At 43.6% G+C, this 72,089-nt stretch overlaps 1 pseudogene; it reads left to right on the top strand.

Moving 5' to 3' along the window:
• The first annotated feature begins 48,297 nt into the window (after window positions 1-48,297).
• Window positions 48,298-48,414, top strand: LOC136650333 (5S ribosomal RNA; annotated as a pseudogene).
• Window positions 48,415-72,089: the final 23,675 nt, after the last annotated feature.

The following is a 72,089-nucleotide window of genomic DNA, read 5'->3' as shown; positions in this document are numbered from 1 at the left end:
TTATTGTAATATCTCAGAGGCCGCTGGGATGCTTGCGTCTCCTGAGGGGGCTGTTGAATCATTCAGAGATGGCAACCATGCTTGCCTTTCTGCATTCTTCATTGCAGTGGTCTTCAACCTTTTTGTGCCATGCCCCCCCCCCATAAATAAATAAATAAATAAATAAATAAATAAATAAACAAATAAATAAATAAATAAATAAATAAGAAAGAAAGAAAGAAAGAAAGAAAGAAAGAAAGAAAGAAAGAAAGAAAGACCTCCAGGACTTCCCCCCTCTCCATTCACAGGATGCAATGCATGCTCTGGTGGCACAGTTTCATAGGTAGAGGAAGGAAAGGATAGGATTGGACTGTAAGATCTTTTTTCAAAATGCCCAAACACCAAAACACCCTGAAGGTCCAGTGTCCTCAGGTTGCATACTCAGATGGGATATAGGCAGCAAACTAAGGAGACTGGTAGAGTGGAGATTTGGGTTCACTTCCCATATCACCATCTAGTCCCCCATTTCCTTTCAATTAAATTACTTTTTTTCTAAAGTTAATGTAAGTCAGCTGAGTGGGCAAGAAGGGCTGAGTGAAGAGATGCGCAGAGAGCCACTTTTCCTTGTAATGTCCCATTGTGTTGCCTGTGTGTGTGACTATTTGCCAATGAGGACATCTTAGGAACGGTTGATTGATACAATACTGCAAGTGTACACAGGGTCTTGCAGAATGACATACAGGTAGAAGTGTTTCTTTCCAGTAAGATAGGTTTACACCCTAAGTCTTATTGAACACAATGGGCTTACTTCTGAGTAAGGTGAATAACACAATTATTTGCAGACTCCAGCCCATGAGACGTTTCCAATATTAAATAGACCAGTGGTTCCCAAACTTTTGAGCACCAGGACCCACTTTTTAAAACAATACTGGACCCACCTAGGTTTATCAGATTTTTTAAAAAGGAGATATAGTAAGTAATATAATTTATTTATAAGTAATAATAACAAGAAAGACCCACAAACATTTATCTCCTTGTATTTACACATGCTTGCAAACTGAAAGGAGCTCAGCTCCTTGCGGGGCAGTTAGCAGCTACAGTATCTGATTTTGGAAAACCTTCAAGGCTTGAGGCAATTAGATACTGATCTTTCTGTCAGACTTTGGTGACCCACCAAAAAACCAGGTCATGACCCACAGTTAGGGAACCACTGAAATAGAGAGAGAAAACACAAAAGGAGAAACACAGAGAAAAAGACAAAAAGAGAAGAGAAAATCCCAAGATAGGGAGGAATGGATGTGGGCAAATGCAGTTGTCTGCACATATACTGTGGTTACAGCTGGGAATGAATCTCCGAGGAATACACCTTAATTCAGTGGTTCTCAAACTTTTTAACATCAGGACCCACCTAAAAAAATGTTTCACTTTACCAGCCACTCAAGCCTCTGTGGCTATAATGGTGATTGGGCAGCAGGTTGTTTAACCCTTGATGCACCTAGTCTAATCTGCCTTGTCAGTTTTGCAACCTACTAAATATTGTGGGTCCGTGGCACAGGTGGGCCACGGACCCACAGTTTGGGAACCACTGCCGTAATTCATTAATGTTGAGCTCTATGGGGATTATCCCATGTATGCAATTGCAGGATTTACCTGCACGACAAGAAAATAAAAGAAGTGGAGTAAGGGTCGCCTGATTAAATGTGAAATACAATCACCATTGGAATGGCCAAAAGCAAAGAATCTTTCACCGGGTATATTATTAACCTGTGGAATTTACTGCATGAAGATATTACTGAAGCAAATAGTTGAAGAGGGTTTTAAGGATTAGACACATAACTGTAAAAAAACAAAAAACAAAACCCAACATGAATCTCATGTACCCACCAGGCTTAAGGGCCAAATGTTTCCTACACGTTACCTTAAAAATGTAGCCCGCCTGCCTGGCTTTACCCTAAACCCTCAGTACCAGTATCACTGGCAGTGCCAAGTGTATGTTTGCCCCACAGCATGCAGTAACCTGGCACCAGCATTGTTTTGCACAGAAATGTGTAGTTGACCCAGATGTGTGATGTGATGCCATTAAACTGCATGTCCCCATCAAACGTCTTCAGGTGGATCTGCAGATTTCAGTAGCTGCCTATGGACAGTAGAAGCTTATTGTTCACTCTGTAAACCAGGGGTGTCCAAAGTTTTTGGCAGGAGGGCCACATCATCTCTCTGACACTGCATCGGGGGCCGGGGAAAGAAGAATTAATTTACATTTAAAATTTGAATAAATTTACATAAGTTTACATAAATGAATATATTAAAGATGAACTTATATGAATGAATGCAGGTCTTGCAATAGCTCAAAGCCCATAAAAAGCCTTGCACAAAGCAAGGCTGGCCTTTCCTTTGCTGCCACTACTGCATCAAAGACATGAAACAGCAAGCAATGGAGGAAGCCCTCATCCCATAGCTCAGGCAGAGGTCAAACAGTTGCCTTCACACTGAGAGCAGTTGTGTCAGGCCAGTGTGGGCTGCAACAAATCTCTGGAGGGCCAGAGGCTCATTGGAGACTGGGAGCTCCCTGAGGGCCGCATTGAGAGGCCTAGAGGGCCTCGTGTGGCCCCAGGGCCGTGGTTTGGGCACCCCTGCTGTAAACCATCGTTCTAAAAAAAAAAAAGCAAGTGCTGTTATTGTGATAGGCCTCTGACAGCACCACATTTACCCTTCCTCTTTTACTACTTAATAGATTTATTTTCACTCAAGAATGGGATTTGCAAACAAAAAGGTGTCCTTCTGACCAAGGGGCAGGAAAGTGGGAAGCCATTATGCACAATCAAATATAAGAACATCACAGACTGCCTTAATTGCATGCAAGTTTTATTTTAGCAACAGATCCGACCTGGTGTCATTAAATATGCAGGGGAAAAAGCGGAGATTGCAAGTCCATTCGTGAATTGAAAAGAAAGAAATCAATACGTTCCTAAGGCGCAAGGTTCGTAAGGTTTGTAAGGTGAAGAGGCAGAATGCTACTGATCGCGCACATTAAGCCCCTGAAGAAATTTTTGGCTACGGGCATCCCAATCCTAACTCCTTGTGCAGCAATTCAGCAGTGCCACCACAGCTACTGCAATATCTCATGGTGGTGTTTTGGTGACTGGAGGCCTCCTTGGGGTAAGGCACCATTCGTCCCCTTGCCCTGGGGTAAGCCCAAGCAGCCACTATGGGTCAACGTAGACCTGCACCAGCTTAATTGCTGGTGCGCGTCCGAGCTGATCTGTGAAGGCAGATCAGGCCAAGGAAGGGGGTTTGGGATTATGATGGATATGTGCAACCTCCTGGTTTTGGAAGTAGGACACCTCAGAAAGCCAGGTGGAAGGGAGTTGTAACAAAATGCAGGTAACTTGTTGTCTTGTGTGCTCCCTGAGGCATCTGGTGTGCCACTGTGAGATACAGGAAGCTGAACTAGATGGGCTTTAGGCCTGATCCAGCGGGGCTGTTATGTTTGGCATGTGCTGCTGCCACTGAACCCATGCCCTTGAGGGCCTGATTTGCCCTCTTCCTCCCATCATCTATCCTGGCCCCATTCAGCCCCCATCCCTCCTCTTTTTTACTCTGGTGTCCTGGAAAAGCACTTAAATGTCCTCCTTTTTCCTGTGAAAAGGCAGCACGTAGCCTTCTTGTAACTACTCGTAATTATAAGTAATATAGTTTTAACTTTAATAAGTAATACAGTGGTTAAATTAACCTCATGAAATCAATATACCAGTGTTTTTAGTTTGTATTTTGTCATGTCCTACATTTTTCTTGGTTGTCCTACATTTGGGGTGCCCTATCCTCTTTTGCGGTTATGACATCTGGTCGCTCTGGTACACCAAAGGGAGGATGAAGGTTGTGAGGTGGTGGCACCCTTCCAGAGGTGGGACTCAAACTGAAGAACTGACCATGCCTTGCTCTTTACTCACTGGTAGGGCTGGGAAAGACCCACATCTAAAACCATGGGGAGCTACTGCCAGTGCAGACAATACTGACCTAGGTGGACTAATACTGACCTAGGTGGACTAATGCTCAATGTAAGAGCATCCTATGTTCATGTGTGTCTTCACTAGAGGGCTACATTAACTTTCCAAAGTTAAATAAGCTGGCAATTGCACTTTTCTTCAGGAACAGACCAGCACAATTCAAATTGTACTCCTATTCCTTCTTTCTTATCTCTGTTCCACAAATACAGTAATTTCAATTACTAAATTGGCATAGACTGCTGGCTCCTGTTTTTCAGGTTTCCTCGTCACTAAACTGCAGTGGAATGCATCCAAAATTCATCTTGTAGGAATAGCCTGCAGCTATTACAATTATATTAAGGAATTCAATACATGCTAGCATTCCAATCCTAAACATGGGGGTTACAGAGAAATTAATGCCACTGATGTGAATGAAAGTTATTTCCAATAAATATACTGAGGCTGTAATCCTATACACACTTTCCTGGGATTAACCATTCTCTATCACCTCTACATATTCTCTAAAACCTCTACACGCATGTGACTGCATTTGCTGACACTATACCACCTATATCACCTACCTAGCACACTTTAAAAATGATTATAATTCATAATTATCATTTATAAAACAGCACCCTTGGAATAAAAACACATAACACCGTTTTTTGCACCCCTAACTTTGGAAAACACTGAAATCCATGAAAAAATAAGACCATTTTCACCCATCTTTAGCTATGAGGAATACTTCTTTCTGAATACTTCCTTCTGAAATTGGTTTAAATCAGCTTACACATCACTATGTTGACAACTGAAGGTGCACTCCTGGGCATGTCTACCCAGAAGTCCAGCCCAATGAGTTTAATGGAACTTACTCCCAGCAAATTGTGTATAGGATTGCAATCTAAATATAGCGAGATCTGTGCTGCCATCATAGGAATGAAATGTGAAAACCATGAAAAGAAGGAAGAAGGGGGGGGAGCTAAAACATGTTAATTCAGTTAATTCAGTGTCACTTAAAAAAAAATAGATGACCAGGTTCAAAGGTCAGAGTCTATGTGCTTTATACATTATATGCCTCGATGAACTGTCATATAAAAATCACCAAAATAAAATGCTTGCTACGTGCGACTATTTAATTGTAGTAATCTGTTTGAAATTAAATTCTAAAACGTTTCTGCTTTTTTTTTTTTTTAGGTCATTTTCTTGCAGTCTTTACAAATATCCACATTCAGGCCCACTGTAATCAAATACTTTCCCCCAAAAGCCATGGAATGTGCCATAATTTGTCAAAGAACCCTTCCTGACAAGTTTTAGTAAAGTCCACTATAGCCAAACCTTTCTCGGCCCCCCTTTGACCCATGTTGCAAATGACCTTTAACCTTATTTGGGCCTCTTTTATGAGCCTCTTTCACTCTGAGCAGATGGCGAAACTATCAAAGGTTTTATGAGTAAAAATCTGCTTCCCAAACTCACGAGTGGTATCGTTCGTTCCACGTTAATGTGAGCTATCAAGGCTTTAAATTGAAAACACAAAAGGTATTTGGCAGCAGCTGGAGTCTCAAACAGACTACCTGGTATTGTGCAGAACTGGGCAGGGGGTGTGGAGGGGGACCGTTTGCATAGTAAATAACTGATGCCCAAAGCAAGATAATTTAAATCCAGATTTTTTCAACACCGCTCAGTATTTTTTAATGTATTTTTTAATCCGTTCAGATGATAAACCTAATGCAAACAGGTGTTTTTGTATTATTGTATGTTTGTTCTAATTTTTGTCTGTCACCTTGTAAATATACATACATAAAACACACACACACAGAGATCAATTGAAAATAGGGTTGAAAGCTCTTATAAATTAGTGAGTTACAATGCAGTTGCCTCCTTTTTTACTCATTCCAGGCCAGCTCATATAGGAATGCAGCCTTAGACTAATTCATTAATTAGACCAACTCATTAATAGCAAACCCCAAATGGAGATTTTTCCCTTGAACTGCCACAAAAAACACTGGATGGCGTGGTGAAAAACTCTTTATCTCTGGAGACAAGAAACTCACAGAGGATTCTTTTTTTTTTTCCCCCCCCCAAGGACAAAATGCATGCAATATTGTAATCTGTACAGTACCTGAAGAGATCAGCAGGATTAAAATATTGTAATAGCAACTATAACAAAATTTTATGATTAATTAAAAAAGAAAGAAAGGTAAGGTCCAAGGTGGGACCACTTTAGATGTGTCTGGCCATGGTCTGAAGGCTCAGTAGCTAACCACTCAATCTTATGCATTCAGAAGTACTGTTGAATTCAGTGGGTTTACTCCCAGGGAAGTGTGCATAGGATTGCAGGATGGCCAGATCCTAGAGAGATATGCTGGAGAGATATGCTGATAGAACACATGGTCCATTAGCACATCCTGTGATACACCCTTGCCCTGGCCTCACTGCCATTCTACTGCACTCTAGAGATGACATGGCAGCTGAGAAGCAGGCTGCAAATCACCCACTAGAACAGGTAAGGCAGCAATGGGAGCTGTTGGGGGGCGGATTGAACCAGGACAGGGGCAGAAGAGGGAGAATCTTGGCAGCAGCAGAACAAGCAGAGCTCCCATCTCATTTTTCCTGTCCCAACACACACACACCCAGTCTCCTTGGCCCTACACCAGCTAAATAGCTGATATAGGTCCAAGAAGACCCCTTGGAGGCTAGGTGGCTTATGGGGGATAGTTAGTTAGTTAGTTGGCAACCTTCAGTCTCAAAAGACTATGGTATCGCGCTCTGAAAGGTGGTTCTGGAACAGCGTCTAGTGTGGCTGAAAAGGCCGATTAGGGAGTGACAATCCCTTCCACACCAGGAGCAAGTGCAGTCTGTCCCTGGCCTGTCTCCCTGGCTATGGGCCTTCCTTCTTTGCCTCTTAGCCTCAGACTGTTGGCCAAGTGTCTCTTCAAACTGGGAAAGGCCATGTTGCACAGCCTGCCTCCAAGCGGGCTGCTCAGAGGCCAGGGTTTCCCACTTGTTGAGGTCCACTCCTAAGGCCTTCAGATCCCTCTTGCAGATGTCCTTGTATTGCAGCTGTGGTCTACCTGTAGGGCGCTTTCCTTGCACAAGTTCTCCATAGAGGAGATCCTTTGGGATCCGGCCATCATCCATTCTCACGACATGACCGAGCCAACGCAGGCGTCTCTGTTTCAGTAGTGCATACATGCTAGGGATTCCAGCACGTTCCAGGACTGTGTTGTTTGAAACTTTGTCCTGCCAGGTGATGCCGAGAATACGTCGGAGGCAGCGCATGTGGAAAGCATTCAGTTTCCTCTCCTGTTGTGAGTGAAGAGTCCATTACTCGCTGCAGTACAGAAGTGTACTCAGGACGCAAGCTCTGTAGACCTGGATCTTGGTATGTTCCGTCAGCTTCTTGTTGGACCAGACTCTCTTTGTGAGTCTGGAAAACGTGGTAGCTGCTTTACCAATGCGTTTGTTTAGCTCGGTTTTGAGAGAAAGAGTGTCGGAGATCGTTGAGCCAAGGTACACAAAGTCATGGACAACCTCCAGTTCATGTGCAGAGATTGTAATGCAGGGAGGTAAGTCCACATCCTGAACCATGACCTGTGTTTTCTTCAGGCTGATGGGGGATAAGTAAAAACAATTTGTACTTATCTCCTGGGCCACCTGGTCACCCCCTCCCCCCACAGAATAGAGCACGTCCCCCCACAGACATATCTATCTATCTATCTATCTATCTATCTATCTATCTATCTATCTATCTATCTATCTATCTCACAGTGATTCTCAAACTGTTACCACCAGGAAGTGATGTCATGACCAGAAGTGACATCATCAAGCAGGAAAATTTTTAACAATCCTAGGCTGTAATCCTACCCACACTTACCAAGCAGGAAGTCCAAATAATTAACATTGTTAAAAGCATATACAAAGTAGCCTGTTAAAAGGACAGATGTGTAACATTTCCCCAAATAAAGTCACATACCATGGTGGTATCAATTCTAATACATTAAAGATAAAATATTGAAATGAATGGGGACCACCTGAAATTGGCTAGCAATCCGCCTAGTGGATCCTGACCCCACAGTTCAAGAAACACTGATCTATAGCATTATTATACCAGCCTTCCTCCAAGGAGCTCAGGGTGTTGTACAGTGGCACCTTGGTATTCTCAGGGGATCCAATCACGAATACATGGGGGTTCCGCAAAGGACCAATGGATGGGACTGGAAGTGACTTCCAATCATGCCCAGAGGCGTTCTGAGGTGCAGAGAGGTTGCACATCACCTCCCCGTGCTTCAGAAGACCTCTGAGAGGCACTTCTGGTTTCTCAATCAATGGGAAGTGTCTCTCAGAAGCCTTCTGAGAGCCAGGAGGCTTCTCTCTTTCCCACCCACTGCACCACCCAGCGCTAAATGCCAGGGCACCTAAACATGGGCACCTGCGTCAGCCTGTGCAGGGGTCTGAGCTGGTGCAAGCAAGCTGGCACACATTGTTGTGCAAGCATAAACATGCCTTGTGGTAGGTTTGCAGCACTCCTGTACTGGCACAACATTCCCGTTGGATTGGGCTGTTAGTATGATAAACCGAATTACACATGTGCAAAATCTGTACCATTCTTCCATCTAGTAAAAAATATACCAAAACCCCAAACTTCATACTGTATGGCTAGGGCACCTGTATTACCATTAACCCTCTACTTGGGAGTGACGGGTGATGCAATGAGCTCTTGTCCAGGTGATGCAAACCCCAGTGATACCTTTGAGTCCAGGGGATTCTCATCACTCTTAGAATAGTCCTTGGCAGATGCCCAACCATGCCTGATATCATACTGATGTGATCCCAAACTGGTTTCATTAATCAGATCTATCTTTTGTAAACTTTCAGAGCTCTTTTAGAGGACTGAATGCAGTCAGACTGAGTGCAAGGAAGGCGGAAGAATGAGGGGCCAATCACATACAGTACAGAAAACCCTGATTGGATCACCCAAGCTGCTGGACTTTTTTTTGTTTGCTGTTTACTTTAGAGCAGAGGTAGGAAGGGGAGATCTGAATTTGACTAGGGCAGGGGTCTCTAAACTTTTTGGCTGAAGGGCTGCATCAAATGTCTGTCACAGTGTTGAGGGCCAGAAAAAAAAAATTAAATATAAATTTAGTTATATTTTATATTTATTTATATTTATTTATAAATTAAATATAAATATAAGTAAATACATTAGAGATGGCACTTAGATGAGTGAATAAATGCATGGGCTCAAATGTCATGGATTTTTCGAAGCACCAACACAGCCCAAGAAATAAAGCACACACTTAAATGGACCCCATTCCCCCACCCCACAAGCACAACTCTGGTTGTGTTTGGTCAGCTGGGCCAGAGGCTTCCAGGAGATCAGAGGCTGGCCATGGGCCAGAGAGAGGATCGCCGCAGGCCACATTTGGCCTGGGGGCCTGGGTTTGGAGACCCCTGGACTAGAGCAATGATGCTGGGAGGGGTCTTAATGCATTTTCACACATGTAATTGCTGCCCCTGCTATTAGTTCCACAGTGAAGAATGACAAATACCTATATTGCGCCCGTATTTTTTTCCAGTGTGGGTCTAAGCTCAACTATAAGAAGAATTTGGACTATGACAAAAAAAAAAATGGGGAGTTAGACATCCTCTCCCTAGGATCACTGCACTGATCAATATCAAAGCTCCGCAACTGTTTTAAAGATTAAAAGAAAATTTTAGGCATTCCAATCATCCATTGCAAGCATCATATGTGGCTTGGCCATCACTCATCACCAGCTCCAAATCTGAGGGGAACTTTGGTAAGTCACTCTCCAGTGCTTCTCGTTTCTGTTCGTAGTAGGCTATGGGCCCAATCCTATCCAAACTTTCAGTGCTGGAGCAGCATCAATGCAGCCCTGAGGTAAGAGAACAAACATTTCCATACCTTAAGGAGGCCTCCATGACTGACCCCCCACAGCAGGATGCAGCGCATGCCCCATTGGTATAGCTACATCAGTGCTGGAAGTTTGGACAGGATACAGCCCAATCTCTGCTAAAGCTTCTGGAACAGCAGCAATGGCAGTGAATCTTTTTGCCACTGTTCATGGCTAATGACATGGCTCATGACATTCCCCACCCCCCCAATGCCCAGAACAGAAGTACTGTACCATTCCAGGGTATTATAGGAAAAAATTGTGACACCACCCCTTCACAGGTGGCCATCACTTGCCCCCACAATGCCATAGAATGCTGCTACTTTGGAGGCATTACATGGGAAGTCTAGGTCTGCCAGCAAAATGGCAGAGGGCAAGAATAGTTCCTAGAGAACCCAAGGGCATGCATCATATCCTTAGCTGCACAGAGGAGCCATTTACCAATGCTGGGTCTGTTCTCAAAAATGAGGGGGGGGGGAATGCATCCCTTTTATTATTTAATAGGTTCAATGACTGATCCTGGAGATTCAAAAACGACTGAGCCCTTGCTCAAATTTTGGTCTTGTCTTTACAGGCAGCAAAATGAGGTCACAAAGAGCTGAGGTGATAAATTGATCATAGTGCTTCAGACTACACCTGGGGGAATCACACTTTTGCCATCTTCCCCTAAGTTTAAAAAAAAACAATAACCTCCACACACAGGCAAAGGCCTCGCCTGATTCTTTCTTCCAGGTGAGTCATCATTTTCCAGATGACTTCCAGATGAGTCATCATTTTCTGTTTGCAGGGAGTTTTTATATAGGGAGACATTCTGAAGTGGTGCTACTTACCTGAAGTCCAAAGTGGGTATAGCCCATTCCAGTCACGTGGTTAGAGGGGGGTGTAAAGACTAAGTTTTGTAGGGAGCCTCGCTGTGACATGCAAGCGGTTTCTCTCCTTGCAAGCCATTTCAGGCTGGGGGAGCAAACAAAGGCAAAAGCCTCCGTTTTTCTCCCCCCTCCTGAAATAGATCGGAAGGAGAGGACGAGGGGTTGCTTGCATGCTGCAGTGAGGCTACCTGAAAATCTTTGTGCTTTGCACCCCTTCTGGCTATGCCACCATCATATTCCTCATCTTTCCTCATGTGTAGTAGATAAAGCTGACTCTTGCTCAGACACTGGGATTCAGGAATTAAAATACACACACCACACACATGTTTTATTCCATTTAATTGCATTTATTCCCATTGATGGAATTGCCAGACATCCTTTGCAAAATAAACAGATCTCTGATTCATAGATCAAGGTAATAATTAATAGCAATATTAGAAAGAACAGCAACCACTACCCAGTGTTCCCTAAGCATGGGGGTATGTATATAATAATACCCAGTGTTAGTATGAATACACTTTCTTAAATTTATGCACATTTAAAATAGCTCAGCATTAAGACTGAGTTAAAAAATATTTTGGATACTATCCACACCTGCCTGGGTATAGTCAGTATATATAGGATTCCAACGGGACTCAGAGTGCAATCCTGTGCATATCTATTCAGAAATAAGTCCCACTGAGTAAGTCCCATAACTTCCCTATGGAACTTACGTACTCCCAGGCAAGTGCATATAGATTGCAACCTGAGTGAGTCCTGTTTCTGTTTCTCTGTCGACTGTTTCTCACTGTTTCCCATCCTCAGTGTGCAGGCAGGCAGGATTCCAGGGCAGCTCACATCATGGGAGGACTGTTCAGGTGTTCAGCTTGAACGCAGATCGAGGGTTAATGGGGCAGCTGCCACACCAACAAAACCCAGGCCCGCTGCTCTGTCATGTTCACTGCACTTCTCTGCAAAAGCAAGCAGCAAGCAGTGAATACAAGGAGAGCAGGAGCACGGCCACATAGCATATTGGTATAGATTAGAAAAGGGGTGCTCACACTTTTTTGGCTCCAGAGCTACTTTGAAATCCAGCAAGGCCCGGAGATCTACCGGGGGGGAAGGAAGCGTCTGACAGACACCCCCTTTAATGTATGGAGCCCCTGCTGGAGTCTAGTCAGTTTCTTCAGTTTTGTTGCTGCATGCCTGAAGAGCAGCTAAAGTGTCAGTTTCAGTTTCAGTTTCTTCTAGTCACTAGACAAAACTGACATATTAACAGTTTGGAGAGACAGGGCTCCGCGATCTACTCATTTTGCCTCGCGATCTACCGGTAGATCGCGATCCACCTATTGAGCACCCCTGGATTAGAAGGTGTGGCTAGCTTTGCACAAGTCTGTTTCCTCTCTACCTTGGCTCATATTGTCATGGAGATAGTTTGTGATCTGCAATCCTTTCTCTAACACATGCACAAAATAATCCTCTGTTGGCATTATATGAAAAACTCTGATTACAGTCCACTATACAATTAGGTGCACTTAACTCCTATTGAAATCAATAAGTATTCACATGCCTAACTTCGACATGCACTATGCTTTAGAAGCCAACTGTATTGAGCATGTATTATTCTGGATAACATCTTTTGACAATGATCAAAGATATATAGATAGACAGACAGATAATCAAGTTGTCTCTCTCCTCCCCCCAAAAAAAGTTTTAAAATTAATCCTTTCTGTCGGCAGCTTTTCACTTTCTCAAGTTTCTTTACATGTGACTTGTTAATCCATCAGTCTTGTTTATCCAAGCAGGTTTATTAATGACAAATGCTGCTGGGCTTGTTGAGTTATGACTGTAAACTGAAAGAATATGAGGGCCAAGGTGAAAAGGTGATTTCTTGAAAACAGCTGTAATTTATCCTGAGCTTTGGCCAGGCCTTTGATTTTGGGCTAGCTCTCGATATAGTATTCCTACTGATTGCATTAGAATAGCCCTTAGGGGTCATGCTGAATTCCAAGGCCCTGGAATCAGTTAGATGAATGGAAGATGACCATATGTGCAGGGTTAGAGAATGATAATAAAATGGAGCACAATACAGCACAATGCAACTAGCCTTGGCAGTTTAGAAATCCTCTGCCATGCCTTGTGTATCCTGTCATTCACAGAAGCATGCTACAGGAAACACAGTTTCACATACGCTTGGGGGAAAAAAGAAATGGAGAAAAAAAAACACATCTAGATGGCAACCCTGTGCACACACTTAGTTGGGAATAAGTGTGTTTGAACACAATGGACTCAGTTCTAAGGAAAGATGCATAGGAGCAGGCTGTGTGATTCAGAATCTTAGTCTGGTTTTGTTAAGTAATGCTTATAATGAGATATGAATTGCACACCTTACTTCACACTCTTCAAATGGTCATCTAATGATATGTATAGATTATGTATATAAAGTACAAACAATATATAAAGGCATTCTTAAATGTTTTTTCTTTTTTGCAGGTTTCGGTTTTTGACAGAAATGAGAAGTGCATAAAGCTGTTTTATGTGACTTTTATTCCAAGGGTGCATTTTTATAATTTAATAAAAATTATAATTGCTTTAAGGTGTATTAGGTAGATGATATAGCTGGTATAGTGTCAGCACTTGCAAGCACAGTCATTACCCATGATGCACCCACCCAGTCCAGCCCAACCAGCCTACAGTGACCAATATATAGAGGTGTTAGAAAAAAAAATTTTTTTGGCGGTTTGTGATTTGTTTCTTTGTAAGTGCAAAAAGCGGGTTAAGTTTATTTCGTTATCACAAAAAAAATCACACCCCTGTTAATATAGCTAAGGGTCCAGTAGCACACACACATGTGTACAGCATTTGATTTCACAGCATTCAATTACTCAGTATTTTATTACTTGCTTCATGTGGGAAGTGACTCCATTAAAAATCCATTGGGTACAATCCCACAGAAGTTAGTTGCAATTAATTCCCTTTGAAAACAATTGTCACAAAGAATTCCAGTCCCATTCATTTCAACAGAATAATTAATTTTTTTGCTTCATTGTTCCTATTTTGTCTGAAATTGTGTGGCAGATCTGTAAGCTCTGCTTGCGGTGCCTGCTCTGTAAGAGTTCGTTTGCTCAGAGAATCCAGTCCACCATATGATGCTTGCTGTAGAGTAGACATTAGCATATGAATATGTTTGTGTGAAGCAGCCCTGAGTGTGAAACATATGATCTGACATGGAGGGAAATGGTGCTTCTTCAGGAATCAGCTATTTGCATCAAATTGCTACAAGCCAGTGTAACATCATATCTGTCAAAGGAATGGCCTGCCCTTCAATATTTGAAGCAGGAAAACAGGTTTCTGTTACCTGGACAAAGGATTCATAACATCATATGATCAAGAAACATCATAGAGCCACTCCCACAGAATCTTCCTACAACATCAATGAAATGTTAATTTGCAAATTTTTCTTGCATCTAATCTGGAGAGAAGATCAGTCAGTTTGAAAAGTCTTGGAATTCATCAGGCATAAGACCTTCCCAACTTTTGCCATATTTCCCTTCCCAGTTGTTGTAGTTGTTACTACTGCTGCTGCTGCTGCTGCTGCTAAGATTTGCATATTACTTTTCAACAAAAAGTTCATATAGGAAAATAAGAGAATGGATGAATGAATGCTCTGCACTCAAAACATGGAGGATTCTAGGATTAAGAGTTACCACCAGAGGGGTCTTATGTCACAGGGGAATTGGTGCTGTTAGAGAACAATGTCCTAGAAATGGAAAGGCAAAGTTATTGCAGGTATGACGCGACAGACATGCCAATTTTGTGTAGCCTGTTTGTTGCCTCCATCAAGACAATTCATCAAGATTTGCATATCTTTTGATGATAAAACTATCCTCTCCAGTTCAGATTGAAGCAGGTCCTCAGAATTAATGCTACAAATGTCCTTTAGTAGGTAATTCCACCTTAGGCTCAATTTGTGGAAAGATGTCATTATATCTTCCCATCTGACATCCCACTAGCCTTCTTTGCCGAAAGCTGATCTGGAGTCAAACAAGATTATCTCACTGGCATTTTCTGTTTCTGGAAATGATTAATCTGTTTACAAGAAGTTCAGCTCAGAATAGCTTTGATGTTTCTCTATTTTTGGTGATCCTTTAAAAACATACATGCCATTGAGCAACTCGAAGTCTTTTCAATGGGGCTTGCACAGCGCACCTTCCTACTGTGAGTCCCTCAAATTCAGAATGAGTCTGAAGCAAGGATAGTGAACTGGTGGCCCATTGATGTTGGTGGAGCCTATGCTTCTTGCCTCACGCTTTGGGTAATGGATGTGGATAACTCCAGGACATAATTTCTCTCCTAAACAACATGTAATGTGGTTATGATCATTCAGAATGCATAGGTGAACACTTGACCCCAAATCCAACTATGTGTGTACACCCAGTTCTGTCAAACAATCAGTAATTGTGCCAATCAGCTTCTGGGCATAGAGGAGCAGCTGAGGGGCAACTAAATCCATCTGAAGCGGTAACTGACGTATCACCAATTTTCTGCTAGGCTAAACATTGGGAGAACCTAATAACCTAATAACTGCTAACCAAATGGGTAGCAGCCACTCAACCACTGTAGTTCTTCAACCAGCTACTAATACATGCGTAATAGTCTACTGCTGTCCTTAAAGACTTCATTCTCCCATGTTTTTCTGCTTATGTGCTCTGTTCAACATCCAAGATCCTTTTCTGTGTACTCCCACTAGCAGAAGCTTGTCAAGTAGTGACAGTGGTCATTTCTCCAGGAAGCCACACATTCAGCTTTCTTGAGAAAAGGGGTCACACTTTTATAGATTCTGTGAGCAGAAACACTGATCATCCAGGGATTCCATTCATAGAAAGTACATGGGGAGCACGCCTTTCTCCAAACAGGTAAGTGTACAGCTGCAGGAAGTGCATCACTTTCAGGACATGGTGCTGCCAGCTGGTGGTCCTGTTTTCTCTTTCCACATTCAGTGACAGGAGAAGGTACATAAGAAGCGGGCCAATGCCAAGCCCTTCTAAGAAGGGCAAGCCTGGCCCCATCACTCTTAGCCCCATCACTCTTTCCTTTGCCTGATTAAAATATGATTGTACTGGGGAGGGGGGATTTTGGTGGTGGGTAACTGCTGGTGCTCTGGCTAATGCAGGGCCAATCTGAAGTGCTTAGAGGACCTTCTGGCCAAGGTTCTAAGCTCAAAGACTGCAAACTTAAACAATTTAATTTTTATTTTTCACCCTCTCTTTTCCATTCCCAATAGATCAAAATACATCACATCTCATGTTTTGATTTTTATTATGGCTGGAAGTCTGGAAATGGCCTGGGTCTCTCTGGACCTCTGGGAGGACCTGGATACTGATGGTTGTTTTAGGCAAGCTTGGGGGATTTAGTTCATTGCTGATTATAATTTGATATTTTGCTCACCACTTTGAATTCCCCAAAAAGGAAAAGTGTGATATGCTTAAAAATAATAAGTTTCACCCTGCTTTTTTAAACTGCTTAACGCTTAATTACTTAATGTATATTTGAGAGGGAGGAAAGAAATACGTGAAATCTTAGAAATGATTCATATGTGGTTTTATTACAGAACAGACATAATCAGTTTAAAGCAAATAGGTGGGTTGATACACTGATGAAACACAATTGTTAAGGACAAAGAAATGTGATAAATTGGTTAAAGATTCTGGGATTTTATCAACTGCATAAGTATAATAGGTACGTTTTAAGCCAGGGATGTCAAACATAAGGCCCGCAGGCTGGTTGCAGTCCCTGGAAGGAATTTGTCCGACGCCCCATTATAATTGGACTCTTACAGCATGATAATTGGGCTCTCTCATGTCTTGAAATTTTGAATAAGATTTGCGCATTTTCTCTTCTCTCATGTGCAGCTGATAAATTTCTGTGTGAGAACAAAATGCTAATTTCTGGCCGTCAATTGCTTAATGATGTCGCTTCCCACCCTTAGCAAGGCTCCATGAATGCCAGCTTCAGCCCTCTGTGTGAAATGAGTTTGACACTCCTGGTTTAAGAAGTACGTTTTATGCATTTTGGGGTGAAATGTCTGTGCATTTTGTACTCTTATATTAAATTTTAAGAAGTGCATAATGCAGGAAAATACATGTCCCTACCATGATCCTACCTGGCTTGATGTATCACCACATTCAGGGCCACCCATGCTATCTATCTATCTATCTATCTATCTATCTATCTATCTATCTATCTATCTATCTATCTATCTGGGGAATTATATGCCACCTCTGCACACATGCCCTGGAGGCCCTCAAGGCAGCTCATATCCTGCTAAAACAAAATATAATATAAACATTATAGACCAATCAAATAGAAAACAGAATAAAAAGGACAGACTATATCAACACCTGTAAACACACCACCAGCAACATTCCTGAATCACCACTATGGTTCTTTGGAACCAAATATCACGTGTCCTTTTTTCCTCTTCACCTCTCCCCCCCCCCCCTCATTTTTCTCCTCTCTTTTTGGTACCCAGGTTTCCAATAGATCCGATAAGTGGCTCAATCACAAGCACATCAGCAAATGAAAGCATTGTGTACCATTAATATTTGTCATCCTTGCCCAGGAACAGGGAAACAAAACAAATAGTGAGGAATGCCATTCTCATGCATTATCAGCTGCAACTAAATTTCTGGTTTTTTTAAAAAAAATCACTGTAAGTTAATGAAGCTTTCATTATGATTTCACACGATCCTTCTTCAAAGAAAACAAACTCCACTCAGGGAATATAATAGATTTCAGTGTGAGACTAGATCAACGGCAGTGTTCACTCCACTATTATTCACAACCTGTTCATTTACCGACTTGGGCTTCAGTTCTGTGTTGTCATTTGCCTGTAAGAGGGTTGAAAGTTTGTAGTGTTCTTTAGGTCACAATCTTTAATCTGCTTTATTGGGGTGATTTAGGTCACTTGAAAGGAAACAAAACTAAATGGCCCTAAAAAACTTGAACTGCTTGCATGCTCATTACATATCCACATGACGCTTGAAAAAAAGATTTAATAAATCATTATGCAAATAATATAAATTGTTATTTTAGGGTCATTCTAGAGAAATTGGGGGGAGGGAGTTGAAAAACAAGTTTAGCCGCAAGGTAGAGGTTGAGACCAGAACTATAGTATACTTTACTTTGAATGAGGGGTTCTTTTTTACGACTATAGACCCCAAATAGATTGTCCAATATGATCCTGGAGCCCCCTCTGCCAGACTGTTGAAATCATCGTCATCACCAGGCCTTTAAAGTAACAGTACAATTTCAAAAGATGTTAAATAGCTTGGTTTTACTTTACATATGGATAGCTAGGAACAGAATGCCTCAATCTATGTCGATAATGGTGATAGTTAATAATCTAATCTAACAACAATTATTTTCATCATTCAGAGATCAAGTCCCATACCCCCATCACTTGGTTCCCATACCCCCAAGACAGCAATCCCCAGACTTTCTGGCATCACAGTGCCCTTAAGAACATAAGAACATAAGAACAGCCCCACTGGATCAGGCCATAGGCCCATCTAGTCCAGCTTCCTGTATCTCACAGCGGCCCACCAAATGCCCCAGGGAGCACACCAGATAACAAGAGACCTCGTCCTGGTGCTCTCCCCTACATCTGGCATTCTGACTTAACCCATTCCTAAAATCAGGAGGTTGCGCATACACATCATGGCTTGTACCCCATAATGGATTTTTCCTCCAGAAACTCGTCCAATCCCCTTTTAAAGGCGTCTAGGCTAGACGCCAGCACCACATCCTGTGGCAAGGAGTTCCACAGACCGACCACGCGCTGAGTAAAGAAATATTTTCTTTTGTCTGTCCTAACCCGCCCAACACTCAATTTTAGTGGATGTCCCCTGGTTCTGGTATTATGTGAGAGTGTAAAGAGCATCTCCCTATCCACTCTGTCCATCCCCTGCATAATTTTGTATGTTTCAATCATGTCCCCCCTCAAGCGTCTCTTTTCTAGGCTGAAGAGGCCCAAACGCCGTAGCCTTTCCTCATAAGGAAGGTGCCCCAGCCCCGTAATCATCTTAGTCGCTCTCTTTTGCACCTTTTCCATTTCCACTATGTCTTTTTTGAGATGCGGCGACCAGAACTGGACACAATACTCCAGGTGTGGCCTTACCATCGATTTGTACAACGGCATTATAATATTAGCCGTTTTGTTCTCAATACCCTTCCTAATGATCCCAAGCATAGAATTGGCCTTCTTCACTGCCGCCGCACATTGGGTCGACACTTTCATCGACCTGTCCACCACCACCCCAAGATCTCTCTCCTGATCTGTCACAGACAGCTCAGAACCCATCAGCCTATATCTAAAGTTTTGATTTTTTGCCCCAATGTGCATGACTTTACACTTACTGACATTGAAGCGCATCTGCCATTTTGCTGCCCATTCTGCCAGTCTGGAGAGATCCTTCTGGAGCTCCTCACAATCACTTCTGGTCTTTACCACTCGGAAAAGTTTGGTGTCATCTGCAAACTTAGCCACTTCACTGCTCAACCCTGTCTCCAGGTCATTTATGAAGAGGTTGAAAAGCACCGGTCCCAGGACAGATCCTTGGGGCACACCGCTTTTCACCTCTCTCCATTGTGAAAATTGCCCATTGACACCCACTCTCTGCTTCCTGGCCTCCAACCAGTTCTCAATCCACGAGAGGACCTGTCCTCTAATTCCCTGACTGTGGAGTTTTTTCAGTAGCCTTTGGTGAGGGACCGTGTCAAATGCCTTCTGAAAGTCCAGATATATAATGTCCACGGGTTCTCCCGCATCCACATGCCTGTTGACCTTTTCAAAGAATTCTATAAGGTTCGTGAGGCAAGACTTACCCTTACAGAAGCCATGCTGACTCTCCCTCAGCAAGGCCTGTTCATCTATGTGTTTTGAGATCCTATCTTTGATGAGGCATTCCACCATCTTACCCGGTATGGATGTTAGGCTGACCGGCCTATAGTTTCCCGGGTCCCCCCTCTTTCCCTTTTTAAAAATAGGCGTGACATTTGCTATCCTCCAATCTTCTGGTACCGTGGCCGTTTTGAGGGACAAGTTGCATACCTTAGTCAAGAGATCTGCAACTTCATTCTTCAATTCCTTAATAACCCTTGGGTGTATGCCATCAGGGCCCGGTGACTTATTGATCTTTAATTTATCAATGAGGTCTGAAACATCTTCTCTTTTAACCTCTATCTGACTTAACTCCTCGGTCAGGAGGGGCCGTTCGGGCAGCGGTATCTGCCCGAGGTCTTCTGCCGTGAAGACAGATGCAAAGAACTCATTTAATTTCTCTGCCATCTCTAAGTCTCCTTTTATCTCCCCTTTCCCTCCCTCACCATCCAGAGGGCCAACCGCTTCTCTGGCGGGTTTCCTGCTTCTAACATATTTGAAGAAGCTTTTATTATTCCCCTTAATGTTGCTGGCCATGCGTTCCTCATAGTCTCGCTTGGCCTCCCCTATCACCTTCTTACATTTCTTTTGCCACAGTTTATGTTCCTTTTTATTCTCTTCATTAGGGCAAGACTTCCATTTACGGAAGGAAGCTTCCTTGCCCTTCACAGCCTCTCTAACTTGGCTGGTTAGCCATGCGGGCACTCTCCTGGATTTAGTGGAACCCTTCTTTCTTTGCGGTATACACCTCTGCTGGGCCTCTATTACTGTTGTTTTAAGCAGCCTCCATGCACTCTGGAGAGACTGGACTCTTTTTACCCTCCCTTTCAACCTCCTTCTAACCAGCCTCCTCATTTGAGGGAAGTCCGCCCGTCGGAAGTCAAGGGTTTTTGTTAGAGATTTGCTTGGTATTCTTCCCCCAACGTGCACATCAAAACGGATCGCAGCATGATCACTGTTCCCCAATGGCTCAGTAACGTTTACATCTCTAACCAGGTCCTGCGTACCGCACAAAATTAAATCCAGAGTCACCTGTCCTCTGGTGGGCTCCTTGACTAGCTGATCTAAGCCACAGTCATTCAGCACGTCAAGAAATCCGGTTTCCTTATCGTGACCAGAACACAAATTGACCCAGTCAATATGAGGATAATTGAAGTCCCCCATGATTACAACCCTGTCCTTCCTTGTCACCTCCCTGATCTGTTTCCTCATTTCAAGGTCCCCATTAGATTTCTGGTCTGGAGGACGATAGCACGCCCCCAGTATTACATCGCTGCTCAAGCCTGGTAATTTAACCCACAGAGATTCTACGGTGGAGTCGGACCCACCTTCAATCTCTACTTTGCTGGATTCTATCCCTTCCTTAACATAAAGGGCCACCCCACCTCCAACACGCCCCTGCCTGTCCCTCCTGTAGAGTTTATAGCCCGGGATTGCGGTATCCCACTGATTCTCCGCATTCCACCAGGTTTCCGTTATGCCCACTATGTCAATATTTTCCCTTGTCACCAGACATTCCAGTTCTCCCACCTTTGCTCGTAGACTTCGGGCATTTGCATAAAAGCATTTATACACGGAATGCCCCAGGATGGGCTGCTTATTCGCTCCTTTGTCCCCGCATCCTCTCATTGTGCCAAACCGTCTATCACATCCCATCACCCTACCTTTCCCAATTTCTTCTCCTACCCTGCCTTTGTCTTGTTGTTCTCTAACCTCCCCATCCTCATCCCATAGGGATGAGGAGTCCCGAACCGGATGCCCCTCGGCTCCTGTCGGCCTTCCCCCAGGGATCAGTTTAAAAGCTGCTCTGCCACCTTTTTAATGTTATGCGCCAGCAGTCTGGTTCCATTCTGGTTCAAATGGAGCCCGTCCCTCTTGTACAGGCCCCGCTTGTCCCCGCTTGTGCCCTTCTTCCATGGCACCCTCTTCCCAAATGCCACTATCTTGGATTGCACCAGATCTCACATGATCTCACTCAATCCAAGATGGTGGCATCTGGGAAGAGGACACTGGGGACATACACCCCCAGTTAAGAATCCCTGCTCTAAATGATGACCAAAAGCCCAATCCTGAGCTCTTAGCACTGGTCTACCGCCAGCACTGAGTGTCATAAAGGTGCTGTAAGGCATGTGTGCAGCCCGCAACACCGACTGGCACTGGGCTAGTACTGGTGGACCACCATTGCTCCACAGTCGCCCAAACTGCCAGGCGGCAGAGAGGTAGGTGGGGGAGGGGTGTGGGAAGGTGGGGAGAGGGTGGGGAGAAGGTGTGCCAGGGAGAGGTCAGGGTGGGAGGAAGGTGGGACCGGAGGAGCATCCAGAGTCTCCTTGTGCAGAGCAATGGGGTTACTCAATTCTGCAGCAACCCTTGGGCTGCCATAGAATCAAGAGCCTCTGTAACAGAGGTCTGGTCTAGAGGTCTGGTCTAGAGGGTAGAGCCTCCGTCTGCCTGAAGATAACATCCACAAGGTCGCCGGTTCGAGGCCACTGGCACCATGCGACTTTGAAGCAGCTGACAAGCTGAAGCCGAGCAATTCCATCTGCTCTGAGCGTGGGAGGATGGAAGCCAGAATGTGAAGCCAGATCAGAATGAAACACCTGAATGTAGTAGTTCTTGGAAGAAAGAAACTTCTTTCAATTGTAAAAATCCCTATTTAATAAGGGATTTAAATAAAGCCTGCCTATGTAAACCGCCTTGAATAAAGTCTTGAATAAAGACCAAGAAAGGCGGTATATAAATACCTGTTATTATTATTATTATTATTATTATTATTATTATTATTATTATTATTATTATTATTATTATTATTATTAACAGGCCTTGGGCCCTACAAGTACTTGACTGTATGGCAACCCAAGGATTTCTGCAGAATTGAGTAGCCACATTGTGGGGCTACTTGCCTTACCCGGGGGAAAGGGACAAAAGTCTCCTTTCCTTAAGGAGCCGGTGGCGGCTACCCTGTTGCATGCAGGATGCCGTGGCAGCTGTTGCACTGTCACAGCAGTCCTGGTGCAATGGGCAGCTCAAGATTGTGCTGCCCGGCAAGCTGCAGATCACCTTGCTGAAGAGAGCAATAGCCAAGCTGTGTGTGACCCTTTCCCACATTTTTCTTCTTTTTAAAAAGGGGAATGTACATACATTTCAATGCTGGAGATAAATACATATATAGCACGAACTAAATTTGAGAAAGGACAGGCAAACAGCTGGGGGCTGCCAGAAGTCTCCTCGGGGAAAGGTTCCATCCATCCTCTTCCCCTGAGGAAAGCCCCAGGCCCTGCAATGGGCCTTCTCGTGTCTGTGCCAACTATTTTGCCAGCACAGTTGAGAGAACCTCCATGTCAGGCTTGGTTCAGGCTCTATGTGATGTTTTGTACCTCAGTCAGACCAACTTGTCCCTATGGATAGGCATCTAGGGCAACTTGTCCCTAGGGCAACTTGTCCCTATGGATAGGCACCCTAGGCACCCAACCCTGCCGTCAGAGCCATCTCTTGGGTAGGGCAACTGAGGTAGCTGCCTGGGTCCCATGCTTTCATGACTAATATATGGCCATAATAAGTGGGGCTGCACCTGTTGAGTTTCCCCTTGCCCGCACCTTGCCTGCACACTTCTAGGGGCAGCTCTGCCTACCAGCTAACACCTGAGTAGAGAAGTGAATACTGTACACAGTTGGAATGGGAGAAAATCCTAAAGAATCCCTTCTGTCCTGCCTCCTCTTTACTCCACCTAAACGAGTCCCTTCTGCTTTTGGCTCACCCACTCAGAGTCCTCCCCTTTCCCTCTTCACTGTCTGAGCTGCAGCTTTTTTTTTTTCTGGCCATGCCTGTTGTCAGCTGAAAGATGTGCTCTGATATTACTGCCTCCTTCTGCCTGCAAACGGCCTCACCTCTCCATCCCAATGCTCAGGCTAACTGTGTTTGCAGTATTGCAGCATTGCTGGTGAGGACCTTTAACAAAGGAGATTGCTGTCCTGCTGAAGACGAGAATGAGGAGGAGAGCAGAAATGTCAGTACAATCAGTTTGTCTCCCAGCCACAAAAACTGGACAGGTAAAAGTCTCCCAGATTGGTTCCATTGCTCTCTGGGAGAATCCCATCCAATTCCAGGAGACTCTCAAAGAACCCTGGAGACTTGGCAACCATCCATACCATTATATGTGCATTCTGTCTTGCTTATAACCCAATCCTGAGCTGCCCGGCACCCAAAATGTTTGCTGCTGCATCCTATGGATGCCAGGCAGCCACAGGCAACTCCCGATGCCTCCTTGGGGGGAAGGGGACATTCATCCCCTTCCCCCAAGTAAGGCAAGCAGCCCCTCCATCCTTGATCTCTCCCCCACCACTCCTTCTCCCCACTCTCCCCCACCCCAGAATGCCTCCCCTACACCCCAGTCACCTCTCTGCCACCTGGCTCTCACCTGGAACTCTGGGCGGTGGTCACCCATCCTCCACCCGGCACTGGCTCAGTGCAGGCTTGCGCTGAGCTGGTACAAAACATTCAGGATTGGGCTCTTAGTGTTTTTCCCTCTTTACTAACTTTACTAACTAGTCTGGAGCTCCCAAACGCCCTTGAAATCTGATGATCATCAACGGGTTGCCTTGAAATACAACATATCTGACAAGGCCAGTGTGGTGTGATGTGACTGGATGCAAAATGCACTTCCAAAGAGCTGTTTACTTCCTGTAACACAAGGATAATTACTAATGAATGAGGGACTCTTGGGAAATTCTCTTTGTAACTGGATAGCCCAAAATTCTTATCAGAGCCATGATGCCTGTAGAAAAAAATAATGTAACAAAAAAATGTCTTGGAATTTTGCTCATATTCACCCACTCATTCTCAGCATTTTTTAACATATTGGGCAACAGTCATGGAGAGCCTGACGAGAAGATTGAGAGTATCAAAGCAGGATGTGACATTTGTGATGCTCTGCAGAGCTTTCTTCCGGAGAGCATCTTGTGGACAGAACTGACAGCAGGGATTAATTCAAGCAATGGCAATAAACAATAGCTGGAGTGAGGTTGAGGTCTAACACCTGGATGTGATGTTGCCATCAAGCAAAAGAGTTTGTGTCATGCTGTGAATAAATGAATATCCACACATGCACTCTCTCTCTCTCTCTCTCTCTCTCTCTCTCTCTCTCTCTCTCTCTCTCTCTCACCAAGGAAGAAATTCTGCTGGAAATTGATTTTGTTGAACAAATTGGGGGGTGGGTAGTGCTGAGGCAAAGACAGTTTTCTTCTTTTTCCAACTGAATGTTTAGGCCACAACCCAAAGAACCATATCAGGATGGTGTAGTGGTTTGGGAATTGGACTTAGCCCTGGAAGACCCAGGTTCAGAACTCCACTCAGCCATGAAGTCTCCTACGTGACTTTTGGTCAGTCACAATCTCTCAGCCTTACCTACCTCACAGGGTTGTTGTGAGAAAAAAGGTGGAGAGAAACCATGTATACCACCCTGAGCTCCTTAGAGGAAGAGTGGTGTAAAAATAAAGCACTCCTGCCTTCCCAAGGGGAAGCAGTTTGAGTTCTGTATCTTGAAAGCAGGTCCTCATGCCAAATGCAAGCCATAATTGAAACTGGTGTGTGTGTGTGTGTGTGTGTGTGAAGTGTACTTTGTGAGAATGTTGCCCAGAGTTGAATTTAGAGATAGGGCACCATGTTGGGGGCAGGGGGCGGTGTCAGGCATTTCAGCTATTCTTAAAATGAAAAATCAGAGGAATCAAATTTATTTTTATTTGCTTCTATATGGCATATATAAATTCAGGCTGACAGATCTTTGGATGCAAATTTATTGTGTTAAATGAGAGGGCTAAATCTTGCATGCTGATCATGCATCAAAGTCATGAGAGTCATTGCATCAAATGCAATAAAAAATGATGTATTCAAAAGCAATGGAGCAAATGGAGGGGGCTCCAAAGATGCTTTTCACCTTGGATGCCATTTGGTCCAGGAGTAGTCTGGGGTGGCCAAGTTGCAACCCAGGGAACTCTTGCTGCAGCAAAAGCAGAGACTTGAATCTCTCTCTCCCTCATAAAATGCCATGACTCTGTTTATTCACTGAAGAAGAAAAACAAAATTCAGCGTGGTGCGGCAGTGCTAAAACTTAAGAGTATAAGACCTCCCATCAACATTCTTAATGATGCAGCCCCAGAAGAGCTAAGCAATGTTGTTTTTCTGAATATGTAGCTCAGAATCAGCTATAAGGGTTGCTGCATAGATGCACTCTGTCTGATTGAGAGTGCTATGCTTCCAAAAAGCTTACACATTCTGACAGAGCTTGATCCTGCAAAATACAATCCTTATCTATTTCACATCTCTTAGGAAATCGGTTGTGAGTCCAGTGCTTGTACAAGGCATGCCAAAAAAGAAAGAAAGAAAAAATGAAAACCAGCTCAATAAGGTCACCTGTTAAAGATCAATAAGGTTGACCTATATAGATAGCCATCTTGGGGGCATATTGGCCAAAAGGTGGAATAAAAATATAATAAATTATGCTTCAAGCAGAAATAACTTGCCAGCAGCAGGGGCTCTCCAGAGGGAAAGGGGAGAGGGATGGGTAGATAAATATGTAGGAGGCTCTTGCTGAACATAGTTGATGCTACTGCCTCATGTGTTGGGGCTGAGAACTACTCAGGGAGAAAGGAAGGGGGAGAATTGTCTGAAATAGGTGATAGGATCCCATTCTGTCTGTGCAATCAGGGCAAGCTGAAGAAATTGTCGGCTGCTATCTGTTTGATTCTTCAGAGAGGCCATCTGGTGCATACCATCTCCCTCAGGAGTGCTATTGATGGCTACCTATGAGAGAGCCTTCTCGGTGGTTGCCCCATCCTGTGGAACTCCCTGCCCCGCAAAGCTCCCCTGTCAGTCTACAAAGCCAGTGGAAGACTCCCTGTTTATCCCATCCTTTTTTGTGAATTTTGGTTGGCGCTAGCCCTCCACTTTGTCTGATCTATGGTTTTTGTTTGTTTGTTTCTGCTACTGGTTTGTAATTTGTTTTTATTGATTGTATTTTTTTCTATGATTGTATTGTAAGCTGCCCTGAATCAAGCTTGTTCCTCAGTGTCTGGCAAATGCAGGTTAGCTGTGCGGGAAAGCAAATGTTAGTCCACCAAGAGTTATGCACTGCAAGAAGAGACTGAGCAACCTCCGCCTGTTGAAAGAAGCTGCAATGGTGATCAGATTCCATTATGTTCAATAGAACAAAGTTTGTCATGTCCACTGAAGCATACAATACTTTTGGGGTGGAGGGGGAGGTGAGTTTGAGAAAACATCCCATCCTCCACTTAGAATTTTAGCAATCCTAGCAGGGGGCGGGGGTTGACACCCATCTAGCCTGTCCATTTTGGGTCTCCAAAATAATATCCAAAGCGATAAAAGCAGATTAGACGTTATCTTTTACCAATGCCCTTTTAAAAACGTGAAGGTTTCAGGACTTCAAAGGAGCTAACAACAACAGGAGTCTTTGCTTCTATTGTTGGCCTCGTTTAATCTCATATATTATCCCAAATCCTTTGGGGTGAGACCTATGTAGGTCAAGGTTCCATGGACACAGATGTTCATCTTCCCCCCCCCCACCTCACTTAAAAAGAGAAGAGAAAGTGGGTTAGAGTGAATGGCCACCAGCCTCAACAGTCACACCCAAGAAATGCTACCATAGTCGGACCATGACCATAGGCCAGAAGAGATTGAAGGGAAAAGAATGAGCCAGTTTCTCCTTAAAATTACTGCCAACTTTCACCCAACATATCACTCTGAAATTCAGATGAAAACATCTGAGTTCTTCTAAGGGAAGACAAAAAAAGACTACTGCAATCTCCCCAGTTCCCCACATATCTATAACAGGGACAGGGTCACATGAACCAGGTTGTTGGGGATGCTCTATGCCTTCCACTAGCCCTATATGTTTTTGTTGAAAAGCGGTATATAAACATATTTAATAATGCTGCTGCTACTACTAATAATAATTTTCTGTTGGGAGTCAAGGGCTGGTGATGAAAACCATAAAGGAACAAGGTTGCTAAGGACTGGGCTAAAAAGGCCACTTCATTTCACCTGAGGCAAAATTATGAGGAGATTCCTATTCAGGAGAAACACATTTTGAATGCGGAATAATGGGGGGGAAGGGGTTTGAATAAGCCTAGTGAAATTTCTGAGAGAGTTTTTCCACATCCCTATCTCTCTTCAGAGCTAGACCGAAACAGGCTTCCTATCCAGGGATGGAGCCAATGAAACATATCCATGATGAAGAATACAGCTGTCCCTTGGGTAAGGCAATTGAGGTGGCCGCCCTGGCTCCTGTGCTTTGATGACCAATATATGGCCATAATGGAAGGGTCGTACTGGTTGAGTTTCCCCAGGTCCACACCCTGCTCAAATCCTTTTAGGGATGGCTTTGATGAAGAATATGCTTTGAGTTGAGGGCAGCATGCATGGTTCTTTCATACCCCCATTTTATTATCACAGCAGCTAGGCACACTAGGGTGAACTGTTGTGACTTAGCAAAAGATATCCAGCAAACTTCATGACTGAGCAATTAACTTGAACCCTGGTCACCCAAGTTCTAGAGTACGATGATCAGCACTTTACTAAGCTGACTGAGCCTGGGTCAGAGGATCCTGTTGGAATTCTAGGACCAGTAAGAAAACTCTACACACACAATGCCAATCGGATCTGGGACCAGAGAGTGCCAGTGCACTGCATGACTTGAAAAAAATATAAGAAAATATATTTGAGAATTCAACTGATCAAATTAGTTTTAATATGTACAACAGAAAAGCAACAAACTATGACAGAACCAGAAGTAATTAAAAAGGCCAATATCCTATGTACATAAAGCATTTGATGTAACCCAGATTGTGCCAGGTGTCAGATAACTTTTAGCTTTTCACAATCTTCTTGAAAAACAGAACAAAGTATTTTGTTTATTTTGTTCTTTGTCACCTGGGGTTTTGCTTGAACAACATGAGAAAGAACTCAGTGGTGGAACACATGCTTTGTATGCCAAAGATCCACATTTCAATCTTGACCATGCCTGGGAAAGTAGTTTTGTGAGTAGTGCTGCTACATTTTATGTTTTAACTGCGAAGTTAAGTACTTATCGATAACTTTGTTGTTGCTTTTTAAACCATTTGGATTATAGTGATTTTTTTTTTTAATGATAAGCCACTTGATTCTTACTTGGAGAACAGATAAGATGCATTTTTAAATGCGATGAAAGTTAAGAACATAAGAAGAGCCCCGCTGGGATCAGGCCATAGGCCCATCTAGTCCAGCTTCCTGTATCTCACAGTGGCCCACCAAAATGCCCTAGGGAGCACACAAGACAACAAGTTGCTGTTCCTTGAGCCTGTTTGGCTGTTTCATACTGGTTTGAGCTGGTGAATTGATATGTTAGGAAGAATACATTGCCCTGAGCACTTCATGGCTGAAAACTGATTAAAACTGTCTAATAATGTTGACTTTGTAAGTGGATTTCTGTAACATTGAAGGCAAGTCTGGATCCAGGCCTGTGTCTGTGTGTGTGAGTGCAAAATACTCTTGAGAGTATTTTACAGGAAGCTTTAGCAGAAACTCCTCAATTACATTCACTCTGGTATTCTCCTAAACCATAAAAGAGGAAAATTCCTCCATTCTTCCTTTGTTCCTATCTCCCTTTTGTATTTGCCACAGCAGCCAGTAGCCCATGACTCACACCCACTCTGGATATACATCATCATTCAGCAGGAGAGAAGAAAAGCAGCAGCAGTTACAATCACTGTGTCATCAACTGAGAAAATAGAAGGGTGTCGTTTCCTTTTCTTTCATGCCTTTATGCCTCCCTTATTCCTCCTGAGGCAAGAAAAATATATTGAGCTTGGGATATAACAAATGCGGCTCCTTGGTGATGAGCACCACATTCTTTCACTCTGTTGAAGCCACTGATATGCCATAGGAAGACAGCCTGTGAACATTAAGTTGGATTAGACAACCCCGTAATGCTTTGGGGGCACTGTGTTTTCACACAGTCCATGTTGTTAAAGTCTCAGTGAAGAAGTATGGATATCTCTGCTCTTCTGCAGAGCACTTAAAGGGCAGAGCTGGGCATCCTAATCCCTGGCTCTGCTGACATAGGTTTATATATTTTATCACCTTCATGCTTCCACCCTCACTTAGGTCTGTTTCATGCATTACATTTTTCAGGTGTATATACTTCAAATTGTAACATGTAATGTAACAAACGTATGCCTCTGTCTCCAATCAGGTTTCCAAACTTTTCCATGGTTTCCAAACTATGATTGGCTGCAACTCTCTCTGCGTGTACGCTTGACGATACTCTTGCAGTGGGTCGGAGAGTAGCTTTGGTGAAGATTTAGATCAGGGAAACTGCACCACCAAGAGTTGAAAATATCTCCCCCCCTCCCAGCAGAGCATGCTACTGCTGCTTTACGGGGGGGGGGGTACCCTGGGATTTCTGCAGTTGCATCACCCATTACATCTGTTTTTGCTTTATGTTCAGTAAATCCATAGAAAATACTTTTTAAAAAATGATCGGATATTCCTCAGCTCTAACTGACATCATTCTAACTTCTCACACAGATATCTCTATCTTTATGGGTGAAAGGGCTTACATGGGGAGAGATTCACTCTAAGATATGCATTAGAGCCCAATTCATACATTATTTCCCACATTCACTGAATGTAGAGATAGGAGAGCAGGGGCACACTGGTTAGCCATGCTCCTCATGCTGATGTAATTCTTAGCCACCCCACAGCACATCTGCTTGCAAAAGTAAGCACTAAAGCACTGAAGACTTTGTCCCTGCATTTAGAGGCCATGAAAACATCCTTATGTAGTTTGCCTTTGCATGCAAGCATTCAATACACCCTGGGGCATGGCTTGCTGGGGCATCATTGTGGGGGATATAGCTAGCCATGGTGCTGTAAGATCGCCCTGCCCTGCTGGGTTTTTTGCTATAACTTTTGATACGATATTTCAGTTTGGTTTGTTTCATTGCATTCTGCATGAAATTATGCATCAATTCGTATTTAACAGGATGGTATTATTCAAAAACACCAAATTTGGATATGTAAGTGGTGTCACTCCCCCATGAAGATAAGAACATAAGAACAGCCCCACTGGATCAGGCCATAGGCCCATCTAGTCCAGCTTCCTGTATCTCACAGCGGCCCACCAAATGCCCCAGGGAGCACACCAGATAACAAGAGACCTCATCCTGGTGCCCTCCCTTGCATCACCCGGTGCGGGTACCCCTCGCGACGCCACTACCACCACTCCACCCCACTCCATGACTGGCTGTGTTCATTTCCAGAATGTCTGAAAAGTTTCAATTCTTTGGTCTCACCATCTTCAGCAGAAAAAAAAACCGCCTTAAATTCAGTGACTGTGGTTTAATGGATTTCTAGAATAGGCTGTTTTTACATTAGATTTTTTTTTCCAGTTTTTCAGAAGACACCACACTAACATTTACTGGGTCCCATACTGTGTTTTCCAAGCATTGCATCCTCGGGTTCTAAAACTGTGATTGTTCAATATAATATTCCTGCTACTACTACTATAATTACCACTAGTAGTAATACTACTACTAGTAGTCTTACTACTGTCGCTACATAATGCGAGAGTAACCTATATAAAAATGTCACCCAAATGACATATCCATAGCTAAAGCCCAGTTACCCTAAGAAAATTCTTCAGAATGAAAGAAAACTACTCTGTATGGAGCTTTTATCAATGATAAATCAGTTCTGGCATTGCCATGTAGTTATGCTTTTGTCAATTGCTCTCCATTGTGGAAACAGAAAAGCCCCTCCAGCTAGTGGAAGTAGCTAGAAGCAAACTGTTCTCTGATATTTTTTTTTTTGGGGGGGGGAGTGGGGTAGCTCATGTTTGTCTTTTCAAGTAAACCTCCCCCTCCCTGCCCCACTGCAGCAAAGAGGAACTGCTCTAACAATAGCATGAATCTAGTGCATTGGCTAAGTTGAATCCCTTGAACTCCAACTTTTTTTGCAGAACAAAAGACTTCCAAGAAGCATCCATGCAGCAGATGCTTACTTATCCCAAGTGTCAGAATGCCAATTAGATATTGAACATGTCAGGCAGAGGGTGGAACTTCCAAAACAAATGAATGATGAATAGGAACAGTTCCCCAGTTTAGTCCCAAGTCCTGCTGTTCTTTTGTAAAATGATTTGTGGCAAATTTGTTTTGCTACTAAAGCATCATTTCCCCCTGAGCCTTTAAGTGATTTTTATAATCATACCCTTCTCTCTCTCTCTCTCACACACACACACACACACACACACACACCTCCTTATTTTTGTTAATATAAAAATGTACTGGGTGCCTGTGTGTCAAATTCACAGCTTCCCATCAGAACAGACAAACCTACAAACTCAAGCAACCTTTGTACCATGCCGGGGGGGGGGGGGGTCTTTCTGATCCCTTCCCTACAGTGTAATTCTAACCCTAAATTGAAATTGTGTAGTGGGGAGTTGAGAGGAGAAGCAAAGAGGAGGGGAACTTCACAAATAATTTTCCCAACTATTGTTTTCTCATGAGATAACAGTCCTCCTGAAAACAACCTAGTCAGGCCTTTCAATTCAAAGGTAAATAACACTTGCAGTGCTCATTTGTGCAGCAGAAAACGGGTTAAAAGATGCCCTCCAAACTGGGAAACGCCCCCCTCCCCACTATCATCATTGACTTGCATTTTTTCAATAGTGAGTGACCTCCATAAATCTGGTTAGAAATTAATATAATGCGGTGGGCATTTTAGTGTAGTGCTTTACAGATGACATTTGGATTTAATTGGTTTCCATTCTGCTTGCCAAATCCTTTGGAGTGTGTGTGTGTGTGTGTGTGTGTGTGTGTGTGTCCTTGCTTTGTCTAGTAATTATACTTTAGGCAACCAACACTGTGTGTATTTTATTGTCAAGCTAGAGTAATACTGGACAGTATAACATACCAGGAGAAACAGAAGAAAGGAAATTGAGCCTGCATTGCCTTAAACAAGCAAGTGCTGTGGCAAAATTGTTTAGTTTTCTTTTGACCTTTTGAGGTCAGGTTGGACTAGTTATGTTATCTCTTAATGCTCTACTTTTCCCTGCCTGGTAACAATTAGGTTTTTAAGATAGAGCTGAAATGAATTTAGGGTAAAAATAAATTTTCCTACCATGCCTATACATGAAACCCCCAAAACATATTTCCCTAACTTTGTTTTTTTAAAATAATCTTTTAGCTATATATACCTTTGAAGCTTATTTATGGGTGGAGAGGGGAGAGAGATACGTTGTAAAACTATTGCGCATGACAAATTGATACTTAAACCTCCATCTCTCAGTAAAACTTAAGATTTAGTCTTTAATTGTAAGATGTTGTCATATCCATGAAGGAGAAAGCACAACCAATACAATCATACTTTTTGTTTACAGAAGAGAAAATAATCTATAAGGTAGTACATCATCCTGAAATCTACCATTGGGCAGTGTGCTATAAATAAAGTCCACTTTTCAATACATCTACTTGGGTGTAACCCTTCTCTTACCTTGCGATTTGTCATATAATAACTCAAACAGTTATATCTGAAGGTAAAGATATGGAAGACTTCCATTATAAAGACATAGTTTTAGTATTTTGTAGTATTTTGAAACTGTTTTGAGACTGCTTAGAGCATTTAGAGCCCATCATTTTCTTAATCAGTTCTAAGGCTGGTTTTAAAAAAACAATAAAGGTCTAAACTATGTGAAAGATATTAGCATTTGATAAGGGTAGTGTCAGTGGTGGAGTGTGTGTGTGTGAATTACTGAGAGAATATAATTTTTAAAACTATTAAACAAATTTCTAGACACATTTTGCCATGTCCCAAGACCATTCAAGTGAAATAGTTTTGCCAGTGTTTGTTTCCCATTTCAATCCCTATAATTTCATGATCTTGTCTCTAATCTTAATAACAAAAGGTATAATTTCCCCACTAACCCTTTCAGCACTGTTATTCCATATTCAAAACCCCTTTATGTCACAAGTAGAATTGAGTTTATGACATAAAGCACACACAATGTCCCTTAATTGGGGAAGAAAAAAAAAATAGGGGAAAAAACAGAAAAGGGAAGGAAGAGTGTTTTTCACTTTCTATTTTGCTGGTTACACCCTGAAGTGTAATCATACTTTTAAAGTAGCTAACTAGATACCCAATGGACATTTCCTCCAATAACCCCAAAAAAGGAGACTGTTCATTATTTTGAAAACTGAGGCTAAGGGGGAAAGGTCTGGACTTAGCTGACATTTACATTTATACCAAACTAATAATGCACTTACACAGGTAACATAAAAGTGTACAACTTGTTTCAATCTAACCCAAAATACCATAATAAACCTGTGAGAAAGAGATCATGTTTTCCTGTTCCACTAGTATCACTTTTCCTAGAACAGTCACTGCCTGTTTAGATGCATCATAATACAACCTGATACTGGAGATATACAACATAACCCTGAAGCTTATGTTTAAGATGCAATTTTTTTTAAGGTATTACTTAAATTTGAATTTCAAAAATCATATGGGAAGAGGGTCAAACTTTGAAATAAAAAATCTTGTTAACTTTTGATATTGTGCATTACGTTGTTAGAGTTTTAATTTATCCTGATCTTTGCCTTTTTGGTGCTAATATTTCCACTGTTCCCTGTCCATGAGTTAATCAAATTTCAGCTTTCTCACAACTATTGCTCTAATAATCAGGATGCCTTGGGATAAATGTTTCCCCAATTTCAGGTGTTTAAGTAGTGGGCAAGTGTGTTACCTTCATGCTCCCTTTTCAAGGAGAGTTTAATTGACACTTTCAATTTCTTGAAATCAGTAGACCTTGGACTACATTTTTGCTTCATGTCAGCTATCCAGCTCATGCAGAAGGATTTAAAAGATTATACTGTATCCCAATAATTCAAAGAACTGCAGAACTTTTGCACAGCTCTAGGCCCCTTCTCTCCATACTTCACTGTGCCCACTGAAGAACCAAACCCAAAAATGAGAGACATGTAATGGGAACCGCTGATGCACCCCATGCTTTATGTAGTTGCGCATTTCAGCACAGGAGAACTTCCCAATGGATTCTTCTCAGAGTTCATAAAGTTCAAACTCTTGTCCTATAAAACAGAGTTTTATATTTGGGGGGAGGGACACACCTAAAACCTGATCTTTCCTCATCTTTATTTTTGATCACTATTTGGTGATCACAAAATACATAATTTTGATCAAAGAGTCAAATTTGTATCCTATAAGTGGTTTTCACTAATGTAGTGATCCCACACTATCAGAGATACACAGAGTGATTAGCTGGTACCTTGTACTGAACTGGTTCATGTGGATAAAACTGTCCAGCTGTAGCAATGAATTCTTCTTTATATACAAAAAGTCAGAGCAAACCAAGAACAAAACTTGAGAAATCATTAAAAGGAAAGGAATCAAATTAGTGAAATTAGTGAAATTATGCACTCCTGCTCAGGAACCTGCAGGCTACATTTATTTTATTTTTAAAAACTTCTATATAGTTGTCCATATGAGACAGCAGTTTAAGAGCAAGTGTTCATTTATTCATTACTACTCTACATTCAGGTACCTTTATTTTCTCTTAAATAAAAACTGCCCAATGCAATTCCAACAATATCATCATTGCACGACTGTTCATTTTCTTACATTTAATCAGGAAATTCATTGTCTCTCCTTTCCTTAAAGTTTTAGCTTATTTTGCTTTGTGTTGAATGAATCCTCCTGTTTTTCCCCCCAAAGCCCACTCAGATTCCTTATTAGGAATTATTTCTGTCACTGTACGATACTTTAAATTCTGCCCAACATTGCATATACGCAATAGGGACCAACTATGTAACAGGGACCAACCTGTGTTGGCAACCTTCAGTTTCAGAAATGGGTTACATGGCTCAAAACAAAACAGATGTCTCGGTGGAATGTATTACAAATTAAGAGATATCTTTTTAATTTTTCACCTGGAAAACCCCCCCCCCCCATGTGATGGTGCAGCTGCTACAACACCAGTGGCTTAGGCCGCCATAAACTCATAGGCTTTGTCCTTGATGACGTTACAGTACGTAAACCAGCAAAATGGAACAGGAAAGTAATTTCCCAAGCCATTTCCTGTCTTCCTGCGCACCACATTCCTGCACATAAACCCTTAATTCATTTCAGAAAGCAAAGGTCATGACAAAAAGTCAGCGGGGGTAACTATGCCCTTTTGTCAAACAGAAGGATAAGAGGGTCTAACAAAATAGTTACTAAAGCCAGGTGTTCCTACTCATACAGTGTATTACAAAGAGTATCTTTAACCTTTTTTTTTTTTTTTTTGTAACATTCTCCCTAGCCACCACCCACCCTGAATGCATTGCAACCCCTTAAGCCTCAGGTCTGAAAATAAACTCTCTGTGTAACGAGGCAATAAAATATGCATATCTGAATTGGTGGGAGGCCATAGGTCTGACTTACTTACCAGAAAAATTTGGAAACTTTAGTGACCCATATAGACTGCCTAGTTTAAAGCAGAGCTTTATGTCAGGGGCACGGTTTTGCCCGAATGAAAACACACGTACGGTGTTTAACTTAAAATGATTTGTTTATTCATCTTTTCATGATTGATTCATGGGAGAATTAATAGACACCTGGACTCTGAGGTGTATTTTAAAAAGAAAAAAAAAGTTAGAGAAAATGGCTATCGGAGGCCATATCCTTCCTTGATATTGTTTATGTTGCATTTTCCCCAGAGGTCATCTGATATCTTGTCCCACAGTGCTAAAGATTTAAGGCAGCTTGACACATGTATGCACATCACTGGGTTTCTTGTCACCTGAACACTTGATGGCTTGCACCCAAATTGTGTGAAGTGAGTGAAAAGCATTGTGGCAGTGTGGATATGAATGATCAGAGATCTGTTTGTGGGGCTTTGATCTGCAACATATGTGCAAGTTAAAGAAACTAGTAGTGTCCAGTCCAACCAAAATGGTGCATGATGTTGAGAGCGTGGTTAATGCTGATGTGCTTATTTGTTTTAAAGAAAATAGCAGCTGGATTAGGCCCCTGTGGATCATGACCATGGTTGAGAGAGAAGGAGAGCAGAAAGTGGTTACCATTTTGGGAATCTATTTTTAGTTAGTTGGCATTTGATCCAACCAAAGTAGAGCTCTGCGAATTCCCATTGAGTTCTCACTGAAATCAACGAGACTTCAAGAAGTCACCGTACGTGCTAAGCACAGGCTTAATCCTACCCCAGGGTCCTGATCTAGAATGAGACATCCCTCTGTCGCTTCTGTTTGCTGTGGGGGGGGGGAGTTTCCCATTGATCCTATAAATGTTTTAAATAGCAGCCAGCCCTCTCCATATGCGACCAGTCCCCCAGTCCAGGTCAGGACTGTTTCAGGGTAAGGATTAAACTCTCCTTCACTCGTCTTATATCCTGGATATATCTTATATCCTTGGCATGTTACCTGCAGGCAATTGTGCACCTGGGCAAGCATACTGAGCAGTAGGTAGATGATGGGTGAAGGGGAAAGGATCATGTCCTTGTGCCTGTTGTTCAAACTAGTCTGCCTGCCAAAGCTGGCACAGATCCCATTTCTTCAAATCAAAACAAAAAATGGCACAGGGGGACTCTGGCATGCGCCAATATTTTTTCCATAGTAACCACAACACATCTCACTGAATTGCACAGTGTGTGTTGCTTTTGTGTTGTTGTGGGTCTTTCTTTCTTTCTTTCTTTCTTTCTTTCTTTCTTTCTTTCTTTCTTTCTTTCTTTCTGCAATTTGATCTTGAGCATATTCAAGAACGGACTGTTGAATCTTGCTCCCTGCTCCCTTCCCATGGAAATTTTTTCCCTCTCCCACTGAAATCTGAAAAGGTGCCCAGGTTTGCTAGAAGAATAAAATCCAGCTCTTATTTCTTTCTGTTCAATTTCAGAATAATAATTAATGGATTATCTGCATGCTTACACTGATTTTATGAAAATCTAGATATGTTTACTGGAGTGATCGGGATCTGATTACCAGGAATGCCCATTGCTAGTTTTCCTTTCAGCTGTGCTGGTTAATTGTGTTTGTTGAGATAAGCCACATGACATGTTGAGTTTCTCTGAGTAAAGGAACATGGATTCCATTCAGATGCAAATGCCTGCGTGAGTTTATACATTCAAAATTAGGGTTCTTGAACAGTTTGCTTTGCTTAGCAACTGTGGCCTCAAGCATTCCATTGCTTGCGGACCTGCAGACTGTGAAAACAAGAAAGGACACCACTTATTAAAAATATTTTGTGGTCATGTCATTTCTTTTCACTCCAACTGAAGCCTAAGGGAGGAGCTACACTTAAAGCTTAGGGTCTCAAAAGGAAGCAAATATGATAGCACAATCCTAGGCATGTCTACTCAGAAGTAAGTCCCATTGAGTTCAATGGATCTTACTCCCAGGAAAGTGTGTATAGGATTGCAGCCTGAATCATTCTTCCCAGATCTGCAGCAGCCTAACAGTAACAGCTATGTATGGATGAGAACTGAAAATTCATATTGGCAAATATTTGGCCAAAATGTAACCCAAAATGTATGTATGCATGTATAGTTTCTCCTTCAAAACTATAGCATGGCTATGTGCATTATTTATTTATTTATTTATTTATTTATTTATTTAAAAGATTTCTACCCCGCCTTTCCTCTGCGGAAGTAGATGCCCAAAGCGGCTTTCAATTTGTGGCTAAAAATATACAATACATTATAAAAACAATAAATAAAATCACAAAAGATAAATAAAAAAAACCAAATTGGAGGATGGCAAAAACTATTTATACTCAAGGAACTGCTACAGAGGTACAGGAGGCAGATTACCCAGCACCCAAAACAGCAACCGAATCAAAAATGTTTTAAGCACTCACCGAAACGCCATGAGGGAGGGGGTAGTAGATCTTAATTCAACTGGTAGGAAGTTCCATAACTATTGCACCACTACCAAGAAGGCTTGCTCCTATGCCGCCACCCCCCTAACTACATGGAGAAAGGCGGCACTTGAAAGAAAGCCGCCTCTGGTGACCTCAGAGTGTGGGCTAGAATATATGGGAGGAAGGTGGTCCTCAGATGACCTGGCCCCAAACTGTGAAAGGCTTTAAAGGTCAATACCAGCACCCTGAATTGGGCCCGAAAACAAATGGCAGCCAGTGTAGTCACCTAAGCAGTGGTCCGACAGAATCAAACTGCCTAGCTCCAGTCCCCACCCTCACTGCCACATTCTGCACTAGATGCAGCTTCCGAACAATCTTCAAGGGCAGCCCCATGTAGAGTGTATTATAGTAATCCAATCTTGAAGTCACTATTATTATTATTATTATTATTATTATTATTATTATTATTATTATTATTAACAGTCTTTATATACCGCTTTTCAACTAAAAGTTCACAAAGCGGTTTACAGAGAAAAATCAAATAACTAAATGGCTCCCTGTCCCAAAAGGGCTCACAATCTAAAAAGATGCCAAGGAATACCAGCAGACAGCCACTAGAACAGACAGTGCTGGGGTGAGGTGGGCCAGTTACTCTCCCCTGCTAAAAAAAGGAGCACCCACTTGAAAAAGTGCCTTACCCAATTAGCAGGGGTAATGAAGCTCTGTGATCTGCTCTGTATGACTCAAGTATGGCCACAGCTGGTGCACCAGCCACAACTAGGCAAACATACCTTTGGCCACTTCTGCCACCTGACTCTCCAGGGAAAGCTGTGAATCCAGGAACACACTCAAACTGCATGACACAGAAGAATCACTGAGTGCTGTTGGCAACAGGGAAGTAGCCCTGATATTAGTTGCGTGCCTGCCATAGAGCTCTCTGGGGCAAATGCCCCAGGTTCCGGCTGCTAGGACCCCACGGAAGCCTCTCTGAGGCTTCCAACGGGGGCGGAAACTGTGCTTCCAGTTTGCCGGAAGCACAGTTTATAGCGCCGGGGAATTTCACAGAGGTTTCACTGGCATGGAAGGAGGTCATGCGAGGCTCCATGAGTCTCTGGGAGGGGGCGGATTTCTGCCCGGGGGGGCAGCAATAGCCCATGGGGGGCGCCATCGCAGAGCTTTGCCATATATATATGGTATATATGTTATATGGTTCTCCTTAGGGCTGGTGCTGCAGGTCATGGGGGGGGCAACGCGTGGGCTGAGTTGTCATTGTTTCTCCCATGGAAGTCTATTGTGGATCACGCTTCTAAAGTATATGCATTCAGAAATATAAAATGCCTGCTAATTAATAGAAGTTTAGGTGAACACTTGGGAGAAATCTTAAGTAAAACTTATTTGTGCCAAGTTGCTAGGGCAAATAATCACACACCCATATCAGTGCTTCCTGATATGTACCGAAAGTCTGGATTATTTTTTAAAATCTTTCTGAATTGCATGGATTAACTGCATAGTCTCCTCCAGGACTGGTGATTACAAAATACAGGTCAGCACTTCAATAGGGTCATAAATAGAAAAGAAAAGAACTAAAAGGAAAAATGAAGCCCTCTGAACTAATGACAGGGTGAAATGAACAAGGCTGAACATAGCAGATAACTGATATTTAGTTCACAGTGCACACCTGTCATGCGTGGCTTAAATATTTTAAATACACGTTGAGCATCCCTAATTCGAAAATTCAAAATCTAAAATGCTTTCTGTTTTTCAAAGAAAAAAAATGGAAGTCATTTGTTTTTTGCTCTCAGGCTCAGTGTGAACCCAGCAGAGGCCACAGACGGACATCCATGGCCTCTTGTTGGACTCAAAAGACCCTCCGGAGGCAAGGTGAAAAAGCTCCCTTTGGCTCCGGAGGGTGTGGGGCGGTGTTTGCCTGTATCTGCAGTTTTAGTTAACCACAAGGTGTTCCAGAACAGAATACCCTTGAATACAGGGGCACGCTGTCCCTCACCTCTCTTGATGTGTGACATTCCCTTTGTGATATGAATTACCACTGCATGACTGTTTAGCCCTGTTCAAACCACTGGGCTCATCCTCTGTGCATACGTTGTATTGAACATGAGTGTCGCTGGAGGAAGTAGATTCGACCCTCTACTGTACCTATGTTTAAATGTACATCTCTGAACAGACTACACAGTCTACACATGTAGAATTGCACGTGTATAGATAGGCTTCTACTTGATTGGAAGACCTTAAAATAAAGCGTTTCCAGTGGTATGGAGTCCTGCTCCTCATGTAGTATATATATTGTAGACATGTTTGAAAAATAAGTATGACTGCTGCCTCCTACCATATTATGTTCTTTGAATGCATGGAGGCTGAGCCTCTTTGGTTGAACATGGTACTTGAGACTCGGCACAGAGCAGCTTTGAAGGAGTCAACATTTTAATTAGGAAGAACAGCATTACCATTCCATCCCATTATCAGGGCTAGAGTGGAGCCTTGAGCAGCTGCTCTTGAATCCAGGCCTAGAAGGTGTGTATTCTCTGGCTCAGAATCTCTGAGGTCAGTGACTCAAGCAACAACACCAACAACTAAACAACAGGGACCTGAATTTAATGAGGCAGATGGTGTTATTCCGCTAACCAGGCAAAAGAAGAAGGTCTGATTTAACAGGCCTACAAAATTGAGGGTCAGAAAAAAGTTTTTCCTAAACTTTATGGTGGTTTGATATGAATTTGGGGTGCAAGTTCCAAGAATTGCATCCGTTTTGCCCTATCACATCAAGTTTTGGAGATACAGTATAGCCTCATTAGTGAATGGTTCAAGCAGCTTCCTCATGAGGAAGCTATGGTGTAGGCTTCCTCATGAGGAAGCTGCTTGAACCATTCACTAAAGAGGCTATGCCGTGTCTCCGAAACTAGACGTGATAGGGCAAAACAGATGCCAGTTTTGGAATCGGCACCCCAAATATACCCAGGAATTGGTGTAACGTTTAAGGAAGCAAAATGTGTGTTGGCCTGTGTTTAGTACAGCCAACAAAAGGCTGGCCATGTACTGACTTCCATTGAGACGTACTGATGTTGTAGATCTCTTATGACCTTCTGTGCCTAAAGAGAAGTCTAAAGTCTGACCATGTATAGGGCACAGTAGCTTGCTAAAGTAGGTCCTGTGTCCTGGAGCGTAACATAAGAACTGAACCATAAGTAGAAGATTGATAAAATGTGTCCATTGAAATTACAGGCATGAAGGGATGAAGCAATAGTAGTTAACAAAGACAAAGGCTTTAATCCACCTCAAGTGAAACATTAGTCAAGACTAATTTGAGTCATGTCCTATGGAAAGCAGTGTGTCTTTAGATGCAACCTAATTCTATGCTTGGAAGTAAGTTCCACTGAACACAATGGGATATACTTGGAAGCAAGTCCTACTGAATGCAATGGGGCTTTCTCCCAAGCACATGCATATAGGATTGCAGTTTTCGTCACAAATAAAATTTCAGTGGGACTTAGCTGTGACTGACTTTAGCTGGACTGAGACAAAAAAAAGAAAAGGAAGGATTCTTTAAGCCATTTCTGCCCAATGTTGCATATATGCTACAGGGACCAAATGTGTACACCTGTGGGCTGGGCAGAAATGGGTCAAAAACCAAAAAGTTTTTAGGAGAAGAAAGGTGATTGTTCCATGTTGGCATCTCCTTTAGGAGCATCTCTTTGTCCTAGTTGTCATAGAATCTATAGGCTTTGTTGTGTTGTATGTGCAAACATACAGCTTTTACATTACCCATTTGAGACTGTGAGAGCCACAACAAAAGAGGAAATGTGCAAGGAACTTGGTGTTATGCCTTGCAGTTCCTAATCGCTGTACATTTTTAGTTTGTATTGTTCCTCTTTTAAAGTACAGTAGTCATAAAATCAGTTAATGCAAGCAGCTGCCCATCTGTGGTTCTCTTTGAAAACCCACCCCACTCTTCTCCAAACCGGGTGGGAGGGGGGGTTCAATGTTTGTGTTGGGGGCTGGGACATGAGCACTACCTTAACTCCAGAGCCCAGGTCAACCAGGTATGAAGACCTGGGCTCCCGGTTGAACTTGTGGCCCCTGTGGTCAAAGTTTGCTGAGCAGGTAGACCTGGGCTCCTCCCGAGACCTGGAGCCCAGATCTACCTGCTGGGTAGACCTGAGTCCAGTTGAACTTATGGCCCATCTTTGCTCCCCATCGTGGTGGGCACCCTTCCCTGCTGATGCAACAGTTTGGGGGAGCATGCACTCATGGCCCCCTTGAATTCACTCCTGCTTAAACACAAGGACACTGTTTTCTGGGCACTGCTTCATCTATTCCTGGACTTGGACAGCTCTATAGGATATCAGATACACATCAGACTCATATAACTTGTTCTATGCCACCAGTTAATTCAACATTAACTATGTTACCACAGTTGGCTGTTGGATGTGCTGATTCACTCATGTTATCAGTAATAAAACACCTTTCATGGAGGACAGCTTCAGTTAAAATTTAATTTAAAATGCCCCTCATTTAAATAGCAATTAAAGAAATGTTTGTTTAGTCTCTTTAGTGCTTTCAGTGTCAGTTTGGAGAGTTTGTAATATCCTACAGGAATGTGCTTTGAGGCAGAGAAAAAGATAGCATTGGTACAGAACAGAGTTCATGTGATAGGAAGCCCTGGGAAATAAAAGGGGACTTTGGATTTCTAATAAAGAATTCTCAGCAGCCTCTTCAAACTACAACTCCCAAGATTCTTTGGGGAAGGATCCAACTATTAAACTGGTATACAACCAAGATGCGGTCATCTGTAGGCATATCCTATCGTTGGTGTAATCTATCTAATAAAATGACATACAGGGTTAGAATATCTAAATTAAGATTAGCAATGATTCTGGATCAAGGTATGAGGAGATCTAATGACTGCCCTCTTGAGACCAAGGGCTCATTCGTGTTCCTGATGAATTTAAGTAGGGTGAGGGATTGTGCCTTCTTAGCTGGTACTCCTGTGTGTATGTTCCATCACACATCTGTAACATGTCAATGCACATATGGCTGTACAAATGTCATTACAGTCAGTTCTCTTTATAGGCAAATTCATTATCCATGAATTTGCTTATCTATGAGAGGTACCATGGGGGCTGGGGGCTAAGAATAGGCCCTCAGTTTGGCTGTACTTGTCGTAAGAGGCGACTAAACAGCCACCGGGTAGATGGGACTCGTCAGCCTAGGAAGGCAGCTCATCTAAGAGAAGGAAACTCTGACCTCAAACCTCCACTGCCTTGTGGCTACATCCAGTTCTGGAAAAGGCTTCAGGAGTCAACCTCGAGGCAAAATCAGGAGCCGGAGTCCCTTAGGCAGTTCATGGCTGAACACAGTCACGTTCTGGCAACTCCTGCGACGCCGCTGGAACCAACCGTATTGGCTTCTGCCTTTCCATTGGACCATTCCAGCGACGTGGAGAGGGGGGATTTGCTGCATGGGTAACAGCCTATCCTCCATACCTTCTTTACCCAGGCTTTGCGCACTGGAGAGGACACTCCAACTTCGCCATACGGCGTCGGCACAACACGGGAAGCAGCAGTTTACCGGTTATAAGTCTTTGCTCGATTGGCGTAGAGCATGACGCCAGGGGCTGCTTCCGACGGTGGGAGAGATCATTGCATCTCATTGGGCAGCTACCGCCCGCCTTAAGCTGGGCAGTCCCCAGCCAGTAAGGTGTTGCCTCGCCACGGTCCGTTAACCTCATGGGGTGCGTGGGGTTTAGGGTGAAAACCGACAAGCGGATCGACAACTCTGCACCATGCAACAGAAAACAGAAAACTACTGCCCTAAAGCTGGGCACCTGGAACGTTAGGACAATGACACCTGGCTTCTCTGATGACCTGCAAGAAATAGACGACGCACGCAAAACAGCTGTCATCGACATGGAGCTGAGCAGACTGCAGATGGACATCGTCGCCCTTCAAGAGACTAGGCTGCCAGATTCCGGATCTGTCAAGGAGAGAAATTTCTCATTTTTCTGGCAGGGAAAACCACCAAATGAAACCAGGGAACATGGCGTTGGCTTTGCGGTCAGAAATACCCTGCTGAAATCCATCATCCCACCTACTGTGGGAAGTGAAAGAATTTTGTCCCTGCAGCTCCAGTCATCAGCAGGACCTATCACTCTCATCAGTGCTTATGCACCGACTCTGTCGTCTCCAGCAGAAGCCAAAGACAAATTCTATGATGACCTGGCCACCACTGTCAAGAAAATCCCTGTAAAAGAGCCATTGTTCATCCTTGGCGATTTCAATGCTAGAGTTGGTGCTGATAACAGTTCATGGCCCACTTGCTTAGGTCAGTTTGGCACTGGGAGGATGAACGAAAATGGCCAACGCCTGCTAGAGTTTTGCTGTCATCACGGTCTCTGTGTCAGCAACACGTTCTTCAACACAAAGCCCCAACATAGAGTCTCTTGGAGACATCCAAGATCAAAGCACTGGCACCAGCTCGACCTGATCCTCACCAGACGCTCCAGCCTTCCCAGCATCAAGATCACACGCAGTTATCATGGTGCTGCCTGTGACACTGACCACTCCCTGGTGTGCAGCAGAGTGAAACTGCAAACAAAGCGACTGTATCACACGAAAAAGGAAGGAAGACCTCGCATTGATACCAGCAAGACCCGGGATCAGAGAAAAGTGGAGGAATTTGCACAAGCGCTTGAGGAATCTCTTCCAGGCCCGGCCGACGCAAACGCATCCAACAGATGGGAACATTTCAAGAATACCGTTTACAACACCGCCTTGTCCATATTCGGCAAGAAGACCAACAAGGCGGCAGACTGGTTTGAAGCCCACTCTGAGGAGTTGACACCAGTCATTGAGGAAAAGAGGAGAGCTCAAGCAGCATACAAGGCCTGTCCCAGTGAGCGCAACCTGCAGGTCCTCCGAACTGCTCGCAGCAAAGTCCAACAGACTGCCAGGAGATGTGCTAACGACTACTGGCTCCAGCTCTGTTCCGAGATACAGATAGCAGCTGACACGGGCAACATCAAGGGGATGTATGATGGTATCAAGCAGGCCCTAGGTCCAACACAGAAGAAAATTGCCCCTCTGAAGTCTGCCACAGGCGAGGTCATCCAGGATCGGGCGCAGCAGATGGAACACTGGGTGCAGCACTACTCTGAGCTATATTCCAGAGAAAATGTAGTCACCGAAGAAGCACTGAACAACATTGAGTGCCTGCCTGTGCTGGAAGAGCTTGACAGTGAACCAACCCTAGAAGAACTTCACGTGGCCCTGGACTCCCTTGCCTTTGGCAAGGCACCTGGAAAAGACAGCATCCCTGCTGAAGTCCTAAAATGCTGCAAAGAAATCATCGTCACTGAGCTGCATGAAATCCTCTGTCTCTGCTGGAGAGAAGGTGGAGTACCTCAAGACATGAGGGATGCAAACATCATCACGCTGTACAAGAACAAAGGTGACAGGGGTGACTGCAACAACTACCGCGGCATCTCTCTCCTTAGCGTTGTAGGAAAGCTGTTTGCCCAAGTTGTACTAAAGAGGCTCCAGGTACTTGCAGAGAGCGTCTATCCAGAATCGCAGTGTGGATTCCGAGCCAACAGGTCCACCACTGATATGGTATTCTCCCTTAGACAACTGCAGGAGAAATGCAGGGAACAACGACAGCCACTCTTTATAGCCTTCATAGATCTCACAAAGGCTTTCGACCTGGTCAGCAGAGACGGCCTCTTCAAGATTCTCCCCAAGATTGGATGTCCACCCAGGCTCCTCAGCATCATCAGATCTTTCCACAAGGACATGAAGGGCACTGTTGTCTTCGATGGCTCCACATCAGACCCTTTTGACATCCGAAGCGGAGTGAAGCAGGGTTGTGTTCTTGCACCAACCTTGTTTGGGATTTTCTTCGCTGTCCTGCTGAAGCAGGCCTTTGGAACTGCAACAGAAGGCATCTATCTCCGGACCAGATCAGACGGAAAGCTCTTCAACCTCTCCAGACTGAGAGCAAAATCCAAAGTCCAGCTGAAATGTCTGCGTGACTTCCTCTTTGCCGACGATGCAGCTGTCACTACCCACTCTGCCAAAGATCTCCAGCAGCTCATGGATCGTTTTAGCAAGGCCTGCCAAGATTTTGGACTGACAATCAGCCTGAAGAAAACACAGGTCATGGTTCAGGACCATGTTCAGGTTCAGCTCATGGATCGTTTTAGCAAGGCCTGCCAAGATTTTGGACTGACAATCAGCCTGAAGAAAACACAGGTCATGGTTAAGGATGTGGACTCACCTCCCTGCATTACAATCTCTGAGCATGAACTGGAGGTTGTCCATGACTTTGTGTACCTTGGCTCAACGATCTCCGACACTCATTCTCTCGATACCGAGCTAAACAAGCGCATCGGTAAAGCAGCTACCACGTTTTCCAGACTCACAAAGAGAGTCTGGTCCAACAAGAAGCTGACGGAACATACCAAGATCCAGGTCTACAGAGCTTGCGTCCTGAGTACACTTCTGTACTGCAGCGAGTCATGGACTCTTCGCTCACAACAGGAGAGGAAACTGAGCGCTTTCCACATGCGCTGCCTCCGACGCATCCTCGGCATCACCTGGCAGGACAAAGTTCCAAACAACACAGTCCTGGAACGTGCTGGAATCCCTAGCATGTATTCACTGCTGAAACAGAGACGTCTGCGTTGGCTTGGTCATGTCGTGAGAATGGATGATGGCCGGATCCCAAAGGATCTCCTCTATGGAGAACTCGTGCAAGGAAAGCGCCCTACAGGTAGACCACAGCTGCGATACAAGGACATCTGCAAGAGGGATCTGAAGGCCTTAGGGATGGACCTCAACAAGTGGGAAACCCTGGCCTCTGAGCGGCCCGCTTGGAGGCAGGCTGTGCAGCATGGCCTTTCCCAGTTTGAAGAGACACTTTGCCAACAGTCTGAGGCTAAGAGGCAAAGAAGGAAGGCCCATAGCCAGGGAGACAGACCAGGGACAGACTGCACTTGCTCCCAGTGTGGAAGGGATTGTCACTCCCGGATTGGCCTTTTCAGCCACACTAGACGCTGTGCCAGAACCACCTTTCAGAGCGCGATACCATAGTCTTTCAAGACTGAAGGTTGCCAATACAAAAATGAGAGGTAAATTGCCACCTCATTATCTGTGACTGTTCTTTGGCAGTACCACATCAAAAAGGCATTGGTATTGGCCCACATTTGTGTCCACTTCCAGACTCGCCTCATCATCTTGGGGACTCCAGCTGAAACGTCACAACCGTGGCAATGGTCAGAGGCCAAGGAGGAGAGGTCTCCAGAAGGCTGCCTGAGAGCTGCTCTGGGCCTGAGGCGAGCCAGGGGAAGGAGCTAAGAGACAGATGGATGAGAAGGACAGGTGAAGCAACCCCCTCCCCATTGCTGAACTCTGAGGCCTCATTGTTGGGCCAGCAACCTTCAGTGGGTAGCCACCACAGAGAAATCACCATCATGACAACCTTCAACAAATCGAGGGATAGCAACACAGAGAAATTGTCATCACCACAACCTTCAATGCATCCAGGGATATCCAGCACGGAAGGGGAAGATGTTGGAGATGTTGATAAACCCTGGCTATCACCCAGCCCTATAGACTTCAAGTTAAGATTCAGGTTCATAAAATTCATCAAGTGTATGGTAAAGAGAGTCCCCTGGAACCTAACCCCATTTTTCTCAATCATTTATCTCATTGATTCACTGCTATTACCCTGCACATGCCTGATCTTGTCTGATCTTGGAAGCTAAGCAGGGTCAGGCCTGGTTAGTTCTTGGATGGGAGACCGCCTGGGAATACCGGGTGCTGTAGGTTTATACCATAGTCTTTTGAGACTGAAGGTTGCCAACCAACCACTGCTAATTTGGTATCCACTAAGTTATAAGGAACCTAACCCTAGTGGTTAATGGGAACTGACTATATATGCAACTGAATATACACGAATGGAGCCTACAGCCCTACATGCTATTAGCCCACTCCATTCAATCTGAAGAGGTTTCATGGGTGTGAGCGACATGAAGTGGAGCCTGATTCTTGAACCGCCTTGTACGGGCACACAGAGAGCTTATTTTCAGATAGATGCAAAAGCAAACAAGATGGATTTATTTTTCCATCTCTTAAATTATTCCTGAAATGAGCTTGCTAAACAAGATAGAACAGTTCAGACAACTGTTTCATAAAGCCAGGGGCTGGGGGAGAAAATGAAACAATTGTAAAATATGTTATTTACCTTCAACATCAAGTTCCTTCATCAGGTAATAAGTTTAAAGGCAATCCTGAAAGACAAAAGAATCTTGTAAATAAAATGTGAGGGAGAGAAATAGATTAGGACTGTGTTTGCATAGTGATAAGGAAAAGTACATTTACATCATTCTAACCAAATATCTTATTTCAGTTGTTTCTAACTTGAAGGTCACTATTAGTAAGGAAAACAATCCTTGTACTTAGGTGTGCGAATTCCAGTGTTTTGAACTTCCCTTTTTGGGTTTCTTTTGTCTCTCTGGTTTATTTTTAGATTATAACATGATTTGATCAGGGATCTCTTAACCTTATCCTTCTGTAAAGTGTTTTTTTTTTTCCCAGTTAGTATATAAAATATTGTTGGTTTGTGTGTGTTTGCTCCAAAGGCACAGATGGAAACATGTTCTGCTAGTATCTGCCTGGCTGGCTGAGATTAGAGGTAAAAAAATAAATTTTGCTCAAACTAAAATTTGTAGGCATTTTCCTACAGTCAACATGGCAGAAATCAAATGTTACATTTCAAAAACCTTTCAAAGATTGAGATAACTGTGAGAATGCTGTCATAATTTTGCCTTCTAGGACACAACATTTCCTATCTCATATGAATTTCCTTTTTTTTTTAAAGTGAAAAAATTCAAAAGCAATGTATGGACACAGTCTCCTGCAAGATTGTGGATAATCAGGAAAAACAGGAGGTTCATTGAGTCTCTGATAGGTGACCATACATGGTGGTGGGGGCTGAATTAGAATGAGTTGTGCAGGCCAGATAGAGAAATTGCCATTGCACTGAGGGCTTCTAGTATTAAGGTGAAGACAAGTACGATATTCTTAGAATAGTGTGGTTGTATCTAGAGTCAGATTTTGGGGGAAAGCAAACAAAAATTTCTTTACTTCTGGAGCAGAAACCAACATTTCATGAAGCTGATTGGCTTTCTGTGACATCACCCAAATCCCGTGAGCAGTTTGACAATTTAAAATTCCATTTTTTAAATTAGTAAGTCCACATATGAATATGTGAATGCATGGCTGGTCATGCTGTGCTTTTAAAGACAGTAAGGTAGACAGCCCGGCTGAAGCATGGGGAAGAAGCAAAGCTAATGATTCTTTGTTGTTTTGTTTTATTTTTTTTGCAGATTTAGCATTTCAGTTGTGAAGTCAAGAGGAAGCCACGCTCACCCCACAGCAGAGGGCCTACCATGAGCTATCTTTTTCTGTTACACCTGTCTCCCCCCCCCCCACACACACACACACACATTGCCCAGATACGATGAAATGATTAATTTGGAGTCCAGAAATTTGTATAGTCTTAAAATATAGGCTCCGAGTAATTGAGCCAGCCTGCTCAGCACTTTGAATGACTGTAATGCAATCAACGGTATGACTCTTTTGTCTGCATCCAGTTCTAGAAACACAAAAAGAAATTTATGTAATTAAAAGGTGGCCCCAAAATATGCAAGAGAAGCAGATATGATCAACCCTGCAGTGCTGTAATAAATTAATTGTTCAGAAAAAAGCATATACCTAGCAATTTGTAATGCACTTCAACACTTGTAAAACTGTCATAAAAGGGTGGAAATTTTTCACTGTTAAAAAGAAAAAGAAAACGAACCCAAGAGCTTGAACTGGTGTTTCAACAACTTTGTCTTGAAACGTACTCTAAAGTGCAAAGTTTGCTGGAAAACATAAACTAGCTGTAAACACTAGGGCTATAAGCCAATGAAGAGGCAACCATTCTTAAGGCTTTTGAGTTCAATGGTTCTGATCCAACAGAGTGCACTAGCCAGCAGCAGGTAGAACATAGGTCACCTTGTTAAAGTGGCTAGAATCAGTAGTGAAGCCAGAGGGGCACAGTGCAGTAAGTACTGCAGGTGCTGTTAACTTACCATATAACAGCCATTCCAACGCACCTTCGGAGAAATTCCAGGCAGCAACAGCAATGCGCAATGCACATTGCTGTCCCTGCCTGGAATAGCTTCAAAGGCAAGTGGGAGGGGCCAATTACATGGTGCATTGCGCGGCCTGCAGTACTTACTGCTCTGCCTCCCCTCTGGCTACACTACTGGTATGCAGAAGCAGAACTGCTTTGGAGTTCCAAACAAGAAAAAAGTGTTACATAAAAGTTTTAAATACATGACTAATAAGTGGCTGTGTTGCCTTTCATGACTGCTGAAAAGGGACAAGCGTTCGAGCAGCGCAAGGCCCAAATAGGATTGGGGAAAAAATTCTTAGAAGACTCCTCTAACAGTGCACTTTGTCCCCTTAGGATTGCGGCAATCGTCTTAGCCTCCAATCCCCAGAAGTAGAATGAATATTAGAAGGCCTTAATAAAGGTGTTTCTGTGGACTTTAAAAAAAATAGCACATTAATTTTCTGCATTATGGGTGAAATAGTGCAGTGTGCAACACGCTCAGTTGTTAGTTGTAGGAGAGGCCGTAGCTCAGTATAAAGTGCACACTTTGTAGGCAGAAGGTCCTAGGTTCAGTCTCTGGCAACGTAGGTAGGGCAGAGACCACAACAAAAACATGCCCCAAACCATGGAGAGCTGTTGCCAGTCTATGCTTGCAATACATACTTAGATGAACCAATAGTCTAAGTGCAAGACAGTTTCCTGTGTTTTCTTAGCTGCTTCCAAAGTGAACCCCCCCCCCCTAGAATTACATAGCATGCCAAAAAATCCAAGGCAGAACCTTGTCACTTTCCTCGGCAACAAGGCATCCAGGTTGTGGGAGTGCAACATAAATGAGATAAAGTGATGCAGGTTGCATCAGCAGTGGATTGCAGGGGGGTGAGAGGATATTAGAGTAGGGGGACCTTCACCCTGAGTCTGTTGCTGCATCTCTCCAAGCCGCTGTGGATGCAAGCCCCATGGATACCTTTCCACCCACTAAAAGTGAGCTCTTTACTGTGCTCCTTGTTCTTTTTGTCATACTTGGAAGCACAGGACTTCTGGTTTTATTTACAATCACCTGCATGAAGGAGCTCTTTCAATTGCATGGACCTGTTAAATAAATAAATAACACTGAAATCCCACCCTTCTGCATTTAAATAATGCACACAAGGAGCAAAACATTTTTGTAGGGGGCTCCACTCCTGTGGGCCTCCCTACTCAACAGTACAAGTGGCGGCAGCAAGGCACCCAGCAGTGGCATCCTTGCCAACTGCTTCCAGGGGGCCCAATTTCAAGCCAGTTGGACCCAGGGCCAGGGGGGAAGGAGGGCCATCCAGAAGCAATGCTCTGCTTGCCACGCTCACCTCATGTTACCTGGGCATGGAAGATTCTAGCCAGAGTGCCAGCTAGAGAGCAAGGTGCAAGCTGCACCTGCGGGCACTCCGCTTGCTGCTCACAGTGCAGAAGGCCCTCCAGCAGGGCCCAATTTGACCAAGGCCAGCCTTGGTGCTGAGGCAGCAGTTGTGGACCAATTGGGCAGCATATCCAAGTGATTTAGATCAGTGATTTTCAATCTTTTTTTGTCTCAGGGCACACTGAAAAGGTACTAAAATTGTCAAGGCACACCATCCGTTTTTTGACAATTGACAAACTCCCGCGGCACACCTGCAAACCGTTCACGGCACACCAGTGTGCCACAGCACAGTGAAAATGTTGAAAATGACTGATTTAGATGGATCCCTGGGGGTTTTTTTATTAAAGGATTTTTCTGTGGCATAATATGCATGACTCATGGACACCACAGTCACCTTGGAATCTATAGTGAGAAATTGTGGGGTGTTTTTTTTTCACCTGATAACCTTGAAACATCTGCTTCTGGTGTCTGAGTCTCAAGCAAGATAGGACTAACCAGCTTTAGGACCAGCTGTCCTATAGTAAGTACTGAAGAGTGTCCTTTCGCCCAAAAGAATTATAATTTTTCCCAGGGTGGCTCCGAATGATGTTGTTTATTGAGGACTGCGTTTGCTTTGCTTTTATATCCAGAAACACTTTTTAATTTTTTCTTGTGAATTGTGTTTACCTGGATGCATACCAAGAAGAATTTATATGCCTGGATGATCCTCCAAGATCATAATTTAATCTGAAAATGCACTTAGTTTATTTCTCTGCAGAACAAAGAGCAAGCACCTACACGGTCTGATTCCTCTGTCAGCAAGACTCACCCTAACAAATTATTCTCCCAGCAACAAAAATAAAGAAGACAGGACATACTTTATATTTTGGAACCATTACTCCAAAATGTTGACATGTTGCTGAAAACTCATTTCTTGTACAACTTGCATTGCTCCTGTTGGTTGAAAGCAGGTCATTAAGATACTGTATCCTTCACAAGCTCCATAAAGACAACATTGCATAATTCCAAAGAAAAACGTGTGTAAATGAGCAGGGGGTGAGTCTCTACAGAAGTGATTTTCAATCTTTTTCATCTCACTGCACACTGGCAACGCACTAAAATGGTGAAGGCACACCATCGGTTTTTTGACAATTGACAAGGCACAATGTACTATCAATGGGGGGTTCATATCCCCCAAAGGCCCTACTGATAAATGACCCTCTCCCAAATTCCCGCAACACACCTGGGGACTGTTTGCAGCCCGCCAGTGTGCCATGGCACAGTGGTTGAAAATGGTTGCTCAACAGGTTTGGGATTTGCTTTTGATTCAGACGAGTGTGTTTTTATCCCTGTGCTCCAAGACTTAGTAAAAACTGAGTAGGAAAGTTCACAAGCTAAGAAAATCAAAAGAAAACAAACTTAACTCTCCAATCCAGCATCAGATCCCCTGGCAAGACATGTCTCGGCAAGCTTCTCCTCCCACTTCTCTGTTTCTGTGTGGTCCTAAAATGGTTCCTCTATGCTTAATCATTCCTATAAATCCCTGCCCTCGAAGGTACTTCTGTTGCATTCAGTTTGGCTGGCCCTCTTAGATCATACAGTGCACCAGGTGGGGAGCAGTTTGGCACCTCTTCCATTTCTTCATCAGCTTGTTTTTGTTCTGAAAGTGTTGCAAGCACTTCACTTTCATTGGAGAAAAATGCAGCAATTGATTACAACCAGTCAGATAGGTTATCAAAGACCTGGCTGATTTGGTCAATGTGAGAGTCATGTGTCACCCCCTCCTGTCACACATTAAACATCATCTTGACCCCGACTAGCAAAAGAAGACTATGAGACAAGATAATAATACCTCGATGCGTGAACACTGTGTCACAAAGTTTCATTGATGCATTTGTTTGATTATGCATTTTTGTACAAGATATATTTTGAGAGAAGGGATCTAAAGCAGCGTTTCTCAATGCTTGTCCTCTGCTGTACCACGTCACATGGTCCACCTATTCAAGACATCATTGCAAGTTACTGCTGGGTTGGGAGGCCAGATGTAATATGACAGACCACAAGTAAGAGGCTCAGGATGGACAGGAGAGCTTTTTGAGCATGGAAAAGCATGCTTTGGAGCTCTGCCCACTGAGCTGAGCCTCCTACTGCTGTTTGTTGCATCCTGGTTCTGGGCAGTAAATGTTCAAGGGTCCTGCAAGCATCACCAGACACCACCTCAAGTATCACTGGTGGTACCCACACTGCTGGTTGAGAAACACTAAAGCAAATTTGAAGACTGTTGATATCCTGGCTTGATGATAAAGACAAGAGAGAACTGTTCAACCATAAAGTGTACTGGATGTCCCTATTCCTCAGTGTAACCAGGGGAATAGGTTATGACCTCATGAATTCCATTCTGAGCTCTTAGGACAAAGTATGGGTTACAAATGTAATAATTAAATTGTTTATCAACTGTAAAATGGGATCCTGGTCTGGTTGATCCATGCTGGTATAATAATTGAAACTTCCATATGCAGCAATATCAGCGTGCAAGGATAGGGCTGTGGGGGTGGGGGGGTCATCACTCAAGGACAGAGTTTGTCTTGCTGTGCAAATATAAAGTCCCAGTGTGTCCATCCTAGGCAACTCCAGTTAAAGCACCTCAAACAGCAGTGTTCAGAAAGACATCTGGATTATTGGATAGTTGCTGACAGTTGAGCTTGACTGTCTCAGTAAAAGGTAATTCTTTAGCTTTGCTGTGAAAACATTCTTCTGCCTACCTACTTATCTTGCAGTCTCTATAAAGGAAAATGGCAACTGAGTAACAAAACTTTGAGATCAATTAGAGTATCTCCTTAACAGAAGGAGCATAAGGCTGCAGTCCTAACCACACTTTCCTGAGAGTAAGCCCCACTGAACAAAATAGGATTTACTTTTGAGTAGACCTGGTTAGGATTGCGCCCAAACTCAATATGGTGATCCAATGCAGTTTTTGAATCTGGGTGTTTTATTTGGCAAAACAGTACATTAGGATATCTTGGTTTTAGATTTGTGTATCGAGGCACCGTAGAACCTTGGTTCCTTTAACTGTGAAATGGTAACATAGTGATAACTATCAAAGGATTTCTGGAGAATAAATCTAGATAATCAAATCCTTGGAACAGGCTACTTGGCTTATGTTACTGTGTAAAGCAACAAGGTATAAAGTCAGGGTAAAACACTATAAATAAGTAAATAATATTTAGTCTTTATTTAGGCTATACCTGGCCTTTCCCCTCAGAGAAAGATGATAATAATAATAATAATAATAATAATAATAATAATAATAATAATAATAATAATAATAATAATAATTCCTGTGTCTAAAAAAATAATTGTATCTTGTAAAGTACTTTGCTCACTGATAAATGAATGGTTAATAATTGGGAGAATTATTTGTCAGTCTTGAACAAACTCTCTAACACCCATATGTGTTCAGGGCTTTGTACTCATATTCGTAGTAAGTAAAGAAAGATTTTGTGTACAAGAAGAGAAATAGATACCCAATTGTTTCTTTCTTCCCCCCCCCCCTTAGTTTATTACAGGCTTCTGAATCAAAGAGAAATTGATTCTTAGGAGCTCTCTTTTGACTCTACATGGTTTCATAAATTCCCTTCTTTTATGACAAGTTGTAGCCGAGCATGTAACTTAGATGTAAGCCTGCAAACAGGAGCTTTTGATAAGAAACCCCTGCGCTAGCATGCGTCACCATAATACAATTTTGCATGTTAAACAGCAGATGTCAAACCAAAGAAAGGAAAGAGGCCCATGGCTTTTCTTCCAAACCAGCCATTTTTTTCAGTTGCCATGACAGTGTTAATAGGAGTTTATCATTTTCCCATGCCTGCCGCATACTAATGAGGGATCAATTCATGAATGTTATCTGTAAAGGCTAAGAAAGGTCTCTGGCAACCACAATCTTATTGGAATCACAATGCAGAATGCTGGCCATTCAGCCTCAACTCCCGAAAGGGAGCACTTCATAATTTTATGAGAGACTGAAGCTCTTGATATTTTGCCTTCTGATCAGTAGAGGTATCTATGCACATGGTTGACAAGGAGTAACTATATGTTACTCAGGGCCCCAATCCTATCAAATGTTCCAGCACTGATGCAGCCATGCCAACTGCATTCTGCAGTGGAGGTGGGCGGTGGGCAGTTACAGAGGCCTCCTCAGGGTAAGGGAACATTTGTTCCTTTACCTCTGGGTTGTTTTGTGGCTGCATAGATGCTGGGAAGTTCAACAGGCTTGTGCCCTCAGGTATTTAATGACTTAGGGCAGGGCTTTTCAAACTGGGGCGTCACAACACCCCGGCCTGTGAGCCCAGATCTGTTTCCCCTTAAAGGGTGGGGGCAGCCAGGAGGCAGGGAGAAGGCAGCAGCTCGATCCCCAGGCGCGGTTGCTCCATTTTCACTTCTGAAGCTGTGGGGAGCCCTGCAGAAAGTTGTGCAAGGCTCCCCACACCCCTGGGAGGCTGCAGGAAGCTCGGGTAAGTGGACTCAAGCCCCTGCAGCCTCCCTGAGCGGTGCAATCCTGGGGATTGCGCCACTGCCTTCTCCCACCCCCGCTGCCTCCCCCCAGGCTCCGTAAGAACTTAGAGCGACTCAAACACTTCCTGAGAGTTTGACGACCACTGACTTAGGGTACAAGCCTAAACAGATCTACTCAGAAGTAAGTCCTAGTTTGTTCAATGGGGCTTACTCTCAGGAAAGTGTGGTTAGGATTGCAGCCTGAATTTATTCACTGAAGAAAAGAGCTGCTATGATCTCCTCTGCAACCACAAAAAAAAAACAACTATGACTTGCCTTATGATTGATCTGTTGACCTCTACTATTATTTTCATTCAAGGAAATGCCCTCAATGTCTTCAAGAAGTCAGGCCACCTATATCTCGTCCTGCTCTAGACCTACATCTTCTCTGAGACTTTGACTTCATGCCATAGCCCAGCAGTTCCCAAACCTACCCTGGTCACAACACCCTTCATGTCGCAGGAATGCTTTCATGACATCCTTTTGTGGCAGTGCACACCACAGGAGGATGATACACCTGCTAGCACTTCCCTGAGATTGTGCCAGATTTCACAAGATCTCATCCTAGATCTCACATGCGATCTCAGCCTGGCCAAGATGGCGACACCCTGTGAGTTTGCTGTGGCTCCCTGTGGTACTGTGATACACAGTTTGGGAGGCACTGCCATAGCTGAGCAGAAATGATAGCTCTCAGATGACTGAATGGGCACAGAGGGAGGGGTGTATTTAGCTGAATGAATGGAAAGTATCTTCCTGAGACTGAGAATCTTGTTTTTCCATGATTCCGCAGTGTGTAGGGACAGCCAGATGCATATCCAGTTGTACATGCATAAGGCATCATGTAGCCCTTCAATTACATGCTCATAATTTGGGGGTGGGCCCTGCTACTGAGATCTGGCTCCCTGCTGCATATGCATTGATTCATATGTCATGACAACGTTACAAAATGCCTAAGTAGAGATAACTGCATTTGCTCCCACCCATTCTGATTTCCCTCACCTCTCCTCCTTTCAGTTATACCCTTCTCTTTTGCATCGTCTAAATTTAGACTTGATTATCGCTTATGTGACTAACACAAAACATCATGCAGACTAATTGTGCCCACTGGTTGCTGGAGGTGGGCTGCCTCTGCACTCCACAAAAACCACCCAAACCCTTACCATACGCTTTGTGCACTGCTGTGAAACCTGAAAGTCCTTTCTGGGTTTCATAGCAGCATGCAAGGAGCTCAGTTAAGTAGGAGAATGATCTGCTTCTCACTCAGGTGAGCAGGAAGTAGATAAGGGCAGCTTGCATTGGCAGCTTGCATTGGCAGCAAGTTGCATCGGCTGGAACATGCTAAAAGGCACCCCAAATCTGCCACCCCTCTCAGATCCCTCACAATCTGCTGCTGATGCAACCCACATTGGGTGCCTGGGATTGATTTCCTGCAAATTGAATTTCAAAGAGACAAGTGTTAATCAAATACAGTGAGCTCTCAGTATCTGCGCGGGGTGTGTGTGTGTTCCTGAACCCCAGTGGAAACCAAATTCCGTGGATAATTAAATCTGTGCAGAGTCCCATGCCAGCAACCAGAAAGGCCTCTCTGAAGTATCCGGACATCAGAACATCTCCCAGACACTTCAGAAAGTCACTTCTGGTTTTCTGGAAGTGCCTCTTGCAGCAATGCACTTCTGGTCGCATCCAGGAGGTCCTTGAGGCCCTCCAGACATGGGTTTGGCACCACATGTTGAGTCAAATCTGTGGGTGCAGAACCCATGGATAAGGAGGGCACACTGTATTTTGCCAGACTCACAAAGAGAGTCTGGTCCAACAAGAAGCTGACGGAACATACCAAGATCCAGGTCTACAGAGCTTGCGTCCTGAGTACACTTCTGTACTGCAGCGAGTCATGGACTCTTCGCTCACAACAGGAGAGGAAACTGAACGCTTTCCACATGTGCTGCCTCCGACGCATTCACGGCATCACCTGGCAGGACAAAGTTCCAAACAACACAGTCCTGGAATGAGCTGGAATCCCTAGCATGTATGCACTGCTGAAACAGAGACGCTTGCGTTGGCTCGGTCATGTCATAAGAATGGATGATGGCCGGATCCCAAAGGATCTCCTCTATGGAGAACTCGTGCAGGGAAAGCACCCTACAGGTAGACCACAGCTGCAATACAAGGACATCTGCAAGAGGGATCTGAAGGCCTTAGGAGTGGACCTCAGCAAGTGGGAAACCCTGGCCTCTGAGCGGCCCGCTTGGAGGCAGGCTGTGCAGCATGGCCTCTTCCAGTTTGAAGAGACACTTGGCCAACAGACTGAGGCAAAGAGGCAAAGAAGGAAGGGCCATAGCCAGGGAGACAGACCAGGGACAGACTGCACTTGCTCCCAGTGTGGAAGGGATTGTCACTCCCAAATCGGGAAGGAAGGGCCATAGCCAGGGAGACAGACCAGGGACAGACTGCACTTGCTCCCAGTGTGGAAGGGATTGTCACTCCCAAATCGGCCTTTTCAGCCACACTAGACACTGTTCCAGAACCAGCACTCAGAGCGCGATACCATAGTCTTTCAAGACTGAAGGTTGCCAACAACTCTGTGCAGGGCAAGAGATTGTTTATGCAGTGCTCCCTTTGTGCGCCACATACCCTTTCACCATGGTTTCCATCACCAAAGGTCCCCTTTGAGGGACCAGAAAGGTATAATCCGTGTCTGTCAGAGATGTAGTATCCTTGGCAGGGGCTTTAGTTCTGGAGTTGGTGTACTGTGATTGGTTGTCAAATGTAGTCTGTATCCTCTGATCTGTCATAAGAAAGTGAGTTGGATGGGGAGTGGGTCCTGAGGTGGTGTTTCCTGCTGTTTTTCCCTTCCCCATTGCTCCTTATGAGATTACTCTTACCTAGGCCAGGTCTGTCATTGGCCTAGTGTTTCTCCAATGTTGCTGGCCTGTTCATAATCTGAAGGGGGGTTATGGCGTGCATTAACTCCTCGTTATCCATCCCATGTCCCTCTCACCTCATGCCCCAATCTCTTCATTTTGGCATCTCTGCCAGTGAAGTTGAACAGATTTCTGACCTATAACGAGATTATAATGGTGCAGCGTTCTTCTGCACTGGTATCCATGGTACATCTGCCAGGGGAAGGATTTCTCCACTGGCAGGGCTGTCATTGAACCAGCACAGAAGGGGATACACTGGCATATCTCAGGGATAGGTTTGGGCTTTTAAAAACCTCCAATGATATAGATTGTTCTACTGCAGAACAGTTTATACCATCTGGAAATTCTTCCTAACATTTAATCAAAATCTCTCTTGTTGTAATCTAAACCCATTTGTCTTGGTCTTACCCTCCAGCGCAATCAAAAACAAATCTGCTTCATCTTCCACATGAGAGCCCCTCAAATATTTATAGTTATCATGTCACCACTTAACCATCTCTTCTCCAGATGATATATCCCCACCTCCTTCAACCTCTCTTATGCAGTTGTGTGAGTGTCATGAAGTTTTTGTTGGCTACTGATTTGTTGGGTGACCTGTACTCTTATATATTAAGATCAATTAATAAATTAATGGGGGTGACAGCAACTCCGGTGATGCCACTGCCTTTAGGTTGTATGTATGATATTGTAATTTATTCTGTATGATCTGGTAGAGGAGGTGGTCCATCTTGGGGGAAATGCAATGAGATGATGCAAACCCTAGTGACGCCTCTGTTCTAGTATAAGATGCGCAACCTCTCCTCCCTCATCCAATCCAAGGTGATTTGTGGAAGCACATACATGAAAAAAGATGTAAGATGAAAGTAACCACAAGTAGAATTGCATTTAGGGCCAAGTAAAGGACTCAGATATAATGTGTACATACTCAGTCTAACTTTGAAACAGGTTTTTGTCTTCAGCTTTATGACGATGTGCTCCAGCATGTGCAGCTGCTACACCTATGAGGAATAGATCATGTTTGAGCTCCAATATTTAGGCATAAATTCTGTACACACCCTCTTAAGCCCCACTGAACATAATGAGACTTCCTTTTGAGTAGACATGCATAAGAAGATTGTGCTGCCAGTCAGTCAGCCCTGGCAGATTGGCTATCAGACAAGGAGGGATTAGGAGCAACTGAAAGGGGCAGAAGATTTCTTCCTATAACTATCCTACTTGCATCTTCTCTCCCAAACCTTATTTTTTCGTTCGAAACAGCTCTGAGCCTGTTTCGTTCTTGATCCAGAATACTGATCACCATCATCAAGCATTTAATTTTTCTTCCAAAACTGGCTCCAATAGCAGTCCAAATCTAAAATGCTTGCTTTCTCTTGGCAGACACTGCTATTTGATCAAGATCAGACTAATGAAAGAGAAAGTGAGAAATGTTTTGTGATCTCTCTTCACCCAAAAAAGGGGGAGGGGAGATAAATCTATGATCATTTTGCGCTTTTTGTTATTTTCAGTTGTTCTTTTATCATTATCTTCAGGAAGCAATATTAACATGTTGGAGATAACAGGCCACTTGTGCAGATCAAAGGATGAACAGCTACTTATTAAGAAAGAAAAAAAACTACTTTTATGCAGGGTTCAAAGGAACAGTTAAGATGTATGATATTTTGTAAGCGACAAACCTGTCTGGCAATCTTGGGCACTGTCAACATCGTGCAACAAACTATGGTGGTGGGGCGGAGGGGGCAGGGGGGAGATGCCCAACATTGATCTAATAGTAACAGAAGCATCAGGCTACTGCATCCCAGTTTGCAACCATCCCTTACACCATCAATAGGAACTTTTATATTTGAAGGATCTTATCAGTCCCATAGAATGATGTTATATGGCCATTTTGCAATTTTTCTTTATAGATTTGGTAGCAACTTTAATGTTCTCAAGAATCTTCCGCTCTTATATACAAACTTTCCAAGAACTTTATTTCTGAGGTCCTTTACAGTATCCCCTGCCAACAGATAAGTGATAGGCAGGCATGATAGGTTGGGACTTTTTGGTTGTGCCACCCAATGCCCGCTATGACCAGGACGCCAAGGCCCTCACTGCTGTGTGCTTGCACAACATCAATATTACCTTGTGAGGCCATCACAATGTGGGATTTTATAGCCAAAAAGTTATATGGTGCACACTGCCGGCGCACAACATTATTCTGTGGGCAGAATTCATCTTTCCATGAATACCATCATTTAAAAAAAAATTTTTTTAGAGAGTCTTGCACACAAGAAATGTAAGCAATGTAGTGTCTCTCGTTTGGGGATATTTTATTTATTTATTTATTGGAATTATATAGCAACCATCTAGATATTTTTCATAAAAGGTTTCCAAGGTAGTTTACATATAGACCATTGGAACTAATCATCAACAAAAGCAGAAGAAAACAATGCCAGAATTTAAAAAAACAAAAAAAGCAATTGCGCTAAAACTAACTGAAAAGCCTGGATGGATAAAAAAGTACTCAGTGACACAGAAAAAGATAGTAGGTTTGGCACCAAGCAAGCCTTCCCAGGAAGTGCATAACAAGATGGAGTGTCACTACAGAGGAGGGGATTTTATGGTCACTGTTTGCTCATCTTGGAGTGTAACCCTAACTCTGTCCTTGGCTAGTGCACTGGCTGAAGGCATCATTAACATGCTGAAGGCGTAAAACATGTTCATGGCACCCAGAGGAGGCTGCTTTAGTGGTGAGGCCTATCATCACCACTGCATCCAGGTATTTGGCAAGACAGCACAGGTAAGGTTGCGCCAGGCAGCAGAGGGGCATGGGGAAGGAGGCAGGGAGGAGGGGAGGGGATGTTTCTGAGAAGGGGGCAGAAAGGGTCCAGGAGGGGCTGCAAGATTGGCAGAAGCCCACTTCTAGTGCCACACCAGGCTTCCTGGGTTTATGCCAGCAATATAGCTGGCATGGATCTGAGAAGCCCCATAGGGCAGGCTTGGACTCAACATGGGCTAAGGGGAAGACCTGAGATCTCCAGTCACCTCTTAACGTGCACTGGATATAGCACAGGCCATACAGACTGGCTGTACCAGTGCAGGTTAGAGTTGGACAGTTGGATGGTAGAGGTATTCATGGGAGAAGAGCCTTCAATTAGATCTTTGTAACCCAGGAAGGAAATTGTCCTTGGGTCAAGGGTGTTTAAAAGCTTGTAAGATCAAACCCATATTTCTTTCTGCACTTCGAGTTTAGAGCTAAAACCATCAAAATGCCATTTCAGATTTGGGGGAAGGCACACCAAAAGGACAACCATGAGAGGCATGGTTATTGGATATAGTCTACTCTTGGATATAGTCTTATTGGATATAGTCTACTCTTGGTTATAGTCAAGATAAAATTAGAAAAAAAAAATTAGAAATACACTATTAGAAAATTAGTGTATTTCAAGAACATTTATTGTGATTGCTTTGATACTTTCAGTTGTGAACCTAGCCCCTGTGCCGGCCCAGAGCACAGGAGCGCAACATGCTGCCCCCCCCCAGGATACTTACACAGCCATAAGGAGTCTCACACAATGTTCCTAAGCACTCCAAAAGCCTTCTGAGGCCTCCCGAGTGCCATTAAATGGTACTTCTGGTTTTCTGACGAAGGGTGTTTAGGGGTGCTCCAGAGGCTTCAGAAAGCTTTCAGAGCTCCCAGACTTCACCTGCCCGTGGATTAGCTCTGGAGGGAGGGCAGAGGCAGCAGGTGCAGCAGTGCCATCCCCACAGAGCTCACAGGTGTGGTGCATGGGGCTTTTGTCCCCCCGACACCTCCCTCCAGGACCACCACTGTATACCTTATAATACCGGAGAGATTGCTACTCCTAAAAAATAATCATGAGTGACCAAACACCAGATGTGGGTGAGACAGTCCTCCTTCAGCATGACTTAAATGGTGCTCTGTATTTATCAACATGGCAGCCCAAGAACCTGTGGTCGGGACATGCTCTAGTGACCTATATAACAATTCACGTGAAATTTAATCTGAAATATTCTTATTTCCAGCTAAAGATTTTGGCCTGTTTTGTGCAACACCATTGACAATATGAATTTACACAATGTGTAACTTTAAAAAAAATATATAGCTGCCCCATACAATTTTATGCTAGAATCTCAGTTCAGATCTACTTTTGAGTTTCTAACAGGTCAAGCAACCTTCTCATTTATTTTAAAGTTTCCATTCTTCTCTTCTGAAAGGAAAAAATCTATCTCTTGTTTGGACAGCTTTGGTAGGTCCAAAGGAAAAAAAAAATTGGGCATTATAGAGAATACAAAAGATTCACTTTCCATGCATTAGGCTTTTCAATTGCTTTGCTAATGCCAAGTTGGATGGGAAAATACAGGCAAAGGAAAAAAAGGGATCATTTTGTGTCCATGGTCAGATGTCAATATTGACAAAAATAAACAGAGTTTAACCATAGAGTCCTAAAACGTCTAAGCAGAACTTAGATTGTGGCTGTGCCTTTCAATAAGTAGCCCTGTTTTGTGGTATATGTAGTAGTATTACTATAGCTAGTTAAGGCAGAAAGAGAGAAAGAAGGTGACATTTTGAATAGAGTTATGTTAGGCATAAGGTGATGTTAGGCTCCAGAAATGAACAGTGGGGATGGTGTTGAAACCTAAGCAGATTCCTTGATTTGACCTTGGTTATCTTTATAATGTTATCCCTCTATTCTTACTTTCATTGGACATCATAAATTGTGCAACTGATTGTGTGTGTATGTGTGGGGGGAGGGGAATCCAGCTTGATGTCTGTAGCCTAGGTAGATTATTCAAACAATAAAAGGGAGATTTTACTTGTGAGTTTACTTATGGAGCACCAGAAACCTTTTCACCCAAAACACACAGGCTGCATTCTTTTTTTGCCTCCAAAATAGCCTGAAGTGAAGCCACTAGCATGTTTCTAGTATGCTAGAAACACGATGCATTTTTTTTTTAAAGGAAGGAAAATAGTGTCTAACCACTTCAGGGTGTTTTCTTGATGTTTTGTAATTGCATTATAGCAGTGGTTCGCAAACTTGTTAACACCAGGACTTTGCTTTACAAAACTTAAAAAAAAAAAAAAGTTTCACTTTACCGGCCAGTCAAACCTCTGTTTTCATCCTTTTTATTATGGTGGGGGGAGATCCTCTTCTGGAGCGTTTGTTGAACTCCAGTCTGTTGAACTCCATACTGTTGTTCATCAGACGGGGATCATTCTGGTGGCCTTGGATTCCCGTCGCCTGCCCCTTCTGCTTGCCTACTCATGAGTAAATGCACAGAGTTTTGCCTTCCATAGGGCTCTATACATTTTTCCTTATCAGCTTGGAACAGAGTGGCAATGGGGCAGGAGGTGGACAGATCGGGTCCAGAAGGGGTACAGGATCGGCAGCACTGGTGTGCCCTTATCCAAACCCCCTTCCCAGACCTGATCCACCTGCACTGATCAATGTGGATTTGTGTCAGCAATATCAATATCAGAATTATCCTGCAGGATGCAGCGTAGACTGCACTGGTGCCACTACATCGCTACACAGGAATTTAGTTAGGTTTGGGCAACTGCTAGGCAGCTGCAATATGAATGATCTCAAACAAGAAGCAGGTTTCAAATCATGATTGTGCAGGTGAAAGGTCAGTGACCAATTTGCTGAGTTTTTCAACTCCCACTCCAATAAATGTCCATAAATCCCACAACAATGAAAGGTTTAAACCTACAGGAGCAGTTAAAACAAAAATTGTTTTAAGCAAAAGCTCTTTGTTTGCTAAACTGAAAGAAGTAAATTTCTACATCATAATATAGCTACATACGTGTTTGAGTCCATTACAAGCATTTCAATTGCAAGCATATCAGCCATACATTTATGGGGCCCAGGGGGATAATGTACAATAGGAATCAGTTAGGCAGTGACCCTTCCTTCTACCATAATGTTGATCATCCTTCAGACTCTCAGTTCTCACAGACTGTATAGAAAGATGTGCTTTCTCCGTGGCATAGAGAGATCCAGAGGAAACAATGTTTTCCATCAACCCACAAATTCAGCCACCAAGTCTACTAGTACACTTCAATATTAAAATACTGCCTTATGCCTGAAAGCCAGAAAGTCATTCAACAGTATCAGGTTCTCCAGATACTATGCACTCAAACACTTTGCTCAAGAATGGGGGGGGGGGGTTTAGAGTGGTCATAGTTGCTTAGTTGGTCAGTAGCTTAAGTGTGTGATCATTGCCCTTTAGAAAGTGTCTGAACTACACTTATCAAAGAGTGAAGTACTCACCATGTTCTTCATCAAAGTGCCTAGGCTCTCTCCATTCAAAATTTGTCATATTGGGCAAGGCTTGACATGACTGACCAGATTCCTCTAAGGCAGTGTTTCTCAAACCATGGGTCGGACCCACTAAGTGGGTCGTGAGCCAATTTCAGGTGAGTCTACATTCATTTCAATATTTTATTTTTAATCTATTAGACTTCATGCTACCATGGTATATAACTGCATTTGGGGAAATGTTACAGACCTGTACTTTTAATAAGCTACTATGTATATTCTTTTAACAATGATAGTCAATGGGACTTACTCCTGGGTAAGTGTGGGCAGGATTGCAGCCTCTTAAAAAATTTTCCTGCTTGATGATGCCACTTCCGATCATGACATCACTTCCAGTGGGTCCTGTCAGATTCTCATTCAAAAAAGTGGGTCCCAGTGCTAAATGTGTGAGAACCACTGCTCTAAGGATTCTGTGTGCATCCTCAGATAACAACAGTGACTGTTACAAGTCATCATAAGATAGTCAAGAACTCCTCTGGATTAGGTTCTTTTTTGTAAAAAAATTAGTACACTATCCAGTCAAACTGAAGAACATTTACGTCCCATTGATTTGAATGAAAGGGTTAGCAGATGGGTAACTTTTATGGAAATCAGTGAATCTTAAATGTTGTGTGTGTGTGTTTTTTAATGTAGCACTGATCAACTCCCCAACTCTAGTGCAGGAACACATATATCCTCGTTTTAAAAGCTGTGGAAAGACATTTGTCTCCACAACAAAGTTATTCCCCCAACAAACACACCCAACAATACCACCCAACAAATTTCACACACTACATCAGCATGAGTAACACACCACTGAGTTGGACTGGGGCTGGTGCTAAAACAGCACTCAGAATAACATCCATTTCTTTTCAGTTGTCCCCTTCAAATGTTGCCCTTTCTTCTCTGTGCCTATTAAAAAGAAGCACAAATAAACAAAGTCTCGGAGTTTTAAAGATTGCTGCTTTTGAAATGTTTAACAGCTGACGTGTAACTCCATTTTTCAATTAACATGATGCAACTGTTGTGAGTTTTTTACCTTTCAGAAAATTGGTTTTCTCATTTGCTTTATCCAAACAACCCCCATTCTTGTTTTCATACAATTCCAGTATATTAAGCTGGGAACTGCTGTGGCAATAACTTGTGAAATTCCTGCTTTGATGTCATGGGAACCCTGCAAATTCTTTTGTACTTTTCAAGAGCAAAAGAATCTGTGTGATTTTTTCCCCCCCAGCATTAATGGGTTTGTTCTTTCTGTTTTATTGGTGTATTTGCGTATGCATTTGAACACAACTTACTTCTGCATCTGGTGGGAAGACTGATGTCCAGGGTTGTTACCCTTTCAGATAAAGATGATGAAAAGAAAAAGAAAAAAAACAGTTGGCTATTTGAATTGACTTTTGGAGGTATTTGCAAGACTAGTTTCAATGCAGTCCAACTTCCTCCCAAAGAACGATTTTCAGCAAGGTGTAAATGATATATGTGAACATACTATGACTATTTGGGGGCTATTTTGCACTTGCATCAACCATTGTGTTTGTCACAGGTATGCAATTCTTTGATCATTTGAAGATGAGATGCACATCTTCGTGGTGAAGATGAGTGGATGCACATCAAGAATCAGAAGCCAACTGTGATTTCTTACCATGTATCTTCTGCATAACCAGGACTTCAAGGACTGCTTGGAGATAAGTATCTGCCCTCAGGTGCTTGATCCCTATGCCCTTGCAGACCTCTGCAAGAACACTTGAAGGCAGGAACAGGTGCTTCTCAAGGACCAAGAACGTTCCTCAAGGTGTGTAAATGAAAAAAAAAAAGTGGGTATAGCCAACAGTTCTGGAGGAAATGTGAAGGAATGTCTCCTCCTGCACAAACCTTCCTCCATGCTACAGTCATCAAGAGAGTTATGTTATATGTCTCTTTCACTACCTGAGAGGTGGTGGGGACTGATCGTGAGATCAGGCCTTTTCCATAGCAGCACCCAGATTTTAGAATCTGTTGTTAAGGGAGGTTTGGCTAACCGCTTCACTAAGCCCATGATGGATAGGTGATAATCACCACAAAGTGTTCTCATGCAATTCACGAACTTTGAAACATATTTTTTAAAAAGCAACCCTTAAAACCTATGCACTCCCCATTATAGCATCATTTGATTTGGGGGGGATGACAAATGGAGACTCCAGTCACTATTCCCGTGTGCCTCACTTTCTGCCATTTTTGGAGTACTGTGCCAAAAGAAGGAGCTTCTGGCCTGCTCTGTGCTTAGGCATAACCAGTGGAGCCAGCCAGAGGGCAGTACTGCAGCTTCTAGTTCAGCAGTTTTCAGGGGATACAGAAAGGCCTACAGGGCTGCACCTGTGGTATTAACTGCCCTGGAACTGCACCAATGAAATGTTTGAAATCTAGTCTTATGAGGTCAGTTCTTCCATCTGAGAATTCTTCAAGATGGGCCAGTGTCACTGAATCCTTACCAGTGGCATTGCTAGGGCGGTGCAGGGGGTGTGGGCCACACCAGGTGACGCGCCGGGGGGGGTGACGCACCCTGGAGGGGTGACGCGCTAAAATCGTGGCCTTAGGAGCTACCACGTCATGCCATACACCATTGGATACGGAATAGCCAGCGAAACGCAATGCAAAAACCAGAATTAAAATCGCTCCTTTTGTTCAAAATTTATGGCCAAAAAACTGGAAAGAAAAAATGCATGGATCCCAATGGAAAGTGAAAGTGAGCCGTATCGCACATTTACTCGCGAGTAGGCGTACTTGCCATAGTCCGTCAGAAAGGGAAGGCAGAGATGACTCCAAACAATGTCAGAATGGTCATGACCAATGAATGCAGCCCCCCAAAACACCCAAGGAGTTCCCTCCCTCCCAGCTGCGAGTCTATTGAGTCCTATGGAAAGCAAAGCAGCCTCAGAGTCGCGTTTACGCGCAAGTTGGCAGACATGCCTTGGCTGGTGGACAGGCCAGGCAAAGGGGAATGTGAGGACACCAGAATGGTCCCGATCCAATTGTGCTAGAGTGCAACAAATGCTCCAGAAGTCAGCCCCCCCCCCCCCCCACTAAAAAAGACAAAAAAGAGGCTTCAACTGGTAAGGGGAAAGTTTTCTATTTTGCACTTGCAAGGCCAGGCAGGTATCTTGATATGCTTGAAACAGAAGAACTTTAAACTGGGCACTGGGAAGGGCTGGAAAACTCACTGATTCTTTGGGGGGGGGGGTGTTATTGCAGGCAGAATACAGAGTAAGCTCCATTGACCACTATGGGACTTACTTCTGAGTAGACATGCATAGGCTTGGGCTTACAGGTTGCAATTCTACTCACACTTTCCTGAGAGTAGGCCCCATTGACCACTATGGGACTTACTTCAGAGTAGACATGCATAGGATTGGGCTCACAGGCTACAAGCCTACCCACACTTTCCTGAGAGTAAGCCCCATTGACCACTATGGGACTTCCTTCAGATTAGATTCACTGCTGGAACAGGACTGGCTCCCCCTTATTTAATTATTTCTTTTATTTTAATGTAATTATTTATAATTATTTATTTTAATTTGCTTGATGATGTCACTTCTGGCTATGACATCACTTCCAATGGGTCCTGGACAGATTGTCATTCTAAAAAGTGGGTCCTAGTGCTAAAAGTTTGAGAACTGCTGCAATAAGGTGTTAGTAAGTGTGTGGCTCTACAAGTTTTCAAAATCACTAAAATCAGAATTTGGAGGAATAATACCATCATGCTATATATCAATCAATGTGTAATTTCATGCAGAATGCAATGAAACAAACCACATTGAAATATCTGTGTTCTAACAAAAGGTACAGCCAAAAAACCAGTGGAGGCAGGGTGATGGTATATCACTGCGCCCACCACCTGGGGCGTTGCCCCGCCCACTGCAAGGGGTGACACGCAGACTTCCCGCACCGGGTGACGTGAATCCTAGTGACGCCACTGATCCTTACACGGTTATTACTAGCTCCCATTCACATTCAATGACTGCAATGAACAGAACTCATACCATGGTGAATCCACATAAATGGGTCTCTATATGGCCCAGGTCCAAATGGATCCAGGTTAGCTGAGGGCCTGTCTTCCCCCATACAGTCCAGTCTGCCCTCTTAAGTCATCTGAGGGGGCTCTCCTATGAGTGCCGCCTTTGCCCCAAGTTCAGTACTGGACCTGCCCTCAAGGCAACCGGGGGCAAAGGACCGCGATGGCGCCCCCCCCATGCAAAGACCCACTCCACTCACCTACAGCACAACAGAGCCTCATGTGACTCCAGGACCAACCAGGGAAACCTTCTGAGGCTTCCCTATGGTCTTAAACTGTACTTCCAGTACAGTTTCCGACTGCGTCCGGAACCTCAGAAGGCTTCCCACTCAGTCCTAGAGACGTGCACCCAGGGCATTTGCCCCATTCGCTTAATAGTAGGTCTGCTGCTGCCCAAGTTAGAGGGATGGTGGCACAGGGGCCAGTCTTCTCTGTTTTGGCACCACAATTATGGAATTTCCTACTGGGAGAATTAAGAACTACCCCTCCCTTATGGCTTTTGGGCATTTCTGTTGGTGCTTAGGTGACGGGATGATGTCTGCCCTCTGTGCCTCTGTAAAAGCATTTTGGTTCTGCTGCCTCTTTCTGAACCAAACAGTTGCCCACTCCCATGGTTTTAGCATTTTTATTAATGATTTTACTTATTTTTGCTATACATTGTACAGTTTACTGTCCTGCTGTCCTGCTGAAGCAGGCCTTTGGAACTGCAACAGAAGGCATCTATCTCCAGACCAGATCAGACGGAAAGCTCTTCAACCTCTCCAGACTGAGAGCAAAATCCAAAGTCCAGCTGAAATGTCTGCGTGACTTCCTCTTTGCCGACGATGCAGCTGTCACTACCCACTCTGCCAAAGATCTCCAGCAGCTCATGGATCGTTTTAGCAAGGCCTGCCAAGATTTTGGACTGACAATCAGCCTGAAGAAAACACAGGTCATGGTTCAGGATGTGGACTCACCTCCCTGCATTACAATCTCTAAGCATGAACTGGAGGTTGTCCATGACTTTGTGCACCTTGGCTCAACGATCTCCGACACACATTCTCTCGATACCGAGCTAAACAAGCGCATCGGTAAAGCAGCTACCACGTTTTCCAGACTCACAAAGAGAGTCTAGTCCAACAAGAAGCTGACGGAACATACCAAGATCCAGGTCTACAGAGCTTGCGTCCTGAGTACACTTCTGTACTGCAGCGAGTCATGGACTCTTCGCTCACAACAGGAGAGGAAACCGAGCGCTTTCCACATGCGCTGCCTCCGACGCATCCTCGGCATCACCTGGCAGGACAAAGTTCCAAACAACACAGTCCTGGAACGTGCTGGAATCCCTAGCATGTATTCACTGCTGAAACAGAGACGCCTGCGTTGGCTTGGTCATGTCGTGAGAATGGATGATGGCCGGATCCCAAAGGATCTCCTCTATGGAGAACTCGTGCAAGGAAAGCGCCCTACAGGTAGACCACAGCTGCGATACAAGGACATCTGCAAGAGGGATCTGAAGGCCTTAGGGATGGACCTCAACAAGTGGGAAACCCTGGCCTCTGAGCGGCCCGCTTGGAGGCAGGCTGTGCAGCATGGCCTTTCCCAGTTTGAAGAGACACTTTGCCAACAGTCTGAGGCTAAGAGGCAAAGAAGGAAGGCCCATAGCCAGGGAGACAGACCAGGGACAGACTGCACTTGCTCCCGGTGTGGAAGGGATTGTCACTCCCGGATTGGCCTTTTCAGCCACACTAGACGCTGTGCCAGAACCACCTTTCAGAGCGCGATACCATAGTCTTTCGAGACTGAAGGTTGCCAATACTAGGTGTACAGTTTAATATGGAACTTTGTAAGCCGCCTTGGGCATTTGCTTTGGCATAGGAAAGGTGGGATATAAGTTTTTTTAATTTATATTTAAATTTAAAATAATAAATTCAATAAATCATAATAATAAAGTGACTTCTGCTCAAGAAAGGAGTCACCAGGAATTGGGGGCTGCTCCACAATGGAAGGCCATCATGTACCAGGGCTAGGTCTGCTCTGGCCTAAAGAGAGGATAGATCCCACCTGCCCACCAGTTTTTCTGTGCCCACATTAGATGAGGTGCAGGACTGCATCTTCTTTCATATTGGCCTTTTTTGTGGCCACACCTGCTGACGGCTGAAAG

Source organism: Tiliqua scincoides, chromosome 4, assembly GCF_035046505.1.
Source record: "Tiliqua scincoides isolate rTilSci1 chromosome 4, rTilSci1.hap2, whole genome shotgun sequence".
Taxonomy (NCBI): Eukaryota; Metazoa; Chordata; class Lepidosauria; order Squamata; family Scincidae; genus Tiliqua; species Tiliqua scincoides.
Note: the sequence above shows the minus strand (reverse complement) of the source record. Positions and strands in the feature narration are given on the sequence as shown.